Source organism: Lagenorhynchus albirostris, chromosome 7 (genome assembly GCF_949774975.1).
Source record: "Lagenorhynchus albirostris chromosome 7, mLagAlb1.1, whole genome shotgun sequence".
Lineage (NCBI taxonomy): Eukaryota > Metazoa > Chordata > Mammalia > Artiodactyla > Delphinidae > Lagenorhynchus > Lagenorhynchus albirostris.
In genome coordinates, this window is record NC_083101.1 from 25,937,479 (window position 1) to 26,006,371 (window position 68,893).

The following is a 68,893-nucleotide window of genomic DNA, read 5'->3' on the forward strand; positions in this document are numbered from 1 at the left end:
TGCACACCAAGCCAGTGATTTTGTCAACAGTAAAGTGCTAATTTCTCCGCTGTGACAAATGTACCACGGTTGTAAGATGATAACATCAGGAAACGCTGCGAGAAGAGTATACTGGAGCTCTCTGCATTATCGTTCTCTGAAAATTTTAAATGACTCCAAAAACGTTTTATTAAACGTTTAAAAAAATTCTCCAGAGGGAATCTCAACTCCATTGCATGCTATGCAACCTTGACTAGATCATTTACGCTTTTCGTGCCTCAGTTTCTTCATCTGGGCACAGAAACATGAGGATAATGATGGTCCCTGCCTTAGAGTACAAAGGGCACTTAGCCTCATCCGGCTCCGTAAATACTCAATAAACATGGGCTATTGTTACATCCACACAGTCTGCCTTCACACACAAACTATCAATACGTTCCCGGGTTGTGGAAGACATCGGGACCGCTCCCAGATGCCCCTTCATGGAAGGACTTGCTGCCAAGCTGCAGAGAGCAGCCCTTCCTGGGGCAGCCGCACCTGCTGACCGAGCGATGGGGGAGGGGAGGGCGGCACAAAGGCCCAGCCACTTCAGCCAGATGTGTGACAGCTCTGCCCAGCAAGCCTGGCTCCAGGTCTCCCCCACGGACTGGCCGAGGCTTTGTCAGGCTTGCATCGCGGTTGCCTCCCTCCTTGGCCCAGTTAGGTGCTGGTCCCCAACAAACCTCTTGCCCCCTGAACTCCACTGCAGTTTTTGCTTCCCAAGAAACTTACCTGCGGCAGCTGGTTCTGGGAGGGGTCCAAGAAAGCAGGTGGTTAGATGGTGCTTGGGACTGCATCACTCCCCTCTCAGCTGGCAAGGAGGGCCCCATCCCTGGTGGCAGGGAAGCACAGGCAGGCCCGAGCACAAGGGTGATGAATGGATGGTGTACCTGTGGGTGGAGTGTGCAGGCAGGCCATGAGTGTGCTGGACATTTGAGAGTGACGGTGGGGTGGGGAGTAATAGTAACCCTGAAGATACCAGTATTAAATGGCCATGGCTAAGTACTGTTGATACTCCCACTGAGAGATAATGCACAGCTGAGGCCTAGGGGCAGCCAGTGGAAAGCCAGGGATGGAAGCCACAGGGCCTCTTTAATTGCATACAAGGAAACTTCCATCTTCTATCCAGGGCAAGCCCACAAGCCCAAGACGTAACAGTCTGAGTGGCTGAACTTCAAAGACAGTTAACTGCCTACCAGGGCAAGCCCAGTGAGGGCAAGGTAAAGTCCTGGGATCCCGACCAATGAGATAGGGACATCTGGGGAGAGGCCACTGAATGTGTCAGTTCCCCAGACTCCACTGAACCCTCCAAGCCGGAAGCCTGGTGCAGCCCGCCCCTCCCCCCCAAGACGGTACAGAGGCCCCTTCCTACAAGGCAACGTTCGCTCCTCAGAGCCCACCTCTGCCTGTCTGGAATCTCCTTTAAGAAATCCTTGCCAGGGGCTTCCCTGGTGGCGCAGTGGTTGAGAGTCCGCCTGCCGATGCAGGGGACACGGGTTCGTGCCCCGGTCCGGGAAGATCCCATGTGCCGCGGAGCGGCTGGGCCCGTGAGCCATGGCCGCTGGGCCTGCGCGTCCGGAGCCTGTGCTCCGCAATGGGAGAGGCCACAACAGTGAGAGGCCCGCGTACCGCAAAAAAAAAAAAAAAAAAAGAAATCCTTACCTTCCCTGAGGTTAAAATGACGCTCATATTCCTTTTGTTAGTGTTTGTTTTCTCCCCAGCTCTGGGGTTCATAACAAGGCAGGCTCTCGGGTTAGTTTCTGTAGCCTTGGCTGGCGCGTTGGCCTCCGGGCGGGCGTTCTTGAACTCCCGGCTGTGCGGGTTCCCAGGCCTTGCCCAAAGGCCTGTGCACCTCTCGGCCCTTGCGAGGACCAGAGAGCGGGACGGGCCGCACCCCGGGGGAGCGCGGCGCCGGCGTGCGGCTGTGAGGACGGCGCCGCTCCCCATCCTCACTCCGGGGGTGCGGCTCCGGCGCGGCTGCCCCCGCGCGGCGCAGACCTTCAGCGTGGGCGCCTCCGGACACGCCCAGCCTCCTTTATAGCCCCGCAACCACAGCTGTTTGTTTTTCCGGCCGGCGAACTTCATCTTCCGGATCATCCAGGACAGAGACAGAGGCGGCGAGGCGGTGCGACTCATGCACAACCTCTTTAGCACAAACTGGTTGAAGGTGGAGTTGTTTCCTCCGGGCCAGAAACCGTGCATCTCTGCGAACAGCTTCTGTAGATGTCCTGGCTCCTGGGTTCCGTGCAGCGAGAGTTTTGGTCCTCCTTGTGGTGGATATCGACTCCCGTGATGGCGCCTTCTGCTCAGACAGGTCCCTAAAATGTCCTTTTATTTGTTTTCAGTTTTCCCTTTCACATTTAGGTCTTAATCAACCAAAGATAACTGAAGACACGCATACATATGACTTTATTTTTGTCCAGATAGAAGCCAGTCACCCCAGCAGCATTTACTAAATATTCCATCCTTTGTCCACAGATACTTGGTGTTAACTTCCCTCGCATATGAGGCTCTCCTATATTCCTAGATCTGCTTCAGGATTTCCGGCTTTCTTCCGTTTGCTTTGTCCTGTTCTGCTTCTTGGGCTATGGCTTTGTCATGCATCTTAATCACTGGTAAGTGAGGTAGGTGTAAACAAGAATTATTATCATTACAGATGAGGGCACTCAGGCTCGGAATATTGGAGTGAGTTGGCCAAGATCACAGGGCTAATAAGTGGCCACATCAGGATTCAAACCCACGTCTGCATTATTTCAAAGACTGGGATCTTTCCACCCCACAAGGCTGTCCTCAGAGTTGTCTCTTTCCCAGGGAGCAGACGGGGTTGGTTGCGATGGTAGTTTGAGCGCACTGGCGTCATGCTCCCTGCCTCAAAGGAGGTCATGTTCCATCCCAGAAGCAACTGACATTTCCTTTGGCTCCTGGAACCAGAGAGAAGCCACATTATCTGCCACTGTTGTCTTCCCTTGGGAGCACCCAGCAGGGCCAAGAGGACCAGTCCCGAGCTCAGGACCCGGAGGAACAGCCTCCACTTTAGTGGGCAGTGGGCTTCCTGCTTCCTGTACTGTGGCTGTGAGGAAGGGCTGAGAAGCCATGGAATTGTCTTCATTTCTTTGAAAATAGATCTGACCACATCTGTCTCCTCTGCTAAAAACAAAATAAACAAATGACACTACCCCCCCCCCACCCCCAGCAAGAAAAAACAAAACCTACAGTGGTTCCCCAAGGAAGCAATAGGGTACAGACTTTTGTTTTTTCTTTTTGTGTTTCTTATTAGCCAATGACCCTATTTTTTCCTATAACAGAACAATATACAGAAGCCTCAAATGTAAAACATTAAAGTGTAGCTTTAGAGGCAAGTGGTCTGTTCGGCCTCCTCCTTGTGCCTGGCATACAGTAGGTGCTCAGTAAATACTGATGGCTGCAGGGGCCTCTGGCTGAAGAATCCACATGGTTAAGAGAGGCCCATCGCTCCAGCTGGAGAGTGGCACGTGGACGGGTCAAGACCAGACAGCAGGGAGCAGGGAGCTCCCGGTGGTGTCAGCCTGGGATGTCTCCCTCACAGCCCCTTGGAGAAGTCTCTGTGTGGATGGGTTTTGAAGGAGAATAGACTGATTCTCCTAAAGGGAGGGTCTTCTCCACCCCAACCCTGCTTCATGTACAGTAATATAAATCTGAAGGAGAAAAAAAACGCATCTGACTCCAAATCCCAAGAGCTTTCCCTGCGCTGCTCCCTCCGGGTGTGCCATAGGAGGGCAAAGGTACAAGAACATGTCAGATGAAGAAAATCCCACCGTCTCCCCAGCTCGCATGCTCGTACAGACAGAAAATCGGCATAAAGGGGGACATGGGGGTGGCTTGCAGACAGGTCCCCATCCTCCCTGGGCTATGTTCTAGTTATGTCACCCTCTCTGAGCCTCAGCTTCTCATCTGCATGGCAGGATTAAATGAGTCAATGTAGATATAGCTTAGTGCCCACGGTCCTGTAGGTTTAGTTCCCTTCCTTCCTCCCCCCCCCCCCCCCGCCACAGAGCACCCCAGCGTTCCTCTGGGCAACAGAGGGCCAGTGTGGGCTGGCTTTTCTAGACCAGCATTTTCCCCCTTCTCCCCTGAGCCAGATTCCCCACAGGTGCCTTCAACTCTTCCACGTTGCAGAGGTGCTGGTTCCCCCTTACGGGCCCATTTCTTCCCCATCCTGTGCTCCCACCTAAAACGCTGCTGGCTCTCCCTCACCACAAGGGGGCGTATCAGGGTATGGTGGAGAGCATTTTCCATTATTTCCATTCCCCTTCCCAACCTGTTCCGTCAGGTCCTGGCATTTCCCCATCACTCAGTTGGGCTTTGCATTTTACTTTCCCTCTCCAGGGCCAGACCAGCCTCCCTTCCACCCCAAACCTGTAGCCAGGGCTTCAAAGCACAATTCCTTCCAGTTCCCTTGTTGGCTGTGAGTGCCGAGCTCCTACTGCTGCTGATTGATATGGCAAGTTTTGTTTTTGGCTTTGACGTGTCCATAAAACAAATGTGCACATAAACAATTATGGTCAGATATGCAGTCAGTGCACTACATGTTCAGACAGTAGAACAAGTGAGCAGTCCTCTGCTGGCTCCTGGGTAGGAAAGCCTTCCCAGTGCATGTAACGCTGAAGTGGGTTTTAAAGGTGGAGTAGGAGTTCAGATGAGGAGAGAGGAATATGGGAGAATTTCTAGGCAGAGTGACCAGCACGTGTAAGTGTGTACAGCTGTGGAAAGGCCTGGGTCATGGAGTCGTGTGGTATGGGGTGGAGAGGGAGGGAGACGGGCTGAAGGCATACGCTGAAGCAAGCCTGTAAAGCGCGCTGAAAGCCAAAGAGAGGAGTTCGGAGTTCATTACCCTGAAAGCAGGAATGGAGGGCATTATGGCAGAGGGGCACCAAACGAGCTCCGGGTATCAATTTCCCAACCATATCTGCAGCAGACAGGAGGAACCTTTCACCAGCAACCCAGTGACCATCCCAAGTAGTGTTTTTGGGGTCATTTAACAAGTCTAAAGTGGAAAAACCATCAGTTCTCAAACTTTCCAGTTTTAGGACCTCTTCTCCCTCTTAAAAATTGAGCAACCCAAGAGGTTTTGTTCGTGTGGCTTGCCTCTATCAATATTTACTTGATTAGAAATTGAGAAATTTTAAAAGTTAATTCATTTGAAATAAACATAGTGTATATTGAAGTGTTTTTTAATCTTTATGAAAAATAATTATTGTTAAAGGAATTAATGACAGGAATGGTGTTGTATTTGATTTTTGCAAATCTCTGTTATCTGGCTTCATAGACGACAGCTGGATTTCCACATGTGCTCCTTCATTCCATCTGTTGTGATATCACATGCCATGCAGCCTCTGGGAAACGCCACTATACACCTATGAGAGACTGGGAGTGAAAACAGCAAGCAGAGTCAGTGTTATTATGAAAATGGCTCTTATCTCATAGACCCCTCCTGCAAGTGGTCTTCAAGTCACATTTTAAGAACTGCCAGGCAAATCATCAGAGGAGCAAATAGCTGTCAGAACAGCAAGGAGGGGCTTTTAAAAAAATCACAGGAAGGAAAAAGACTTAATTCAGGGGATATGAAGAGGCAGGGGTGAAAGCAAGGCTGTGTCACCTAGGGCGACACAGGTTTGCCTCCTGGCTCTGCCACTAAGTAACTGTGTAGCTTTGGCCTGACTGACCTCAGTTAACCCATCTGTAAAATGGCAATAATGCAAGTATAAGTAAAGCATGCAGCACAGGGTGAGACATTTGGACTTCTGAAGGTTAGCTCCCTCCTCCTGGGCCAAAAGAGGACTTTGTGAAAACAGCTTTGGTTCAGTAGCTAAGAGATACATGTAAGTCTGGGATAGGCTGTTTTGCTTCTGTAACATGGGTCAGACGTGAACTCCAAATGCACGGGCACCTTGAAAACTTTGGTACTATTCGCACAGCTGCTCAATCCAAGGCCACAGTGTAATGTGGCTGTCAAACCAGCAAGCTCAAATTCAGGGTGCATTCATGGAGACACCATGCACAGAACAAGGGAGGTGAGAGCTCCTCTAGTATTGGGTTGGCCAAAAAGTTCGTTTGGTTAGTGAATACGTTGTTCAGTAAAGTTCTTCGTGAAAATGAAAAATGTCTTTTATTTACTTAAAACTGAACGAACTTTTTGGCCAACCCAATACTTTGCACTGCTCAGACCCCCCCTCAAGTATTGTGTTCATCAGGATGGGCAAAGCACTCTGTGTAACTCACTCCAAGTGAGGGATTTTTTTCAGCATGGAGAAGACTTGGCCAGAGGTGGGGAGGCGGTCAGGGAGACACAATCACTCTTCTAAAAGACCTGAGAGGTTGGCACACTGGCTCAGGGTGACCCCCAGAAATGAATTAGGCCCTGAGGATGGCCTGTCCGGACAGGCAGAGGGGAGAGGGGAGCTTGACAATCCCTAGAGTGTAGGAAGTCAGAGCTGGCAGTAGTGAGGGCCACATCACTAGAAGTGTCCAAGTGGAGGCTGGAGATGAGGCATGAAAGAGGCCCTGTGCTTGGTCACTGGGTGGCACCCATAGGCCCTTCCCAGTCTGAGTTCCTGTGCCTCTGGTACCTCGGAGACTGTCAGAGGAAATCAAAAGGGAACACTGAGAGTCCCTAGGGGTGGGTGAAAGGGGCAGTGGGCATTCCGCCAGGCATTTTTGCTGGGTTCTCTGCCAAATTTGATCCAGAGATGAGATGTAGCTGCTAATTCCTTGGCCTAGAAATGGACAGGAGAAAATGCAGCATTGCTCAGAAAGTTCGTAGACATTAAAGCTTTCTGTGCCTGAAATGCCAATGTTTGTGCCGCGCTGCCCCCGCTGAGGGGGAAGCCCCCCAGCCCCTTGGGAATGTGAGGGGCCAACAGTGAAGGGGGGAGGACCAAGGCACCCAGAGATCAAAGAGGCGCACTCAGCATCACTGAAAATAACTCAGTCACTCTCTCAGTCCTTTAGGGGCCAAGCCTCATCATTGCAGAAAGGCAGAGAACTTCTCCAGCCTTCAGGACAGGCAGTCTGCAGCCACATTAAAGCCTTGGCCTTGGGAGAGATGTTCACCAATCCATTCTCTAATTTGACCCCTACTAGCAAGCTGTGAGGCAGGCTCTGCTCTACAGATGAGGAAATCGGGACACATGCCGAAGTCACACAGCTGGCATGGGGTGTGAAGACAGAAATCCAGGCCTAAGGCCAAACCCTGACCCCCAAGACCCTCTGACCTGGCCCCAGCATGGGATTCTTGGGACTGCAGCTGTTGCTCTGCTCTCCATTTAAGTCTCAGATGTAGGCCCATTTGGAATTTGTCAACAGAATCCCACTGTCCCTACAACCAGCCAGCTCACTGTATTATGTGTCAGGTCTTCAGAATCTGGTGCCAAGGTCCCTGGGCCGAGGAAAGAAAAACAGAGCAGGCTTTGGGACTCTGTTCATTGTCCCTCAGCTTCTTAGTCGGCTTTTAGAACTGAAGGGATGGCAGACAGGGTAAGGAGAGCCTGGAGCCCTAGTAAAGATGACAAAGGTTGTCCCAACTATTTGTTCATTGCCTGTTTATCCATCCAAAACTGACCAGGCATCTCCGCCCTTCACTTGTTCTGGGGGTACAGAGATTAAAGGCACATTGCCTTTAAAGAGCTGGTCAGGTGTTCTCTCATTCACTGTACAGTTTAATGGGAGACACAAATAGACACTTTCAATTCAGGGTTTTCACTTTTATGATAGATATGTACGTACAAGTGGCTGAGGGAATAGAGAAAAAGAGGTCTCTGGCCCAAATTGGAGGGCAAAGGGGGTCGTGGGCAAGCTTCCTGAAAGAGGGGTCTTGTATGGTTTTGAACAGAGGAATCAGCAAGATAAAAGCGGTAGGAACAATTCCAAACCAAGTGCCTGCCTGGCTTTAGGCAATTGCTCATTAGTTGCTGAATGCATGAATCAGGGTGGTAGCATGTGCCAAGACAAAGACACCACAGAGCGCAATCCTTGCGGGGGAAGCATGACTAGTGTAGCACGTGGGCTGCACTCCTGTCCGTTAGTCTGCTCCTCCTGCAGTCTCCCTGACCACCACTAGCACCTGAAACACACTTAGGCAGCTGAGTGCCTATGAAGATGGGTTACACGCAGGGGAGATGACAAATAAGTAAACACATTGAGCATAATGGGAGCTAAGTCTCTCACTGTGCAAGAAAGGACTTATAAATAATGAAAGGGAGAAGCTAGAATGAACCTTGTGGTGCTGGACTAGAATTAAAGGTACCAGTGTGACTGGTCAGAATGGCCATCATCAAGTCCACAAATAATAAATGCTGGAGGGGGTGTGGAAAAAAGGGAACCTTCCTACACTGCTGGTGGGAAAGTAAATTGGTGCAGCCACTATGGAAAACTGTATGGAGGTTCCTTAAAAAACTAAAAACAGAGTTGCCGTATGATCCAGCAATCCCACTTCTGGGCATATATCTGGAGAAAACTCTAATAATTCAAAAAGATACATTGGGGCTTCCCCGGTGGCACAGTGGTTGAGAGTCTGCCTGCCAATGCAGGGGACATGGGTTTGAGCCCTGGTCTGGGAGGATCCCACATGCCACGGAGCAACTGGGCCCGTAAGCCACAACTACTGAGCCTGCGCGTCTAGAGCCTGTGCTCCGCAACAAGAGAGGCCACGATAGTGAGAGACCCGCGCACTGCAATGAAGAGTGGCCCCCGCTCGCCGCAACTAGAGAAAGCCCTCGCACAGAAACAAAGACCCAACAGAACCAAAAATAAATAAATAAATAAATAATTTTAAAAAAGATACATGCACCCAAATGTTCATAGCAGCACTATCTACAACAGCAAAACATGGAAGCAACCTAAATGTCCATCAACAGAAGAATGGATAAAGATGTGGTACCATGTATACAATGGAATATTACTCAGCCATAAAAAAGAATGAAATAATGCCATTTGCAGCAACATGGATGGACCTAGAGATGCTATTATATACAGTAGTTTGGAAAAGAAATAGTAGAATGGAAAAAAATACAAAAAATATATATATAAAATATATTACATATATATATATATATATATATATATATATAACTGAGTCACTTTGCTGTACACCAGAAACACAACATTGTAAATCAACTATACATCAATAAAACAAAGGGAGATGACAACTTGTTAGGAAAAAAGATGCCAGTGTGAACTGAGGTGTTCAGTACCCATGTGTAGACGCAGGAATACAGATGTGATGTTTGTGTATTTATTTTCTATGCATCTACTGAAATGCTTGGGAGCAGTGAGACTCCAGTAGCAATGAACACACCTAGAACAAAGTTTTGGTTTCTACTTGAAAGGGAACAGAGCTCGTTGGAGAAATGGTGAATTCCAGGGCTGGTGCACAGAAAGTACAAGAGCCTGAAATATATTACTGTGCCAGAAAATGAGGAAGTAGTCAAAAGAGATGAAGACACGCCAAACACAGAAGTTACCTTTGAGAACCAGAACAATGGGACATTTGAGCATCAATATAATGAGTTATAAAAATGCATGACTTGAGTCTAGTCATGAGGAAACACCAAACATAAATTGAGGGACGTGGTATAAAACAAGTGCCCTGTAATCTTAAAAAAAAAAAGAGTTAAGCTCATAAAGATCAAGGAAGGACTGAGAAAGAGTACAGATTGAAGGAGACTAACTAAATGCAGTGTATTATTCTGGATTGAAGCCTTCTGCTATGAAGGACATTACTAGGACAACTGCAAAACTTAAATGGGTTTGGGGAAGTATGAGGTGGGGGTAATTGGGAGCTTTTTGTGCTGTTCCCACAACTTTTCTGGAAGCCTGAAATTGTGTAAGGATGAAAAAATTAAGGCTTTTTGCAAAAATGGTATAAAAATTATAACAACAAATTTAAGATACAAAAATATTTTACAATTAAAGTAACAATAAATTAGTGAAAAGATTTCTCTCCTTCATAATTTCCTTACAAGTGGAGATAATATAAAAAGTAGCTTAAATGATGTCAAACAAGCAGAAGCAGGCCTTACTGACAAAAAAGACATCTGAAAATGAAACAAAAAAAAAAAACCCACAAAATGCCCCCACCAAAAAATAGACTAAAATGCTAAAAAGTTGCAAGAAAAAAAAAAAATCAACTCCAGGGTTCATAAAATCACCCAACCAAAAAAAAATAATAATTATTCTAACCTCAAGCTGTTCTCAGGCATAGCCCTACCAGTCCCATTCATTCTCATCTATTTTTAACCAATTTTGAGATAATTTTTCACATGTTCTGCTATTGTTGGCAAATAAAACCCAGTTGGCTTCTATGATTTACAATTTTGGACTTTGTTATAGATGGAAGCTGTCAATAACAAAACTCAGGATCTGTATCAACTATCCTTTGAGCCTTAAGGTGGCAATTCAACAAGCAGTAACCAATCCTGTCAGACACATGCTTGAAATGTGGAAGGCCATGGACAGGAAGCCCATCTACAGCTAGTACACGTGTAGGATAGAGGTGCCCAACATTTTCATCACAGAAAACCTAATAGTTAAAACATTGGAGAAAAAGGGTGAGGCTGCTCGGGGCGAGGGTTGGAGGCCAGCTTCCCCAGGCACCCTGAAGACCGCCTCACGGTCTGGAGAGGAATACTATCTACAAACATCTATAACTCATTCTGAGCCAGGTGAGAAGAGAGGATCAGTAAGAACGGGAAATACGTTTTGAGTGAGACATGAGGCGGAAGTCTGGGATGAAGATTTTCGAATCTGTGCTCCTAGAAGACAAGTTATGCTGCACCTGTTGAAGGATCCATTACTATTCAAACGGTCTCTAAGATAGTATATCAAGCTCAATGGCAGAGACCGTGTTTCCATTCACTTTGGAATCCACAGCACCACACGTGAAGCAATCTGTCATCGCTGACGTTTCTTTGGTCCTCCTCGCCTCTCCACAGTGCAAACCCTGCTTGTGGGGCCACTTTCCGTCAACTATATCATGATAGGGAAGGCCTTTTATAACCGATTTGTCACTAGCAGTGTCCCTGTGGTTCCCCAACCTTTAGTGCACAGCGCTGTATCTCTTGCCTACCAAGTCCAAGCCTTCTCCTGCCTCCTTATCACTGCTCCTCCCATCCCCAAACTATCCACACACAGTTCTGGAAACTAGTCTTGTCACCCAACAGGGCCAACTGCTATATCCCTCCCTCCAAGGTTCCATCTACTCTCTTCCAGCTGTGGTTAAGATCCTTGTTCGAATTGCCCCAGCTCTGATCCCAGGGCGCAGGGATTCCCAGATGCATTCATTTGACTTTTCTGTTCTGGTTGATTCATCACTATGCCAGGTGCTTCTGACAGCGCTTAGTGCTGAATTTAGTTATCTTGCTAAAGAGAAAGACATAGCATAGGAACAGCAAAGAATAATTTTAGACACCACATACATGCCAAACAAGTACACCAGGCACACGATGCGCTCCTCCCTTTGATAACGAACATATGGGGGTGATACCACCCCTCTGGAAAGAACCCACGAGGGTCACAAGCAAAGCAAACTGAAGCTAAGACCTCAAGAGGCCAAGAATGCCAAATAGAGGGGGGAAAAGCATCATAATTTAACACATGATGGACCTGGTTGCAATTTTTTTTTTGCGGTACGCGGGCCTCTCACTGCTGTGGCCTCTCCCGTTGCGGAGCACAGGCTCCGGACGCGCAGGCTCAGCGGCCATGGCTCACAGGCCCAGCCGCTCCGCGGCATGTGGGATCTTCCCGGACCAGGGCACGAACCCATGTCCCCTGCATCAGGAGGCGGACTCTCAACCACTGCACCACCAGGGAAGCCCCTTGGTTGCAATTTAAAACAGGGGTGGCAAACTTTCTGTAAAGGGCCAGATAATAATTATTTAGGTTTTGCTGGCCATAGTCTTTGTTGCAACTATTCAACAGCAAACCTCTTTAGCACAAAGGTAGCTGCTTATAGACAATATGTAAATAAATGAGCACGCCTGCGTTTCAATAAAACTATTTATGGACACTGGAATTTGAATCAATCTTCACATGTCATAAAATCCTTTTTGTAAAAACAAACACAAAAACAAAAAACATTAAAAAATGTAAAGGCCATTCTTAGCTCATGGCTCATACAACAGAAGGTGAGCCAGATTTGGCTCATGGGGCTGCAGTTTGCCAGCCCCTGGCTTAGAACAAAGTGGAACAAAATGGACACTGGGCCGTCAATTGGAAGGACACATTGTACCTGAGATGCACAGCTAGGGACCTCACCAGAACACAGACGTGGTCATGAAAGACTCCCCGAAACTGCTTACTTTGGGTTGAATATTTTGTAGCTATCTTAGGCTGGCTGATACAAGAAAAGAAGTATGGAAAAGGGGGAACTCACTGAAATCTCTAAAAGCTCTCATGAACTTTGATTACATTCTATCAAGTATCCCATCTCTGTGTTGATATTTCAGCTGAGAACACAAACAGGAGACCCAATAAAATCGACCTAGTGCCTGGCCTCCTACACACTATGTTCACCAATTAGTGAAGACAACAGAAGGGTAAGTGATAGAGGCACCATCAACTTCCAATCTAAGATTCCATATGGTAAAATCATTTAAAAAATGAGAAATGCCATGTTGGATATATTGAAAATATTTTATAATTAATTCTCTAGAATCCTAGCCATCTAGTACAAGAAAAAATTGTATGGTGGAACACTTCAGTATTTTTAAACAATGTAAAGACATATTTGACTAGGGGATGGCAATAAGAATTGAACAAATATAAACCTAAGCTTCCTCATTTTCCACAAAGCAACTCAACAATAAATATACTTCAGGAAACAGATGACAGAATACCTCAAATGCAAAATTCCAAAGTCATGTAGACACTTAGATTAACCAAAATTGTTTGTAAATTAAAAGATAACAGCAAAAGGTCACAAAAAGCCTATTTCTTTCATAGCGTCATGGGTGATTCTTTAAGCAGATAAACAAAGTACTGTAAAGAATGGTCAAAACTTGGCTTGAACTGTCTTCTGGTAATTATTAATCCCACTATTTGTAGTTTTGTTGTCCAAGGACAAAAGCTCCATGTGATCGATCACCTTCTGCTGTCACTTTCCAGAGAAAAGAGAGGCTGCTGCTGGTTGTTTTTTCCCTTTTCCAGCTTTCACTATGCTCTAAGCAATTAGTGGCAGATAAAATATCGTTAAAATAAAGTATCCCATTTTCTCACCAGAACTGCCAGCCCTCTTCCCAACTCATTGTTCTGCTTTGAAAGATGAACATATTTAGAAATCCTCATTTTATTCTGAGACATTTCTGCATAATCCATTATAAAACATACAGGTAATACAAAATCCAAAGGTCCTGTTTTGTTTATGGAATAAACACGTGAAGATTGAACTACATGATGACACCACGGGGAGAAATCATGGTTTCATTTATTTTCAAGAGATAGTTCATGAGTGCATGACGTAAAAGCTTAAAAGTTGTCACCAAACTGTGCTAAGTATTATTAAGAGATTATGCAGGAAGAAATCTGTGCAAATTCATCTTCTTCACTCAGTATCAGATAGTAGAAAAAAAACATTTCTTTAAACAGTTTTTTTTATATTCAGGAAAACAGATTTGAAAAACTGAACAAGTAGACACCTGCTCCCTCTTTATGATCAAATAACAATGACAATGAAGGAGATTCCAAAGAAAAAAGCTGAGATGAAAAAAATCCAAATAAAAGCCAACACTGCTATTAAGATTTTTCTTTTAATATGCCATGAGATATCTTGATTGTATATTTTCCAAAGTACTTTTCCAGCCGCATCTCCCAGCCCTTCCAAAAGATTTCTCCAGTCTGTCCAATGCAATAAAGGATGCTAGATTATAGTTCTGTCCACCTTCTCTTTTCGAAAGCAAATAATCCTAAATGACTTTAATGGTCATACATTCTTATCTAATAAGGAAAAACATTTACAAAGATCAGAAACCCAGTTTTGAGACATTTGCATTAATTTTGAACTGAATCAGCATTTTGTGGGTTTTAAAAAAGGCAGCAGTTGGAATTCATGACTTGCTGACAAACACATTTCTGCTGAGGGAAGGGGAAGACAGGGATAGTGAATGCTGCATTTCTCCATTGGCCCCAAAGTGCTAATTCCACAACGGGATACATCAAAAGCAAACATGCAACTGTGGTTTTAAAACTTTTTACTGCAATATAACAATGAAGTAAACAGTAATTAGACACCTACCAATTTCCCCCCCAAAACAAACCCAAAAAATGTAAACAGGAAAATAACTCTGCCTATACTTGTACAGCTTCTCAAATCATGTTAGAAGGGTCTCACATTCAATGATCAAGAAATTTAAAATAGCAGTAATTATTTTCATTTTAAGAAAAGATTCCCCCCTCTCCCCCCCCAACCCCAAGTATTTATCATGAAAGAATGGGCTTTCTTACACATTAATTTTATACTTATTTGAAGCAGCAACAATAACCATCAATAATTTGGCATTTCTGTTTACAGTTGCTCCAATTTTTTTTTTTTTTTAATTTCACAAAGCCATTATCCAGTGTTGCCATAAAACAGGGACTGTAGATTCTAGGTAGCAAAGATTCTTTCTGAAACCACTGTTAAGTCAAAGAAATATAAAGCAGGGCATTACACTAAATTTCTGGATCTAGTACACTAAAAAGAGTGAAACCTAGGAAAAGTTACCTACTGTTTTATAGAGGAAATAAAGACCTGCAAAAGCTGACTTTTGGTTGTATAATATTTTACACGCTGTGTGGATCTGCGGCATCTGCTAATTGAAGCAGACATGCACGGTATTTATCCCTGCCCTGTATCCTAGACCCCCCTCCCCACCCCCAAGAATCTACTACCTTATACCAAGTATTGTGGATATGAGCCCAAGTCATCCCAGACAATCCAGTGAACAAAGTTAGTGTAATGCACTGGTGTGAAGTGTGAGATAAAAAAAAGTCCCTTTCAATCTTCATCAAAGTTTTGCTGTAGAAGAAAATTGGCAGCCAAGTTCTCATTCTTCTCACAAGCAAAATATGCTTGTATCACAAGTCCTTCAGGAAATCCTAATGCCTTTAACTGGAAGAAAAGAAAGAAAACATATTATGGAGTCCAGCATAGCACTACTGACAGATCATCACTTGAAAACATACTATAAAGGACACAAAGCAGCTTGAGAATTTTACATGAATTCACCCCTATCTGAATATGGAGTCCTTGTCCAATTCAAGGGGGTAGACAGAACCCAGGCCCTTTCCTGTAACCACCTACAAATTCTTTGTTCCTAGTTAAAGCAATTAGGCTAACAGATACTTTGATAACACTCATTGGCATTAACACTAGAAATTAGCTTCTGTGGTGGTTTAAAAATAAATGACTTTACAGAAATCTGTAAATCAAATGGCTTTTAGTACATAAGTGGTGAAGCTATGGATGAGAGCAACCAGAGGTTGCTAATTATTTGTAAAGAGAGCCACATCTTTCATTAGGGTCATATATTACTCAACCTCCTTGCCTTATGAAACACTTCATACTACAAAAATGGGTGGTCAATTATTAGTAATATTACATGATATATTTTTGAAATCAAGACATATGGTGTTTGATTTTTATTTGCTTAATTTTTATAGCATTTTAAATGGTGATACGACCCATTTAATTTTTGTCTTCCTAGTCTATTAAAAATCACTTGTAACTCAGTAATTGCTGCTATTAAAAGCCTTTAAACACTCAGGTCAACTGTCTAATTCCCTAGGTACAGCCAAATGTTATTATGTCAGCCAAATGTTATTTATGAACCCCCTTCCTCAACCGTCTCAATCGTCTTGCATTAGACTATATCAAGAAATGACTTCTAAAAACTGGGCAAAAGTCCCGATTCAGCATGATTATATTCATCCATGAAAGGAGAAGAAACTCAAAAATGATTTTGTTACCTAGGTCTTGTCCAGATTAAAGCTGGGCTAGCTGAAGTAAAAGGTAGATAGGGCACGATCCAACTATATTGCTTCTACAAGACACACACTTTAGATTCAAAGACACAAATATGCTGAAAGTAAAAGGATGGAAAAAGATATACACCATGCAAACAGTTACAAAAAGAGAGCTGAAGTGGCTATATTAATATCAGACAAAACAGACTTTAAGATTAAAATTGGTACTAAAACAAAGGACATTTTATGATGATAAAACAATCAGAAAGACTTCATTATAAACATAGAGAACAACAGAGCCCCCAAATACATGAATCAAAAACTGACAGACTTGAAGGGAGAAATAACCAATTCAACAATAGTTGGAGACTTTAATATCCCCATGTTCTATAATGCATACGAGAAGGCAGAAGACTGACAGGGATATAGAAGACTTGAAAAATACTATAAACCAACCAGACCTAACAGACATTTAGAGAACACTTAACAACAGCAAATTATACATCCTTCTCAAGAATACACAGAACATTCTCCATAAAGACCATGTTAAACCATAAAACAAGCCCCAATACATTTAAAAGGATTAAAATTATACAAATTATGTTATCTGACCACGATGGAATGAACTTAGAAATCAACAATAGAAGGAAATTTGGAAAATTCATAAATGTGGAAACTGATACAATCCTAAATAACCTACAGATCAAAGAAAAAAATGACAGAAGAAAATAGAAAATAGTTTGAGATGAATGAAAATAAAACCACAACACACTAAAACTTATGGGATGCTGCTATAGCAGTGCTTGGAGGAAACCTTCTAGCTATAAATATCTACAGGCATACCTCAGAGATACTGCAGGTTCGGTTACAGACCACTGCTATAAAGCGAATATCGCAATGAAGCGGGTCACACGAATTTTTGGTTTCCCAATGCATATGAAAGTTACGTTTACACTATACTGTAGTCTATTAAGTGTGCAGCAGCATCATGTCTAAAAAAAACAATGTACATACTTTAATTAAAAAATGCTTCATTGCCGAAAGATGCTAACCATCATCTGACAGCACAGGGTTGCCACAAACCTTCAATTTATAAAAAATGCAATTAACTGCAAAATGCAACAAAGTACAATAAAAAGAGGTATGCCTATGTATTAAGACAGATATAAAATCAATAATCTAAGCTTCAACCTTAAGAAACTAGGGAAAAAAGAGAAAACTAAATCCAAGGCAAGCAGAAGGAGATAAAATAGACTCTAGAAAAAACACAGAATCAACAAAACCAAAAATTTTCACTTTTTTTCTTTAAATCAACAACACTGACAAACCTTTACCTAAACTGACAGGGAAAAAAAAAGAAATCTGAGGATTCAAATGACTAAAATCAAAAATAAATGTTGGAACATTACCACTTTTTATAGAAATAAAAACTACTATCAGGGAATACTGAGAACAACTAAGTTGTTGTATGCCAACAAACTAGATAACATATATGAAATAGACAAATTCCTAGAAAGATAAAAACCACCCCAATTGACTCAAGAAAAAAAAGGAAAAATCTGAATAGCCCTATGACAAACAAAGAGATTGAATTAGTAGTCACAAAACTTCCCCAAAAGCCAGGCTCAGATAACTACACTGGTGAATTCTACCAGCCGTTTAAAGAAAAATTAACACCAATTCTTCATGAACTCTTCCAAACAACAGACGAGGAGGGAACTCATTCTGTAAGGCCAATATTACTCTGATACCCAAACCAGACAAAGACATCACAAGAAAACTACAGACCAATATTCCTTATGAATACAGATGCAGAAATCCTCAACAAAATACTAGCAGGCCAATTCCAGCAACACCCCAGGAATGCAAGGTTAGGCCAACATACAAAAAAATCAATCAGCGTAATAAGGCATATTAACAGAAAAAGGGACACAACCACACAACCATCTCAATCAACACACAATTTGACAAAATCCCACACCCTTTGTGATAAAAACATCCAACACACTAGGAATAGAACTTCAACCTGATAAAAGGAATCTAATGAAACGCACAGCTAACATCAAATTTAATGGTGAAAGACTAAATGTTTTATCTTCCTCTAAGATCTGGAACAAGATAAAAGATGTTGGCTCTCACCACTGCTATTCAACTATACAGAGGCGGCTCTAGATAGGACAATTAAGCAAATATATATATATATATATAAAATATGTACATATTAATAATAAAGGACATCCAGACTGAAAAAGAAGTAAAACTACGTCTACCTGCAAATGATATCTTACATATAGAAATCCTTAGGAACACACACACAAATTATCAGAATAAATGAGTTCAGAAAGGTTGCAAGATACACAAAATTAAATTGTATTTCTATATAACTAGCAATGAACAATCCAAAAATGAAATTAAGAAAAACAACTCTCTTTATAACAGCATCATAAAGAATAAAAATACTTAGAAATAAATTTAGCAAACTGAAGACTAAAGAAATTTCTGAAAGAAATTATGGAAATTCAATATGGAAAGACATCCCATTCTGTGTTCACGGCTTGGTAAAGACTTAATATTGCCAACATGGCAATACTCCCCAAATTGATCTACAGAAAAAAACACAGTATCTATCAAAATTCTAGCCAGTTTTCTTTTTGCAGAAATTAGACAAGCTAATCCTAAAATTGATATGAAATTGCAAGGGAACCACAGAGCCGAAACAATCTTGGGAAAGAAGAACAAATATGGAGCTCTCACACTTCCAGATTTCAAAACTTACAAAGCCAGAGCAATCAAGACAATGAAGGACTGGCACAAGGATAAACATATAGATCAGAACAGAACTGAAAGCCCAGAAATAAACCCTCACATTTATGGTCAACATATTTTCAACAAGGATGCCAAGACAATTTAATGGGGAAAGAACAGTATTTTCAATAAATGGTGCTGGGGCAACTGGATATACACAGGCAAAGGAAATGAAGCTAGGCTCCTACACCTCACACCGTAAACAAAAAGCAACTCGAAATGGATTATAGGCATTTTACATTACATAAATGTAATAAAGCTATAAAACTCTTTGGACAAAATAGAGGCTTAAATCTTCTGACCTTGGGTTAGGCAATGTTCTCTTCTATGACACCAAAAGCACAAGCAACAAAAGAAAAAATTTCTCCAACACAGAAATCAAGATTTGATAACTGTAACCTCAAAAAAAAGTTGCTCTAGAACAAGTGAGGCAATTGTCTATTTTCACTTCTATTTATTTGAGGGGGAAAAAATAACACTGCAATATATAAAGTATCTTTTTAGAAATACATAGTTACAAACCTGAACACTTGATATGTTTGTCATAAACAAAGACTAATTATAGTTCCAATGATTTTCTAAGTATTAAGTTAAAATGCACTTTCTCTGATTTCCATCTCAAAACACTTTGTAGGATAAGACAGGGCAAGTACTATGATTTCCTATTTACAAATGTAACAATGGGGCCTAGAGAAAAATGAATGACTAGTCACAGTATCATAAAAACTAGGTTACTGCAGTGACACATGTATGGGCAGACATAGGATGAAAAGAGAATCAGGATACCAGGTTCTGATGTTTACTACACATGTATTTTATGAAAATATTCATATACATATCTATTTACATTTTAGAGACAACAGTGAAATAAAATTTTAAATATAAATTAAAAATGGATAATCTTGAATTGGGCATATACCTTAAGATCATTTTTCTAAAACATCAATGAAAATTTTAGTTTCTTGATATATTGATAACTATTTCATGCTAGACTGGTATGCAGTGCTATTCCCTTGGCTTCACAAAGAACACAATGGAGAGCAGGGCTGAGAAGAGACTGTCTCCACTGCAGTCCCTAGGTTAATAATGCTCTATTTGGCTCTGTCCAGGGAGAGCTATCTACTGTGATGGAAATACTCTATATCTGGGCTATCCAGTGCAGGAGCCACTAATCCCATGTGACTACTGAGCACCTGCAATGTGGCTAGTGTGACTAGGAACTGAGTTTCTAAGTTTTACTGAAACTCACCCTTTCTATAGCTTCTTTTTCCTGAGGCGTTACTTGAATGTAGTTCATATGACCACTTCCAGCTTCTGCAATTCCTCCACTGCCACCTCCACTGCCTCCTCCTTGACCACCAGCTTCTTGAACTGGTTCATTTAACATCTGAATAAAATGCTCCTGATGTTGGCTAATTTGCTGCAGTGATTTGAAGGACAGAGAAAAACAAGACATTGATATAAAGTATCTTCAGGAAAATAAGAATTCTAATACAAATAAGAGAGAAAGTTATAACTTTGCAACTGCATTATTTTAGAATGATTCTGGATTATTCAGTCTTTGGAAGGATATGATTTCTTGTACATTAAAGAAACTTCGTATTTCTGAGGTAAACAGTGAAGAATTAAAAGAATCCAAATTCTCTTTCATAAACACTCCCACCACCCCCGTCATTGTTAAAAAACTACTTGATGTATAAGAAAAAATAGAAGTTATATATATATATATATTTTATCCTCCACACTAGTAGGCAGTAGAATGCTATAACAGGGGTCCGTGATCCCCAGGCCATGGACCGGTACTGGTCTGTGGCCTGTTGGGAACTGGGCTGCACAGCAGGAGGTGAGCGAGCGAGCGGGTGGCAGGCAAGCGAGCCAAGCTTTAACTGTATTTACAGCCGCTCCCCATTGCCCCCCATTAGCGCCTGAGCTCCGCCTGTCAGATCAGCAGAGGCATTCAATTCTCATAGGAGCGCAAACCCTACTATGAACTGCGCGCTCCTTATGAGAATCTAATGCCTGATGATCTGAGGTGGAGCTGAGGTGGTGATGCTAGCGCTGGGGAGCGGCTGCAAATACAGATTATCATTAGCAGAGAGGTTTGACTGCACAGAGACCATAATAAATCAACTGCTTGCAGACTCATATCAAAACCCTATCAGTGAGTGGCAAGTGAAAACAAGCTCAGGGCTCCCACTGATTCTGCATTATGATGAGTTGTATAATTATTTCATTATATATTACAATGTAATAATAAGGGAAATAAAGTGCACAATAAATGTAATGTGCTTGAATCATCCCAAAACCATCATCCCCCGACCCTGGTCCATGGAAAAATTGTCTTCCACGAAACCAGTCCCTGGTGTCAAAAAGGTTGGGGACTGCTGCTATACAAAACTCAAATATTTCATGACCTGAGCATTAAAATAAGCCCACAGGGCTTCCCTGGTGGCTCAGTAGTTGAGAGTCCACCTGCCAATGCATGGAACACGGGTTCGTGCCCCAGTCTGGGAAGATCCCACATGCCGCAGAGTGGCTAGGCCCATGAACCATGGCCGCTGAGCCTGTGCTCCGCAACGGGAGACGCCACAACAGTGAGAGGCCCGCGTACCATAAAAAAAAATAAATAAATAAAAATAAAATAAAATAAGCCCACAGGTATGTTTTCTATGAGGTAGTGCGCCACTAGTAATAAGCTTGGGAAAGAGAGACCTAGACAGTTAAACATTTCTTTTTGCTAGAGTTTCTCAGATTCTTTAATAAAGTGTTTCCCAAACAAATATCTAACCCAATCCCCACCCCCAATTCTCGTTTTATCAGTACATCTATCTATAGCGTGTTCTACTAAGTGCAGCTTAGAAGAACAGTTTATAGACTTGGTGAAGGAGAAGGGGTGCTCATGGACTTCTACAAAATGTGATATACTCTAAACCCATTTTTGGAAATTAACTGATTAAATAGTCACCTGCAGTAACTGAGGATTTTCTCGACCTATCTGTTGTAGCAATGCTGGAAGCAGGGAAGGATTCTGTTGAATAATTTGTCTCATCTGTTGAAACTGAGGCTGATTCCGTAAAAATTCAAGAGGGTGTCCTAAAATACACATGACCATTTTTAAACAAAAATAGCAATTACATATACAAACATAATCTAGACAGCAAACACTGTCAAGAAAAAATATGATTTGAATTCTCAGATGTATATAAAATGAAGTAAATAATGAAAACATCTTCAAACTGCACCAGCTCCCAAGTCTCATACTGCAGAAATTATTCCTATTAGCTAAGGTAGAGAGTACAGAACACTAAAAAAACAAAGTTTGCCTACAATTGCCCTGGGCACTCAATATTATCAAGTAACACGGAAAACTTGTGCCCTTCGTGCACTCTATCAAAATAAAAAGTATTAAAATTTGTTCTTGATGCTCAAAAGTTCCTAAGAAAAATATATACCAGGATTAAGAAACGCAAAAAACTTACCCACTTTAATTGCATTCAAAAGAATTATGCTTTTGAGGTTACTAAGAGTAATGAGAATTTTTTAGATGTACACTGTCATCTAAATTATTCAAGACAATCATTCAAATTAAAAATGGCCACATCGGGCTTCCCTGGTGGCGCCGTGGTTGAGAGTCCACCTGCCGATGCAGGGGACGCGGGTTCGTGCCCTGGTCCGGGGAGATCCCGCATGCTGCGGAGTGGCTGGGCCCGGGGGCCATGGCCACTGGGCCTGCGCTTCCGGAACCTGTGCTCCGCAATGGGAGAGGCCACAGCAGTGAGAGGCCTGCGTACCGCCAAGAAAAAAAAAAAAAAAAAAAAAAGGCCACATCATATGGTTATTTATTCTTCTTTGTGTAACACCAGTTTTACAGAAGAAGAAAACAAGACTCAGAAACTAAGTTACCTAATAACTGCCACTGAATGGGACAGCACCCCAAATCTGAACCAAAGCTGTGGCCTCCTCTTCTATTTCCATGCTGAATCTCAGGAAATGAGAGCCTATCCTCCGGGAGACTGCACACAAAGTGCTTAGGGATTTCTGTCAACCAGAGATGACTGCCACAATTAGAGCTAGGAAATACATAAAAGAATGGTCTCTTCAAAAGTAACAGTTTGGGGGCTTCCCTGGTGGCGCAGTGATTGAGGGTCCGCCTGCCGATGCAGGGGACACGGGTTCGTGCCCCGGTCTGGGGGGATCCCGCATGCCGCGGAGCGGCTGGGCCCGTGGGCCTGTGGGCCATGGCCGCTGGGCCTGCGCGCCCGGAGCCTGTGCTCTGCAACGCGAGAGGCCACAATAGTGGGAGGCCACAACAGGGAGAGGCCCGCGTACCGCCAAAAAAATAAAATAAAATAAAAAAATAAAATAAAATAAAATAAAAGTAACAGTTTGAATTACTTTATCAATTTTACAAAGAAATAATGAAAGAGAGCATTAAATAATTCCTAGGACTACCACGGGCTCCAGGCTTTGCTTTCTAGTCAAACCTTTGCCAATGGAAGAGTGGGTGCTGTAAAGACACCTGAATTCAAGCTCTGCTTTCACCTCTAGATTCAAGATATTAAACCTCCCAGGTTTTATTTCCTTGGTTCTATAATAAACATTAAGATCCTACTGGCTTTGAAGACATTTACTGGGAGAGAAAGAGACAAGGCGAGCAAACCGTTCCAAACGGCTTCAGAATATAACACTAAATGCAAACTGGAAAGCATCTCTTCCTTAGAATAAGCTAAACAGAATATGCCCTTTACCAAAACTGTAGTAATGATGTTTAATATAAATGAGAATATCTTTTATATCCACTTAGTGTAATTTCTTTTGGGCCCTTCTCTAACACTGAATAGAGAATTTAAGAGTTACTGAGATGCTCTGGGAATGAACCTCACCTCAAAAGTATTTTAGATTAAATTATTTTTTACTAAAGATTCAGGACCATTTCCTCCCCATTGAAAGATTCCACTTTACCTCCAGAACTTGTTGTCGTAGTCGTTGCTGTCGTAGTTGCTGCTGCTGCAGCCACTGAAGACTGAGGAGCCCCAGTACTCGCTGCTGGAGGGGGGTCAACCACAGCCTGACTTTCTCTATCTCCGGGAATTCCCTATAACACAATTTCCAAGCTTTAACATAGCTCATCATTCAAAGTTAGTTAAATATTACACAAAGTAAGAGACTTATGAATCTATTTAATATCCTTGTCTAATTTCTAAAAGCATCAAACAGATGTCTGCTTCAATTAAATGTAAAGGATCAAGACATACCTGAAATCTTCACATATTCAAATCAGATTAGAAATGGCCTCAATGTGGTATAGATAAACCCATACTGCTATAATATACAGTAGCATTGTCCAACAGAACTTTCCATGATGACGGAACAGCTCTATATCTATGCTGTTCAATAAAATACCCATTAGCCCCAAGTAGCTACTGAGAACTTGAAATGTGGCTAATGGTACTAACACACCTAAAATTTTAACTTACTTTTAATTTTCTTACATTTAAATAGCTACTTGTACTTGATAGTACTCAACAGCTACCCTACTAGACAGTGTACATCTAGGATATAAAATAATTTTGCAATTAAAAAAATAAATCATGAAATGTTTATCCAGCAACACATGTTAACATCTAACACCAAAGTATTGGGCAAGACCCTAAACTTGCATAGAAGTAATGGTGTCTAACATTATAAGGCTAATCATTTAAATTTTCAAAGTATCAACACAAATCTTATTAAAATTAGACACATCTGGCTTTTATGTTATATATCACTCTAATTGATTTTTGAACCTCACAGAAACTTTCACCAGCTCAGTGACAGAAAGGATTGTATTTTTAGCCCTAGCCTTAAGATCATCCAAAGAGATTTTGATGCACACATGGCAGTTGTGAAGTGATCACTGGAAAAAGAGTCTAATGGAGACAGAGCAGGTGATGACAGCGGCCAAGTGAGGAGGATGTCCTCTACTGATCCATGGTTCTGAGAAAGCGTCATCCAGAAATGTATCATATACAAAAACTTAAAATTGATTATTCAAAAATTACAAAAAATAAAGGGAATTCCCTAGCGGTTCAGTGGTTAGGACTCCACACTTTCACTGCCAAAGGCATGGGTTCAATCCCTGGTCAGGGAACTAAGATCCCACAAGCTGCATGGCGCAGCCAAAAAAAAAAAGTAAATAGGTATAAAAGAATCTTAAATAATTAAGTATTTAGGTAATGCTTTTTCTAAGTTTGTGGCATTTATCTTCTGAAGTTATTATAACTTAAAACTGCACTAAGATTTTTGGAACACCCCTATTTTGATAAACGATTTATAAGACTTCTCATATATAACTTATTAAAGTCTTTATGAAATCTTCATAGATTTTGGAAGGAGAATAAAGGAGAAAATATTGTATTTGAATATGAGATGGTAATAGTAATTGCTTCCATCTCCCAGTAAATCAGAAGCCAAAATCATAAACATATGAAGAATGAACGGTAATAAACAGCAGGATAATGGCTGCCTATATTAGAAGTTTATTGTAGGCATTGCAAACAAATGTTTTTCACAATCCACCAATTCAAACCCTTAGATGAGGAGCTATCAAGTGCTAACAAACTATATAGACCGAGGATCCAAAAGCCTCCATCAAATTCTCAAACAAATTTGTTAAACTAAAAAGTTAATCACCATTGCTACAGATCTACCTCAAATTCTCATAGTATTTAGCCCTTTTTTAGATCATTATTTCTCCTTTCCCATACACTCACCCTCACTTACACAGAAGTGTCAAAAACTAGTAACAGTTAAAGGTAGTCCCTTTTTTCCAGTCTATGAAACAAACAGTAAATATATAAAACTTTAAACTGTTTCATGAACTTATCTCTCATCTATTCATTTGTATTTGATGCTAAATAGCAGCAACTGTGAAGAGTGATCCATTTTTTTATACCTCAAAATTTCAAATCTATTAGATCAAAATATTTGATATCATTAAATTTATGCAGAATTCCAAATCAGGTATAAATTAGAGCCATTCTATGAAAGGAAAGGCAATATTTTAACATAATATGTATTTTTGGGGGGAGGGGAGGAATGAGCGGCAACCACAAACAGATCCACAGTAACTATCAATCCAGTATGATTCCTCAATTTCAAACAAAATGATAATTAAATGAACTGCCAGCATTTTAAAGACTCTCAAGAGGACAATGGGAAAAAGAATTCAAATGATATGCTAAGAAAAGGTTTTGTGACTCTCATGCAAATAAGTAGGCAAATGACTGGTGGTAGAGAAGCACAGTTATCTTATCTGCTCCTGACAGGGACTCTCCTGAAACTACGCTCTCAAAAGGAGTTTCTAACAGAAGTACAACTGGAAACAAAGGAATGGATTAAACTTGTGGATGGTATTCCCCAAAGAGTTAGGATCTGAGATGATATTTAAGGTAATTGAGACTTTTGATAATATTCCAACACACCAAAGAATTATAGAATAAAATGTTAAGACTAAAAAGTTAATCCAATGTTATTGCAAACTTCTACACTTTGCTTTTGACCCATGTCACATTTGTAAAACAGACATTCATTGTCATAAAATATCACGGGTTTCAGTCCATGCCCACAACAATCTATTTCTCAAAAACCTTCATTAGTAGAAAACAAAACCCAATAATTTATTCAAAATTCCCTCGACTGCTACTGACTATAAATAAGCTAACAATTCAAATGCCAACAGAACCAGTCATAATATCATACATTAAATTAAATGCATGATGCTGTCAGGTAATAGGGAATGGACAGGAAGACAGTGAATTAAAGAGTCTACAACCTAAAACTTTTCCTAAATCTGGGATCTGAGTTGTCCAGATAAACCAGATTATCTGAACTTGTAAGTGAAATCTCCCAGTTTTTAAAAGCTGGCAACTAATTAAGAAATTTACACATAGTACAAAATTTGGCTTGGGCTTCCAACTTGAAACTTTTGCTCTAAATAGCACATCCAGGATTATGCTTGGCAGGCAAAAAAGCTACTAAAATGTTGGATTCAATTAGATTTAAAATCTGCCCCACCCCTACCCCTCTAACACACAGCTGTCATCCTTTGAGGGTACTACTCCAAGTGGATAGCAAATTTTACAACCCATTTAGCCACGTTGTTTTCTAATTGAAAATCCTATCAAAATCTTTTAGAAGAGGTTACATTTTATTAACACAAAATGTTAACATACTAAGAAAAATAAAAGCGTTATGTAAATTATCTAGCATACATCATTATTATCTTCTGAATTGTTTCTATCCCTTTAAAATCTCTGTTTCTTTGAGATTTTGTTCTTAAACAACTAGAAGAAAGAAAGCAAAATGTTTCTCACCATTAAAAGATACTCCACTGCTCTGTCAGGGTTGTTGAAACTGGCTCTCAGGGCTGCAATTACTTGCTCTCGTTCGTAGCCCATTGACATGATCTCAGTTACCATATTCTCATAAGACTGACCTGTCACTAAAAAAAGGTGTGTGTGGGTGGAAGAAGGGGAAAGAAAAAGAAAATTTAATAAATAAACAATCTCCATGTAATGTGAGTGCATATACGTATACACTGTTTCAGGCACTACAGTGCCAGGAATACAAAGATGAGTAACAGTTATCAACTACAACATATATGTGGTAGGTAGAATAATCCACCCCCTCCCATCCCTGGAAACTATTAAGTAAGTCAGGTTACAAGGCAAAAGGGAATTAAGGTTGCTAATCAGCTGACTTTAAGATAGGGAAATCATCCTGGATTACCTGGGTGGGTCCGATGTAATCTTAAGGCTCCTTAAAAGTAGGAGGGAAACAGATGAGAGGGTCGGAGAAATAGATGTAAGGAAGAGAGGGACAAAAGCAGGGTCAGAGATGCTATGCTGCCACCTTTGATGACAGAGGAAAGGGATATGAGCCAAGGTATGTGGTCAGCCTCTAGAAGTTGGAAAGGACACAGAACAAATTCTCCCCTAGAGTCTCCAGAAAGGAATGCAGCTCTGATTTTAGCCCAGTGAGCTCCATACCAGACTTCTAACCTACAGTACTATAATAAGATAATAAACCTGTTGTTTTATACCACTAAGTTGTGGTACAGAGCAGCAACGGAAAATACAGTATGTTTAATACACATAATAAAAATATCAAGTACAAGTGTAGCACAAACATAGAAAAGAATTAGCAAGTCAGGGCAGGCAAACTGGAAGAAGAGACAGATGAACTGATTTTGGAGAACAAGTAGCAGGGACACTTCACAAAATCAACTGTGCTGTAATAAGTTGTTTTCCTTGGACACCTTCCGTTATCAAAGCAGAGGGGAAAAGGAGGTTGGAAGCTAGAAAGTTAGAATGTCCCATACCGTATAAAACTGGTACAATTATCCCTGTAAGGCATTTCCCACAGGATCTCTCCAACTCTGACTCACTCTTCATGGAAATGTCAGACAACACTCTGATTTAAAGAAAGCCAACTCTCTCCCACTAAACTTAAAGCTACCACACTTCTTGTCCATCTCCCACCCTTTCCTGCCCACCTAATTATCTTCATCAGCAGTTAACTATGTCCTAGAATGTCATCCTAAAAACAAAAACACGCCTCCCTTGACTGCATCCCAATTCTCTTTCAGGAATTGGTCCATCCGTCTGCTCTCCTCCCTTCACAGCCATAGCTGTCTGTACACGCGGTGTCCACTTCTCACATTCTGCTCACTCCACAACCAATACCAGCATGTGACTTTGGATCTCAAAGATTCCCCCTCAAACATGCCCCACCATTTATCATCTGCCTTCTCCACTTCAATTAGCAGCACCTCTATCCATCCAAGTGCTTGAACCAGAAACCTTGGTGATTTCAATTCCCTTTCCCCTCCTTCTGCATGTAATCCACTAGCATACCTGGTAGGTCCTATCTCTAAAATATACCCCAAACCTATCAAGCTTCCTCTTTCTCCCTGCCTTAACTCAAGACCAGTCCACAACAATCTCTGGTCTAGATTATGCCCTGCTTCCTCTCCTGCCCCCAAGCCTACAATCCATTCTTCAGCCAGTTGCAAAAGTGAGCTTTTAAGAAAGAAAACCTAATCTCATTTTGGGCTCCCAACCTCAACAACCCTGCATATGCCACACTCCAAACAATCCATTTCTTGCTTCACAAGTCACAGCTTCTGCCCCAGGACCTTCACACACACCAGGCTTCTTTGATGGTCTGTTCCTTTACATGCTCCAGTTCTCAATTTAAACGCTACAGTCTCAGAGAGGTACTGCCTGACTAGCCTAAATATAAGTGCCTTTTGTTCTTCTTTATGGAAGCCATTAATTTTTAAAATATCATTTATCATGATTTGCAATTTATTTTATGTTTCACTCTATTTTCTTTCCCCCATCACAGGTTCAACCTTGCTAGGGACCATGCCATTTTTGCTTTACTGTTTCCCTGATATACAGGTGACAAAATCAGTTGAATGATTTTTTTCTGCAGAATTTTTTCTTATTTCATATAGTATATTACACTAAAACTCTGGTCTATCTACCCCCCCAACCCAGTTTCATTGAGAAATAATTGACATACATCACTGTATAAGTGAAAGACATAGGGCATGATGGCTTGACTTACGTATATTGTGAAATGATTACAACAGGTTCAGCTAACATCCATCTTCTCATATGGATACAACAAAAAGAAAAACATTTTTTCTCCTTGTGACGAGAACTCAGGATTTACTCTCAAAAACTTTCCTATATGCCATACAGCAATGCTAGCTACCTAGTCATCATGTTGTACACTACATCCCTAGTATTTATCTTATAACTGGAAGTTTGTACCTTTTGACCATCTTCTTCCAACTTCCTATCCCCCATCCTCTGCCTCTGGAAACCACTTTGAGTTTGATGATTTGTTTTGTTGAAGAGTCTACATATAAGTGAGATCCTATAGGAGCTGTCTTTCTGACTTATTTCACTTAGCATAATACCTTCAAGGTCCATCCATGTTGTTGCAAATGGCAGGAACTCCTCACTTTTTATGGTTGAGTAATACCCCATTATGTGTACACACACACACACACACACAACCCCGCTTCTTCATCCATCGATGGACATTTAGGTTTGTTCCATGTCTTGGCTATTGTAAATAATGCTGTTATGAACATGGGGATGCAGGTATTTTTTCAAGTTAGTGCTTTCATTTCCTTTAGATAGATTCCCAGAACTGGAACTGCTAGATCATATGGTAGTTCCATTTTTAATTTTTGAGGAACCACCATGCTGTTTTCCATAGTAGCTGCACCAATTTACAATCCCACCAACGGTTTACAAGGGTTCCCTTTTTCCACATCCTCACCAGCATTTGCTATACCTCGTCTTTTTGATGATGGCCATTTTAACAGGCCCGAAGTGGTATCTCATTGTGGTTTTAATTTGCATTTTCCTAACAACTAGTGATGTTAAGCATCTTTTTATATACTTGTCGGTCTTTTGTATATCTTCTTTGCAGAAATGTTTATTCAAGTACTTTGCCCATTTTAAATTGGTTTGGTTTTTTTTTTTTTGCTATTGAGTTGTATGAGTTCTTTATATATCATGGATATTAACCTCTTATTATATACATGGTTTGCAAATATTTTTTCCCATTCCATAAGTTGCCTTTCTACTTTGTTGATGGCAAAATTTTCAATAAAGTTATCTAGTAACTACGAAAGCATAGCTTAAAAAACTAAGTATCACTGAGCAAATTCAGCATTTGATACCTTGGTTTAGAGTAATGACTTTTCCCTACCTATTCCATAAAGTACTTAAGCTATTTTTATCTTTTAAAATACCCACTGATATAATTCTAGCACAAATCACTCAGGTGCCAATACACTTTCAGTAATCTAGTTCCCAGAAACAGAAAATATTATCAATAATAAACAAAATTAACAGTTGTGGAGTATCATAACTGTACTATTTTAACGTAGTGTTTCTCATTTAATTCTTACAGGAACTCTATAAGAAAGGTTTATTTTCCCTTCCTTTTAAAGATTATGAGGCTGAGGCTTAGAAAGATTAACAATTTGATCAACGGCTGTTAAGTCATGGTGCAGAGACACAAACACAAGCTGTCTAGACTCCAGAGCTCCCATGCCTCTCCTTGATGCTATGCGTCCTAAAATCACACTTCTTAGTCGACTAAGTTATTAAAACTCAAAAAGAAATGCCTACACTCAAGTTTGATACTCTTTAGATCCTGAAAGTATGAGGGAAATGACTCCTAGAAAAATTAGGGGCAATGACCAACATGAGACAGAGCTAATGATGAAGTGATGAAGAAGATGTCATTAAGAATGAGTTTTGGGGGACTTCCCTGGTGGTTAAGAATCCGCCTTCCAACACAGAGGTATATGTGGGTTTGATCCCTGGGGATGTGGGTTTGATCCCTGGTCGGGGGATGTGGGTTCGATCCCTGGTCGGGGAACTAAGATCCCACAGGCCGCAGGGCAACTAAGCCCGCATGATGCAACTACTGAGCTCATGCACCACAACTAGAGAGAAGCCCACGCGCTGCAACAAAGAGCCTGCACGCCGCAATGAAAGATTCCACATGCCACAACTAAGACCCAACACAGCCAAAAATAAATAAATATTTAAAAAAAAAAGTCTTGTACTTATCTTCTAGGTTAGGAGGTGCTGTGAAAGGAACAATGACCTCATTTAGATTTGCCTTTTAGAAACTCCACTGTGGCAGAGAATAGAACAGCTAAAAGAGGGTAACAGAAGAGCATCAGTAAGGTAAGGACATGAACCAAGGCAATTAAGTGGCAGTAGAAACAAATATTCCGGAGACTTTAGGAAGGAGGATCAATAGGACTCCTGGCCTCACTGGGCCAAGAGAGGCAGAGGGTCAAGGTTGATGCCAATACTTTGGTAGAGAGTGGAAGATGATGCAAGCAAGAAGGGAACAAAGGAGAAGAATCAGATGGGGGAATTAAAAATGAATAAATTTAGAACCTAAGGAGTTTGTGGAGGTTATAGGTTTTCCAGCTGGCAGCTTAAAGAATGAGTCTGGGAAGTCAGAGGGAGATATGTACTAGAGTTTTAATTTTGAGAACGCTTGTAGTACAGTTAACCCTTGGACAATATGGGTTTGAACTGCATAGATCCACTAATAATCAGATTAAGTCTATTCCTAGTACACTACTACATGATCCATAGTTGGTTGACTCTGCAGATGCAGAACCGTGGATACAGAGGCCTGACTGTAAAGTTATAGATGGATTTTTGACTACATGGGGTTGGCGCCCCTATCCCCTGTGTTGTTCAAGTGTCAACTGTATATGGGTGGTATTTGCCATTCCCATGTCTGAACTTTGAACTATGACCTAGAGCAGAACCAAAGAAAACTCATACATTTAAAAGCCAGGTGAGATAGAAAGAATTAACCAGAAAGCCTGAGAAGGAATAGTCAGAGGTATGGTTCAAGAAAAGAGTGGTGTCACAGAAGTCAAAGAAGAAATATTTAAAGAAGCAAGGTATCAACACAAAGACTGGATAAATTAAAGATGAAAGAGTAAAGGGGTCTCGAGACCACACAGTTGAGAACTGCTGTTCTAAGAGATGCAAGGTGTAAAAGGTAAGACACCACCACCAGAGACTAGAGCAGGAGCAGCTAGAGCTGTGGACTCCTGGGCTTCCGCCCAGCAGCATCAGTGCATTCCAGCTGAAGCAGCAACGGCAACAGCCACAGCCTCCGACAGCAGCAGGGGCACGTGCTAGCTGGTTTCAGCTCTGAGGGTACAGAGCCCTTTACTCATCTCTGGGTAATCTTGAGCTGTTTCAGCACCTCTGTAACAATCTCTTAAGATTAAGCCTTTTCCTGTTTGAAATAGAGTGATTTCTGTTTTCCTGATTGTTGGACACTAACTCATATGAAGCAGAGTAATCCCAGAGAACAGTCTCTCAAAGATAGGAATGTGGGTTTGGTACATCCAGGTGATCTTAAGTTGATTAAACAACTATTTTGCCCCTATGTGCTATGGGAAATCAGCCAGCCATTTTCCATGGCAATGAGGGCACCATGGAGTTCAAGTTCAATTAGGTCAGAGGGCCAATTCCATATCTTGTGAGATACTACTGCTGTTGGAACCTTGCTGCTGTAGCAGCTAAACAAGGAATCCAGAAGCCCATACTCTACTGAAGCTGCCATTCCCACCTGTTCCCAGCTTTCTACCTCCCTACCATTTCATGTAGTACAGAAGAGTACCAAAGGGAAGGAATGGGGTTGCCACCCAACAGACCAATAATGAGTACTTATAGCAGGCACTGTACCAGGTATAGTTACAGTGGGAAAATGGGCAAAAAACCCCAAATTGATTTTGACAGATTAGATGTGAAGGGAAGGACGGAAAGACATTATTCAACAGGTAAAACTGAAAGTCGGGATAAAAAGGCACTTTCACTGCAAGTACAAGCAACAAGATGCAGATGGGGACCTATAAGGCTACAAGGTGGAATGAAGGCTGGAGGTGAATAAAGATGAAATGTGAGACAGATTTAGTAACATCTTATACTCATTTCAAAGATACTTTGTAATAAACCTGTACACAGATCAAACTTTGTTAAAACCTCATTTAAAACCCACATTTGGAAAATGGAAAACTATCTGCTTTAAGGCAAGAAGTATGCTTAACTCTAACAATACAATTTAAAGGATTCAATATATAAAACATTAACTTACAAAAGTCTTCAGTAACATCAACTGAATTATCTAAATCATTTAGCCACTCGATTGTAAGCAACCATGAAAATGAACATTTTCGTGATCTAGAAAAATGAAACTTAAACCTCCTCCCTGTCTCTTACAAGGTAATTTACAATGTAGATACTTACCAAGTGCACTTGTTGCATCTTCAAAAAGGTTTGACCGAGAAGAATCACCTGATGTACTGTAAAATGTTTTTAGAAAATCATGTATCAGAAAGTATGTAAAATCTACCTTAAAGTTTAGTAGCTATCCAATTTGTAGAGATTCTTTGATTTTAATTGAATGTAGAAGTCTGGCTACAGTGTTCAAAAAGGCTTCCAGATTAAACCCCAAAGCTTTATCCGTAACATTTATGGCATGGGAAGAATTTTCAATTTTAATACTCATTCTGTTCTGCAAATCCATCATTTAAAATGTCCAAAGATATAAAAGAACATCCTTACAGAGAGCTTACCATTTAAGGAATACAAAAAAGATAACATACAACTAATTCCCTGAAAGAATTTACAAGAAAAATTAAATAATCTATAAGTCAAGTCACAGTAAAAGAAATATCAAAAGCTGTATATGATAAACAGCACATGCAGAAACTGCATTAGGCTGGAAAGGCCTGGGAAGTCTTTACATAGTAGAATTTCATTAGGTCTTATAGTTAAGTTCTGAACACAGAAACTGCAAGAAAGCCTTCAGGTCAAGGAACGCAGCATAAACAAAAGATGCAGAGGGAGGATAGACCCAAGCTGTAACCAAGTTTTAAGCCAGTTTAGAAGGACTAAGTTTTGTTAGGCAATTGCAGAAGATGAGTCTAGAAAACAAAGAAGACACAAACACAATAATGAAAGACCATAAAGAGAAGGCCAAAGAAAAATAAATTGAGGTTTACAAAAGTGGTAAAGACAGCAGTTAGCAGTTTGGAGTAAAACATACACACAACACAATACACACATATACCTCTGTCCCAATTTTAGAAACAAAACACAGTAGACTTCAGTTCTGAGAAAACCCTACAGCATAGTAAGAGTAACGGAAATACCTAAGTTTGAATTCATAAATTACTTTGTAAGCCTCAGTCAGTTCTTCACCAATACAATGAGGTCAACAATGGTACCCATGTATCCCTAAGTGCTGTGGGTAGGGTTACTGCTGGTAAAGTGCTCAGCAAAGTGCCTGGTATCATAACACTCAACATGATTGTTATGATTAAGACAATACTTTGGTATAATTTTTAACATATCTTCATCAACTAGATAGTAAAATTAACATGTAGAAGGCAAAATATCAAAAAGAACTATATACTACAGCTCTATACTATATATATAAGAAAACAAATTCTCCTGCCTTAGACCTGACCTGTGTCTTGTTGTTGTGTGTTTGAACAATTACTGCATGTCAGCAGAACTACAACTGCCTAAATTTTCCCCAGGGGTGCATAGTATTCCATTTAATTGACCAAATCAAACTATAAAGACATTTTTTGTTTGGTTTCCAACCTTTTAAATTCTTTCTGTAGTCAAATGTATTAATCATTCCTTTTATGACTTTTTTGGGTTAAGATTATTTTCCCATGCTCTCCTCTAGTTTATGGTTTCACTTTTACATTAAATCTCTATCCATCTAAAATTTATTTTTATGAGTGTAAGATGTGATCCATCTTTTTTTTACCTCCAGATGGCTAGACATTTATCCTAATAGCATTTTCCCCACAGTGGTCTGAAATTACATTTTTATCTTATATTAAGTCCCTGTATGTATTTTGGTCTGTTTCTAGACTACTATTTCACCAAGCAGTCTTTCTAGTTAAGAGCCATACTAAATTGTAATCATTACCATGCATAATACATTTTACTATCTGGTAGAATTAGACTCCTTTGTTACTGTTCTTTCATAGAACAATTTGTGCTATTTTTGCACATTGTTTTAAAATTTCTTTTTAAACATTACAGATAAGACTGAGATACCGTTTAACCACCATTCAATCTTGATTCTGCCTCAACACTCCTCCCCTCCCCATCCGCAGAGGAAACCACTTTATCAGTTAGTGTGTTGTCCCCCTGCTACTGTTTTTCTACACATTAATATGCCACCCACAGAAAATATGCAATGTTGTTATGTGGCTTTTGTTTGGTTTGTGGTTATTGCCTATACTGTTCTGCAATCTGCTGTTTTCACTTGATAACAAAGCCTTGAAACCACATTTATTTAATATGCATATACACTGCATACTTTAACTGGCCTGTAGTATTGGATATCAGAGCTCCTCCAACTTTAGGAAGCCCAAGAATTCACCAGGAGAGCTTGTTAAAATACAGATTTCTAGGACCCACGTCCAGAAATTCTTATTTAGAGGTCTAGGGTGGAGCCTAACAATTAATTTCAAACTCCCAGTGATGCCGATGTTGTCTATTCACTACCACACTTGAATAGCACAGTTCTCTAACACAAATAACATGTCGAGTCATGCCCTTACTAATGGATATTTAGGTTGGTTCCAATTTGTCCTCAATTACAAGCAATACAGTCCTTGTGCACAAGTGCAGTTTCTCTAATGTAGATATCAACAAGTGGAATTTGCACTGCAATATGTGGTTTTTAAAAGAACAAAACTGACCTAAAAAAACAAATCCCTAATAATGAAATGTCAGGCCAGGGTGATAAACAAACTTTCTGACACTCCTCAAAATTCATACCAGCGTATCTCCTGATAATTATCTCACTGAGTTCTGTGCTTTATAAGACACTAAATGTTTTATAGCACAAATGAAGAAACTAAGGCACATTTAAGCAGCTGGTTTTCTGAGCTTCCCTCCCTTCCCTTTCTGTGCTATCCTTCTCTGAGGTGTATAGTTTGGGGAAATAAGAGTATAGGGTTGGGCTTCCCTGGTGGCACAGTGGATAAGAATCCGCCTGCCAATGCAGGGGACATGGGTTTGAGCCCTGGCCTGGGAAGATCCCACATGCCACTGGGCGACTAAGCCCGTGCGCCACAACTACTGAGTCTGCACTCTAGAGCCCGTGAGCCACAACTACTGAGCCCACGTGCCACAACTACTGAAGCCCGCGCGCCTAGAGCCTGCGCTCCGCAACAACAGAAGCCACCGCAATGAGAAGCTCACACGCTGCAACGAAGAGTAGTCCCCGCTCACCGCAACTAGAGAAAGCCACACACAGCAACAAAGAACCAAAAGCAGCCAAAAATAAATAAATAGATAAATAAATTTATATTTTTAAAAAAAAGAGTAAAAGGTTGGTGTACAAAGCCCAAGTAAGTAGGCAACTCTGGAGTCTGCTTTTCTGACCATCAACTCCTTTATGTAATCTCTATGGGTCTGAAAAGATAATCCTGACTCTTGAGAACAGATGAATAAAACTGTACCCCCAAGAAGAAATAAAAAGAATAGAGATAATAAAAAAACTTGAATTGATGATATTAGCACATTAAAATGGATTGATCAATTTGGGAATTCTTACACTATGGAGCTTTTTAAAAGGAGCTTAAAGCAATTAAGAAAATAAGATATACTGTACCAACTCAAGACATATTTAATTAAGTTTACAATGTTTAAATGATTTGGAAAACCAATTTGTGAAATTTATAAGTTCCCTCCCATACACAAAAGATGTAACAGCCTTTAGATGCAATAGCATAGGCCGACTCTGGGTTGTCTCCCACTATTTAAGGGTGATTGTATGCAATTCTAGCTGCACATGGAAGAAGTACCAAATTAGGCAACAGTGTTTCAGAATGCCTAAAGCAAAGTACAGCAGGCTGACATAGGGAAAATATTTTACTACCTGAACCTGTGTTCTCTTGGGGAATTAAATCCTTGAAAAGAGGCCCAAAGCAGCAACAAACCAGGTGACTCAAACCCCTCCCAACATGGCTGACTGACTCAAAGAAACGGCACTCAAAGACAAAACACTAAAATGAAAGATGATGAGAAAGAATTCATGACTAAATTCTTTCTCATCATTGTATTTATCACAGACATCCTTCTATGTCAGTGTTTCCAAATGCTGCATAGTTTTCCATTGTGACTGGTCCTGATTCCAGGACGCTACTGCCACTGAGGTCCTGAGTTGCACCAAAGTCACAAAAAACAAACCGCTTGCTTCAGTGCCAATACATACTGGACACAAAGCAACTCAGGCTCTCAGATAAAGAAGAGATTCCCGTGTATGATTTCCAGCCAAGAGAACTGAAGCATTGTTTTGGTTATTTTATTTATCATTGGGGAAAAAAACCTTTGTCACAAACTACTCAATAATCCTAACTGCCAACTTCCCACAAGAACTTTTTTTTGCTCCCCAAATATCCCAGCACTTTTTCTTCTGTTCTAAAGATCTACATAGGCAAAAACTTAAATTTCTATACAACTTCACGAAGATGTAGATACTTACTCAGCACATACTGTGTGCCATGTGCTATATCATATCTTTTACTTATTTCATTTAATCCTTATAACAACTCTATGAGATAGGTCCTGCTGTCATCCACATTTTGCAGATGAGGAAAAATCCAAAGACGTTAATTTCTTTTCTAAGGTTAAGACCTAACAAATGTTAGACCCAAACACAATACTATGTAGCAACTGGAAAAATTTACTGACATGGAAGGATGTTTATGATAGATGTGACAATAGTCAAAGAATATAGGTCAAATATAATAATGATTGGGGGACAAATGTCAAGTTATTTATAATGTGTCAAGCTATAATATACTGTCAGATTATTTTATAATTCTTCTTCTTTTTGGTCATTTGTATTTCCTAACTTTTCTACACAAAATGAATAATGACTGACCCCTTTCCCTTCACCCTGGGAGAAAAAAAACAATGCAGAGTATACAAATTCAGATTACCGAACAGACACAAGCATACTGCTTTAGTCAGGGTTCAAAGTTTAGAAAAAGTTTAACATAGTAGATAGAAAGTTAGTTTGATCAAAACAATAATCAAAATAAATACATTCATGAAGTCACTGTTATAAACATATTCCTATACAATTTCCTAGAATCCAGTTCTTACCTGTCAGTTGATGTTGGGCTAGCAGCCACTGGTGTTTCTGCTGGCTTTTCTGCAGGTTTCTCTTGTTTCGTTGCACTAGCAGGTGCAGGTTCAGAAGACGCTGTCGTTGATGCTGGAGTGACAGATGCAGGTGTGGGAGTGGGAGCGGGAGCCAAAGTGGGGGCAGGGGTTGGGGCCTGAACCACAGTTGGTGCTGTGGAGGAACTAACTGTGGTAGTGGTGGCAGAATTTGATTGCTGAGTTGTAGCTGGTGCTGGTGTTGTCACTGCTTTGGGCTAAACACATTACAAATCAAAATAATGCATTATGATAAAACACTGCATTATTACCTGATCTCTGGATGCTACAAACATAACACTAATACAAGTTTGTAACTTGAAAATAATTTTGTAAGGTGACATAATGAGTGATCAATAGCGGCAATCTGAATCACTATTTATGTTATTCTTTCAAAGCTGATGAGAGCATATACATTAACTATCAACTTCCATTAGCCTTGGCCAACGGTTTCAGTCTTCGGATCATTATGAAAAAGAACCAAAAGAAGCAAATATTTTAAAACGTACAGAATGTGTATCCAGAAAAAGAACCACATAATTCCCCCCCAAAACTTCACAATTAAAGTTTCTTGGTTACAACTTCAAAGTATTTATCGTCATTTGAAAGCAACAAAAATAACTTTCTTGAAATGAAAGTATAAACAGAAGTATGATTAATGAACATGCCAGAAAGTCTACTGTATTTTAGAGGAGGGAAGAAAATTCCAATATTGACTACAAGCCAATAGGTGTAAGTACAAAGAGATTAACATAACTTTTGAGATGTATATACAGTTAAACCGACCAATAAAGGCCAAATAAAGTTATAACCGCATGCTCAGCACTTTCTGAACTAGAATCAGAGCCATAAACATTCCCACCAAGCAAAAAAGCAATTACATATGGGTAAAAATCATATTATATGAGTTTTATTCTTCTCCAGCCTATCAATACTCACTACCTGCTTAGCTCATAACTTACCTAAGGTGAAAAGGTAACTGATTTGATGGAAGATGAGATTAAAATTCAACAGAATTTGCCCCAAGTATAAATCAACAAACTGTAAATGCAATGAGTGGATTTGTGCCTTGTTCTATTTGAGCTAGTATAGAGTGTACTGGAAAAAAGTGCCTTGTGCAAGGTAGGGGGATGGGACTTACCTATCCTGCTTAACTCTTAGTTATGTTCTAAATAGTCAACGTTACTATAATACTAAAGGAAATAAGACCATAACAAATACATACCCAAATGTGTGGCTACCACATTTTCCACTATGTACTATGTATGATAAAACTAAACAAGGGAATACTATTCAGCCTTAAAAAGGACAGAAATTCTGGCACATGCTACAATGCAGATGAACCCTAAAGACATTATACTAAGGGTAATAAACAAGTCACAAAAGGACAAATACTGTATGATTCCACTTATACGAGGTACGAAAAGTAGTCAAGTTCATAGAAAGGAGAACAGTGGTGTCAGGGGCTGGGGGGCAGGGGAAATGGGTAGTTACTGTTTAACAGGTACAGAGTTTCAGTTTGGGAAAATGAAAAAAGGTTTAGAAACAGATGGTGGTGATGGCTACACAACAATGTGAATGCATTTAATGCCAATGAACCAAACACTTAAAAATGGTTAAATCTGTAAAGTTTGTGTTGTGTACCACAGTTTTTGAAAAAACTAGATGAGGCAAAGTTTCCTCATATGATTCTGTTCCTGTGTATTTAAAGTTTAACATTTAATAAGTGCTTAAATATAGCAAAATCAATATGGTTCTTAATAGATTAAAAAAAATTAAGTCCAGTACATGTAAACTGTTCAGCTGCTTTTCATTTCTCACTACAAAAGTATTCCATAATTAAAATTTACTTGTTCACTAGGGGCAAGACGGGAATAAAGACACAGACCTACTTGAGGATACAGGTAGGGGGAAGGGTAAACTGGGACAAAGTGAGAGAGTGGCATGGACATATATACACTACCAAATGTAAAATAGATAGCTAGTGGGAAGCAGCCGCACAGCACAGGGAGATCACCTCTGTGCTTTGTGACCACCTAGAGGGGTGAGATAGGGAGGGTGGGCGGGAGGGAGACACAAGAGGGAAGAGATGGGGATATTTGTATATGTATAACTGATTCACTTTGTTATAAAGCAGAAACTAACACACCATTGTAAAGCAATTATACTCCAATAAAGATGTTAAAAAAAATTTACTTGTTCAACTTTGTTTTCTACTGCATATATCAATTACTTTGAGACTTTAAAAGAAACTCACATTTATTCTATCTACAGTCTTTGACAAACTGGTTTCCAATTACCTATTTAAATTTATTTTGGGTGCTACAAGTAACACTACTCTTCTGAGATTATTAGGAGTTTAGAATTTAGGATAATAATTCAGTCCTAAAAGTATCATGAGCACCACCACTCCTCTATTTGTCTTAACTCTCTACTGCATGTTTACGTATCTTTAAACAAGTATATAAATAAAACAAAAATCCTGAGAGAATCCATATTCATTCTCTGCTTTAGAGAAAAACTTTTGACTTTTATTTCAGTCCAATAAATCACAAAAAAGTTCCTGTTAAAAACCTTCTCACAATAATCATTCCATCGTTCGCTTAGCTGTCTTTTCCCTTTTTTAGTTTCTAAAAATCTATCCCACTGGCTAAGAAATATCACTGAAATTGTTAATCTATATGTCTTTTTGGCCCTGAAGTATTTGTTAGGTCTAGTACATCAATTAGTAAATCCTTTTAAGGCACTCTTATTAAAAACTACAAAATGAGAAACACTTATTCAATTTCTAAGAATCACATTCTCTAATAATTATACAATTAGTGATTTTACTAATCCAACAATACCTAATAATTTTTAACATGACACTTCACGTATCAGTTGTTTTGACATATTTAAAATTATGCTCAAACTACAAATATATGAAACTATTAACTTTATAGTTGACTCAAAGCAAACTGTTAAAATCTTTAATAACAATTAAGTGCATGCCACTATGGATGTGTATAAACTGTTTTCACTTGAAAGTGTAAAGCAAGACTTGGGATCGTCTTTTTTTTCTTTTTAAACTCACATGCATAAAGATATATACAACGAGGTTGAAACTTACTTTTGTCACCATAACTACCACGAAGTTTTTCTCATCAATTTTATATTCTTTTAGAGCAGTATCATCATTGAGGATTTTGCCTAGCACATTAAGAAAAAAACGTATTACTGAAGGCACCGTAACTTTGTCTTACACTAACTGAGGTTAAAACAATCACCAACATCAATTCTATTAAAACTTTCCCCAAAGAAATAGATTAACCAGTCAGCCAAGATAAACATAAGTGGATACATGATTAGTTAAGAAGGCATAAATAAGCATTTGACTAAAAGATAGCAAACTCATATACTGTATGTAGATATCTCAATCCCAAACATTTCTTAAAAATTATTACTTATAATAAAAAAGACTTGCTGGGTAAGGAAATATTAACTAGGTCCTGAGAAAGAGGAGATCATTTAGACAAACAAAATTCAATTTTGAGATGCTCAAGGATTCCCCACCCCTTCCCCGGAATAACCTATAATCCCTCGTGATGGAAGAAAAAATGAACGAACTGCCTGCTCCCACAAATACTGGATACCTGCAACACAGAAATGTTCCACTGCTATAAAAATAAGATACTCATAGTGTCCTGATACACAGAAATGGTAAGATAATATAGAACTGAGTAAGGCACACAGACTATGTAAGATTTTAGTCATGCAGAAGGACAAATGAAAGGTCAGGATTCCTTCAGGCTTCCTTTTCCTTGAAATTCGTTTTCCATTTTTAAAAAGTTATTGAATCAAAAGCTGCAAGCATTAAGACAAAAGGGAATAGTGTCTCTACTCAGCATAGGATTGAAAAAACAGGCCAAGACTAGGAAGCAGAAATTCTAGTTTTATGTCTGCCATCAACTACATGTATCTCTTCAGGCTTCTGATTCCTCATCACAGGGCTGGTGTTTCCTCTAAACCGCCTCAGTTAAGAAAATACTTTAAAATCTCTATGTAGGAAGAGACAAGAATCCATGGGCAACTCAAGATCCACCTTACCGACATCTACAATGACAGTGCTCAGTATTTCTTCTCAAGAACAAAGAAAAGAATTTTCTCCACAAAATTCACATATCAAGTCTATTTTTAACACACATTTTTCTGGTTACTAGTGAGGCTAGTTAATTTACAATTTCCTATTCATATCCTTTGTTGCTTTTTAATTGGGTCATCCTCTCCTTACTGATTTGTAAGAGCTCTTTATATAATCTGAATATTAATCTTTCTTCTCCTGTCGCTTATTTATAGTGTCTTTTGACATATAAGGTCTTCTGTATTCTTCAATTTTGGTATTTTATTTAAAAAACAGATAAACTGAAATTTAATTTCACAGGAATGATTCCAAGTACATTAATACACATAATCAGTATAAATGGTTTCATTCCAATAGATTAAAAAAGATGCTCAGCTTGATGGGAAAACTGAAGAAACACGTGGACCCCTATCTTGCACCACTCACAAAAATTAACTTGAAATGGATCAGAGACTTAAACATAAGGTCTGACACCATAAAACTCCTGGAAGAAAGTGTAGGGAAGAAAGTCAGAGATTTTGGTCTTGGCAATAATTTTCTGGGCATGATGCCAAAAGCACAAAAAATAAAACAAAAAAAATGGACAAATGGGACTACACCAAACTCAAAAGCGCTGCACAGCAAGAAACAACAAAATGAAAAGAATTCCACAGAATGGAACAGACTACAGAATGAGAGAAAATTTTTGAAAACCATATATCAGATATGGGGTTAATATCCAAAATACATAAAGAACTCAGTCAACTCAATAACAAAAAACCAAACAATCTGATTAAAAATCATCAGAGTAAACCAACATTTCTCCAAAGAGGACATCGAAATAGCGAACAGACAGATGAAAAGATGCCCAACATCACTAAGCATGAGGGAAATGCAAATCAAAACGAGGTATTACCTCACACCTGTTAGAATAGCTATCATCAAGAAGACAAGAAACAAGAGGGGCTGGTGAGGTTGTGGTGAAAAAAGAATACTTATACAGTGTTGGTGGGAATGTAAATTGGTCCAACCACTATGGAGTATATGGAAGTTCCTAAAAATATTAAAAATAGATCTACCATATGATCCAGCAATTCCACTTTTGGGTATATACCCAAAGAAAATGAAAACAGGATTTTGACAAGACATATGCACTCCCATCTCTACAGCAGCACTATTCACAATAGCTAAGATATGGAAACAATCCAAAATGCCCACCAATGGATGAATGAATAAAAAAGACGTGACCCATATACACAATATTATTCACCCATGAGAAAGAAGATATCTTGCCGTCTGCGACAACATGATGAACCTTGAGAACATTATGCTAAGTATGATATCACTTATATGTGGACTCTAAAAACCTAAACTTATAAAAAAAAAAGTATTTTACCTTGGTGGTTACCAAGGGTATGGGGTTTGGGGGGAGATAAGAGTGATGGTGTTTAAGAGTACGAACTTCTAATGAGTAGTAAATAAGCCACAGAGATCTAATGCACAGTATAATGAACACAGACAATAACACTGTACTGCTAACCATGTAATCTGATAAAGATCGTTACACTGGCAATCATATTACAATATATAAGTGTATCAGAGTAACACCCTGTACACCTTATACAATGTCACACAAACTAATTCAATAAAAAAATTTTTAAATTCAAAAAACAAAACAAAACAAATACAGCCAGTTACATAATACTTACAAAAGATAAAACTAATAAGCAAAACTATCTAACATCACTGCATGGAGAAATATATAAAGCAAATGTGAAAAAACAGAGGACTGAATATTAATAACATTCAAATGACTGTTCATTCTCTGCTTTTATTTGTACAATGTTTCTGACAATCAATTTGTATACACTACAGTTTGTAAGATGGCAATTTGTAAAACTAAAGAATGTCACAGTACACAAGAAAATGGCATATTAATTTCAGCATTTAATGCATACCTGCATAAATTAATTTTTGACCTGCTACAGGAAAGGCATCTTTACCCTTTTCAGATTCAATCTTCTCTTTCAGTGCTCTTACCTATAGGAAAAAATTTTTTGATTTTTGAAAAAGTCTAAGCAAATGAAAATCCAGAATCTGAACAAATGATGCAAGATAAAAATTTTATACATACTATCAATGACTCCAAAAACTTCAAAGGTCATGTCTTTACAATATTACGTCAAAAAGACCTATTATTAACAACCCATACTACTAGGTAGAAGTATAAACTGTTTTACCATCTGTTCCACGTACACAGTTTTTTAAAAAAAAGACTTTATCAGTTGACTTTATAAGTCTATTCAAAATAAAGGTTTCAAAAGCAGAAAGTTTTGATTCTCACTATAAAGTTTATGGGCTTATTTCTCACAGAGTAAGAAAGTAAAGAAAAGCTCTCTAATCTAAAAGGTCTAAGAAATAAAGTGGTCTTGTCCACAATAATAAAAAAAAAGTTAAATGTAAATGTTAAAAGGCAAATTATTCACTTTAAAAGTGGCTAATGTTTCATTATAATCACCTGAGGGAGAGCTTTACAAAGACCAATTAAAATATAATTTCTGAGGGTGGGTCTGGACATCAATATTTTTGAAAAGCTTTACAGTTGGTTTCAAAGTTCGGCCAAACTTGAGAACCACTGTATTACTTCAATGATCTTGAACAGGTAGCTCAGTTTTTCTCAACATCAGTCTCATCTATAAAGAGGGACTGGAATACATGATCTTTATGGTCTTCCATCCCTAAAATTACATGACCACAGGTTCATTATGAAGTATTGATACTTAGAAAAAGAGTGCAATCAATTTCTGAAGTACGGTGGCACAGGAGTAGGAAAAAAAAAGGCAAGGAGACATAATGGAACTAAATTTCACTACTTTAAATGACCAAGAATCAAGGGGGAAAATTCCATTTCCTTCAGTTCCCAGAATTCTTCTAAAAATTGTCCGGGGCTCCCCTGGTGGTGCAGTGGTTGAGAGTCTGCCTGCCGACGCAGGGGACACAGGTTCGTGCCCCGGTCCGGGAAGATCCCACATGCCGTGGAGCGGCTGGGCCCATGAGCCATGGCCGCTGAGCCTGTGCGTCCGGAGCCTGTGCTCCGCAATGGGAGAGGCCACAACAGTGAGAGGCCCGTGTATCGCAAAAAAAAAAAAAAAAAAAAAAAAAAAATTGTCTGAATTGATAGCTCTGAGCTTTAAGTGGAAAACTGTCACAATAGGGATACAAAAGGTAGGGTTCCTCCCCAAATCACATTGCTACTATAAGTAGTAGCTGAAATCCAAAACCAGCTCTTCTGACTCCAAGCTTTAGAGCAGAGTGTTTTGCAAATGCCACATAAATCACCCTTGCTATACTGATCTTCCTGAAGTGGGCCAGTAGCATCACTGCTATTCTGATATCCCCAAAGTGGAAATCCATCACAAGAATCTCAACCCGCTATATATATGATTAAGAGTGGGAAAGGAGGACAAACAACAACAAAAAAACCCTCTAGTCATTTTACTACTAAATAACATTGCTTCAAAAAATCAAAACTGTGATTAAAGAATACTAAAACATAACAATGAGAACTCTACATAACAATACCTATATGATGTGGTTAAAAAAGTAATCATAGACTAACACTAAACATGTTTATTATTAAAGAAGGAAAATTAATAAACTAAGCACGCAACTCAAACAGAAATAACAAGACACATAACAAAAGAAAAAATGCAAATAAAAAATTAAGAGAAATGGTAGAAAACGGTTCTTGTGCCAACAGAAAAATGGACAAATGACAGGGGCAGGCAATTCACAATTATACACCCAATAAAAAGAAAAGCTCAACATCATTAGTAACCAAAAGCACAAATTTTAATGTCAGACATCATTAATCCAATAGACGGTCATACTGGAAAAGACTGTCTTGAACAATTTTTGGTGATAAGTGTGAAGAGACACACTCAGAACAAGGGTATCAAATGATATAATGTTTTGTGGGCAATATGCCAGGACACCTTGACATTTTGGGGGCAGAGGGTGTGTGTGTGTGTGTGTGTGTATTCAATGCAGCAAAACCACCTTGGGTCATGTGTCAAAGAAAATACGTGAACTTTTGTAGTATTTGAAGTATATCTCAATAAAGATGAAAAAAATACCTTGTAGTAAACAATCCTGTTTACAACGGCATCAAAAAAAAAGAAAAGAAGTGAACCAGACTTTGGAACCAGGTTCCCTGACCTGTCCAAACTTCTGGCATTGTTCCTTAACCTCAACCCAATGATCTTTACTTCCAATCCACTTAAGTCATCTACTCACAGTCATTCAGGACACAGGCTGAATCTCATCATCCCCAAAATGCTCTTTGAAATGGTAAGTGCCAATCTCCTTTTCCCACCAGCTCTCTCAGTAACTGTTCACTACACCTGGTCTTGCATCTCATTACAACTTTGGTTCCTTGAGCCTCTACTTTCATTCATTCTGATCTTTACTGCAAACTCTATTCAGCTTAGACAATAATGCCACTGCTTCTATCACTTTCTTCCTAACATCACAGACTTGTTTGCCTTTCTGTTGCTCCTACCAGGTAAAACTCCACATCTGGACCAGCACAGTTGAATTTATTTGTCAGTACTCAAAATAAAATTTACTTCAACCACTGTGGTGTCATACTCTTCTACCTCACTTATCTAACACATCTCACCTTTAATGTCTAACCAGCTGCCTATCCACATTTATATCCAGTCTTTTAAATGTTACTGGAGAAAAAGAACGACACCCCCAATCCTTCTGTTCCCCTGGTTAGCCCTCTCCTCCCTCCTCCAAGAGGTTGTTTGAAACCTGTACTCTCCTCTAAATCTGATTCCCAACACTCCCCCACAACCCCCTGCAGATGACCATTTTCTACTTCAAGGTACAGAAGACACCACAGGAACTCACACCCTCAACTTTCTGCTACCAAACTGACACATGGTTTTTTGCGTCCAGATCCACCTAATCTCAATCTTCTTCCCTACTAAATGAAAGCTATCCCTCTCTTCAAATCTAATTCCTTTCTCCAGTACCTTGCTAGATTCATTGTTTCCTACTCCCCCACCCCGCTGAGTTGTATTTTCAACCTCTCCCTCAAAGCCAGTTCATTTCCATTCACACTTAAACAGACCCAATTCTCTATCATCTTAAAAACACACAAAATCCCCCACAGTCTCCTCCTCCTCTTAGTCTCAAGTAATTTTCAAAAACTTAACTATACATTGTCTTTACTTACTCATAACCCCACACTTATTACTCCAGGGTACAACACAATGCTGATAAACTGAAGCAGACTTTGTTCTCATTCTACAGCTTATTTTCTGCAGTAGTGCTACTCCCACAATTCCATTAAGACTGCCCTCACCAGTACCACTAAATTCAGCAACATCATCATCAGATACTTCTTAGTCCTTCTCTGTAGTATTACTTGACCTCTCTGCCACATTTGACAGTACTGACTCATCTCTCCTTTACGCACTGTTTTCCTTTGGCTTCCATAACACCACACTCTTCTGGTTTTCCTCCTATCTCTTTGTTCACTCCTTTTTGAAATCCTCTTCCTTGGCGAGACCTTTAAGTGTTACTTAGGGCTATGCCCAAGACTGCCTTTTCTTCACACAGACTTCTAGGATAATCCATTTCATCTACTCCTAGTTTTAAGAACCATTCATATGTCATGTGTATCTCTAGCCCAGCTCTCTCCTGACTCTACTTGACACCTTCACTGGATGTCCCATAGGCATCTCAACCATAATGTAATTGCTGAAAGATGGTTTCTAGACTACTTTGTCTAAGTCTTCCCTAACTCAATCAAATTGAGCATACTTTAAAACAGCTATAAAGAAAGGCCTTCTTTCTGGATGTTGCAAAGAAGGAAAAGGTAGCAACTCTGCACATGGTTTCCCTCGGAAAGGTTATGTCCAACAGCCAATGTAGTTATGACTCCTCTGTGCTGAGCCCCGTGCCAATACTTCCAATAAGTCATCTCAACAGGATGGATCTAAAACTGAGCACTATGATCCCAGTAAATAACCAGGCTTCTCCAAGGCTAACAAACAAGAAGCAGGAACTAAACTTTCATTTTGCTGCTTATTTCCCCCTAGATAAAGAATGGGAGTTTATCATTGATTCAACTAGAGACAATGCATGGTTAACACTCAAGAAGTCAAATTTTTTCTAGCCACATACTTCTCTCTTATGAAATTGTGCATTTTAAAAGAAAAATATACTCAACATCTAATACTAAACATAGTTGACGTAGTTTTTATTTTTTCCCCAAAAGGGAGATAATCACTATGAAAAAGTGCCAACACAAAAGCAGATCAGTTATCCTTTTTCATCCCATTCCCTTGTGAGGTATTTGTCTCTTCCTTCTCCTATATTCCTCACATTAAATCATTTATTCAGTTGTTCCAACTTACCATCTAACTACTTCCCAATGTGAACACTATATTGCATCCCATGGCACTACCCTAGTTCAGGCCAACCACCATTAAAAGTAGTCCTTTCGGGCTTCCCTGGTGGCGCAGTGGTTGAGAGTCCGCCTGCCGATGCAGGGGACACGGGTTCGTGCCCCGGTCCAGGAAGATCCCACATGCCACAGAGCGGCTGGGCCCGTGAGCCATGGCCGCTGAGCCTGTGCGTCCGGAGCCTGTGCTCCGCAACAGGAGAGGCCACAACAGTGAGAGGCCCGCGTACCACAAAAAAAAAAAAAAAAAATTAGTAAGAGCAAATAAGTTTTGGCAATTAAACGATTAGCAAAAGGAAACAGAGACCTAAAGCCAAATATGTTTACAAAAGAATTTCATAGATTTACGCTATGGGCAAAGCTTTTTCCTCTTTGGTTCCTTGGGTGGTATCCTTCCATTTGAGAAACTGGTGCAGGCACCAAGGAGTATTTCCTGAATCTCTTCCACAAAGTCGGTTTCTGCTAATTCTAAAAACAGAATTATGAAGATGTTGGTTGACATCAGTGCAACAGGAAAAATCTCCCCACTGGACCCAAGGAATGAAAAAAATGTTGCACAAGAGTTTTGTTTTTTTTTTTTTAACTGAAAGAATAACTAAGACTACAGTATTAATAATATGTGGATAAACAGTAAACAAAGGCAACCAATTCTCAAATTAGGGTTATGATCCAAAAGGCTACTTTTTAAAATATAATTTTAAATACAGAATTAATTTCCCCCCACAGAAACTATGGTATTCAGGCTCCTAAACCTACCTATTTACGCCAATTTAATCTCTTCTATTATAAAATATATCCCTAACAGTATGGTTTCAACAATCAAAACAGACACATACTTTGAAGATTGAAAAGTAGAAACTCCCAAGTTAATTGTAAATTTTCAAGTTTCTATATAGGCAGAAAATGGATCTAACGTACTACAAAGAAGCCACCTACCTCATTCAACCAGAAGTGTGTGGCGGAGAGGGCAGAGGGAGAGACAAATAACAATTTTTATCTACCTGCTGAAGTATCTAGGACCTATTCGTACATATTAGTCATTTGTAGTTGGTCTACTTCCTCTGCTGGAATAGGTATATGTAATGTTAAAGGGTTTATAAAGTTCATTCTATTATAAAATTAGCTCTTTGAGACATTACACAAGGAATGTATTTACCCAAACTTATAGGCAACAGACATGGTGTCCTTCAGCAGGCTTAAATTTAGCACATTTCTTTCCAAAGGCAACAGAAATTTTATACATTATCTATCAAATAATCTCCATTTCCAAGCTAAAGCTAGAACACTGCTCTCAACACTGAAATTGCTGATTACATCAAGCTAAGAAAATGAGGATATCTCACTTACACAAACCTTGTTCAAAAAGGACAGTAAAAATACTGATCAAAATAACTGTAAACAGGACTTGTTAAAAAAGAAATTGCATAGATTTATTTCTGATTTCACAATTCACCAAAAATTTTTCAGATCCATAATCTCATCTGATTTTCAGATCAACTCTACAAGGAAGGCAGGTAAATATTATTACTCCCATTTTACTCACAAGAAAAGAGATTTAAGTACTATGCTCAAGGGCACAGGGCAACTATAAAGTGGGAGAAAACTCTCCTCTAGTTTAGGAATAGCATGATGTATTTGAAAGAGCAAGATGTTAAAAAAAAAAAGCAAACAGACTCAAGAGCTACTCTTAAGTTCTGATGTGAGGAAGAGGGAGAAATGGAGGAGTAGACAAATGTGGAGACAAGGGAGGGTTTTATTAAGACAAGGAAAATGTTTAGATACTCTAGAAATGGAAAAATTGGGCTTCCCTGGTGGCACAGTGGTTGGGAATCTGCCTGCCAATGCAGGGGGACACGGGTTCGAGCCCTGGTCGGGGAGGATCCCACGTGCCACGGAGCAACTAAGCCCGTGCGCCATAACAGGAGAAGCCACTGCAGTGACAAGCCCGAGCACCACAGACAAGAGTGGCCCCCTGCTCACCACAGCTAGGGAAAGCCCGCGCAGAGCAGCAAAGAGCCAATGCAGAAATAAATTAAATAAATTTAGAAATGGAAAAATCAATGATTGTAGAAAAGGAGAACTGATGGAGTGATGTCCTTCATAAACGACAAGAGTTTAGGATGCTGTGTTAAAGTGGGGGGGGGATTGGCCTTAGATAGCACCATCCACAATACATAGCTATCTCCACAATAAAAGGAGGCTAGCAGGTAGGGAGTTCCAGTAGGATCTTGTAAAAGTTCTGTCCCGACTGTTTCTATATTTTCAATAAAACCTAAAATCTAGGGTCACTGATTGAAAATAAAGAGAGAAGATGATATGAAATCTGCCTATGACAGTGGAAAAGTGAATAGTGAAATGTATGACTGTCACTACAAGGGCCTGATTACGATTATTGTTCAGGAATTTAAGTGAGACAAGTCAAGGTGCCTATGTGTTCGCCTTCTAGCTGCACAGGTACAGACACAGACTTGAATTTAATCATATTTGGAGTATTTCAAACAAGAATAATGGAGTGAGAGTGGGACCATGTTGTTAAGCACTGTCACTAAGCACTCTGTGTATCATATCAAACTCATATAACCATCAAAACAATCCTGTGAGGTTAGTACTTCCATGGCTGTGTTCTCTTTTTACAGATGAGGAAACAGGCACAAAATCGGGTAACTTGCCAAAGGTCACATCACACAGCAAGTACTAAGGCCAGGATTGAAACCTGCCAGCCAGGCAGCCTGGCTCAAGAGACATGCTATACCTGACCCTTGCAAGGGAGTGATTATAGTCACTGACTCTATCTTAGCTGGGCACGAGGGGAAGGCCAGTGAAAAGGAGTATGGATGGAATAGACTGTAAGTCTCTTTAGCATTGGATTCAGAGGGAAGTTAAAGTGGGATACTAAAAACTGATTACTGTGGATGGGGGGAAGAGCTACAGTTACTGGTTGTGATAAGAGCTAGTTACCAGTCATGAGTCTGAATAACTGAGGTAGAGTAGAAGGAAAGATCAATGGATGAGCGATTAAGGAACAGAAGGTCAGAGTATGGGCAAGAACATCATTCACAGACAGTGAAACTACCAAGTCCATTGCTGTATGACCCCAGGCAAGTTACCAATCATGCTGGTCTCCATTTCTTTTTTTTAAAACATACACTATTACATATTTTCCACAATTCTGGGGTGTGTGTGTGTGTGTGTGTGTGTGTGTGTGTGTGTGTGTGTGTGTGTGTGTGTGTGTGTGTGTGTGTGTGTGTGTGTGTGTGTGTGTGTGTGTGTGTTTTAAACGATGCCTACCATAGGCTGTGACGCTCAGAATTATTGTGATCATTTTCACATGTTTCCCACTCATTCCTCAATCCACTAAATTCTGGCCCTAACACTCCATGGAGACTACTCATTAGGGTCACTAATGACCTCCAAGTTGCCGAAACCAAAAGTCATGTTTCTTGTTTTTATCTTACTTCTGATTTCTCAAGAGTAGATACATTTGACCTTTTCTTCCTCTTTGAAACTTTTTTCTTCTCTTGGATTCTTCCTACCTCAAAGGTTGCTCCTTAACTGACCTCTTCAGTACTCAATCTCCACATGTTATAGCATCCCAGGCTTCAGCCCTAAGCCCCATCCCACCACATTCTCACCAGGGTTCCTCAATTCCAGTAGCAGAGAAGTTAATTACACATAAGGGATAATCTAGGCACTTGGACTCAATTTTGCAAGGCATGGACACTGAAAAAGACTGTGGCAAGATGGTCTCATCCAGTCCAATGGATTGAGGTCAAACATATATGCTGCTTATTGTCATGTCTCTAACTCCAGCCCAAATGCCCCTTTGGGACGGAAATTCATAGCAAATCTCCTTGTCATTTCCACCTGAATGTTTAATAGGCATCTTAAACTTAAGTCTTGAGTTTCCACCCCAACCCCTAAACCTGTCCCTCTCCCATCCCTCCACATCTCAGGAAAGAACACAAGTATTCACACAAGTTATACAACCAAAACCTATGTTTAATCTTTGATTTCTCAATTTTCCCCACTCCAACGCATCAAAAAATTCTCTCAACTCTATCCTCCCAATCATATCTCAAATCCCTCCACCTCTCTTTGTATCTCCACTCCTACTTCCCTGGTCAAAGCCTTGACCTCTTAAGACTGTTGTGCAAGCCTTCTAAATGGTCTTCCTACTATCTATTCTCCATACAGCAAAGTAACCTTTTCAAATCATAAAAGAAATAATTTTTCTCCTCTGCTTAAAAGCCCCCAAAGGCCTCCTATTTTACACTGAAAACCTTCAGTTTATTACAAAGCCCTACAGGCCCTGGCCCCTTGCCTAACTCTAATCCCTTACCTCTCTTCTCCTTTAACTACTAGATCAACAATACAGGCCTTTTTTTGATTCCCAAAACACACTCTTAAAGGTCTTTCCCTACAGAAAACACTCTCCCCATCTCTGAGTGCTTACTATTCAGATCTCAGTTTAAATGTCACCTTATTTAGAAAGGCCTTCTGTGACCAATTTAAAAGTAGCCACCCAGTCATACACTATCAAATTACCTCACCCTATTTCAATTCTCTACATAACTCTTACCACTATCTGTTTTTTAAAATTTGCTTTCGACTCATTTATTCCACTATAATGTACACACCATGACAGCAAGACCTGATATTTTTAGTAAGTATTCAACAAACATTAAATAAATCAACATGCAAACACTGAGGGATCACTGACTTGGCAATTCACCAAAAAATGTATTTAATTCATTCAAAAGATCTTTATTAAATGCCTACTGTGTGCCAAGTATAGAAAGAGCAAAGGTCTGATACAAACCATACCAGGTTTCCCAGGTACTACAGTATTTTGTTTTACCAATATGCCAAGAAACGTTAGTTTTTACCTCTGTGATAGTGTTTTAATATGTTTACTACTTAATGTTTTAATAATCTAGGGAACTTCCATAATAAGGTACTATCTTCAGCACAACTCTGTTAAAATACAATAAGCCACAATGGGAACAATTTGCTAATAAATGATGGCTAGTAAATCCCATGTACAAGACTAGTACTCAAGTAGTATTTTATAGCATAATCACCATTACACAAATATACCACAAAGTGAGGTTAATTCTTTGCAGACTACTGCATAGCATATTAGATATACTGTCTATAGAAATTAAAACTACTGTATCTTCACAATTCTCTTACCAAAAACTTCCAATGTGTACACATAACTTTGATGTCACTTATATAATACAATCATATTTCAGCTTATGCATTTAAAGTCTCACCTGAAACTTACTGTTGGTTTTTTCCCCAGTTATTCTATGAGGAGATGAATTATTATTGTAATAATAAAATCACTGTTTTGTAATGGTTAACACTAAAGGCAGTGCATGGTAATGGTCAAGTAAATGGTACAAAATGGCAAATGAATGTTAAGAAAGTTTCTCTTGTTAAAAAAGAGGCAAGGGAGGACTTTCAACATTCAAACACTAAAGCAAATACAAACACCTTAAAAACAAATCCTCTTGCTTTTTCTACTTTGTGCATCTACTCTATAGCCACTGACGGAGCTAAGACTATGTCAATATGGCTCCCAAGAAGACCCAGACCATGTCTCCCATGTCCCTGTACTCCTCCAGTTCTGCCAGTCAAAGCTCACTGAACATTCACTTGTTGAGCAAATGATTCACTCCCACGATTCCTCTTATCTCTCAGTCCTTTCACTCGTTTTCGCTCCTGCTCACCTCAAGCTCACAAGTTTCTATACCGGCCACCTCAAGTTACTTAAGTTCCTTAAGGTTTCTTAGTTCCTTCTAGGTAAAAATAAAACCTTTGAGCGGCCAAAATAGAGGTCTTAGAGACCAAAATCTGTTCATTTTATGTGAATCTCCCTAGAGGTCTCAGTAAAATCCTATTTTTTCCCCTTTATTTTAGATCTATTTCTAATATCCTTGGTTATCTAGCTTTCACAAATTATAAACAGGACACTTACAGCCTCCCTCTATTTATGTAATTTTCATTGCTTCTTTTCTTACTGGAATTTTCTCAAATACTGTATCAAAAATAAATATTTAATTAAAAATCACTATAAAGATGGAATTAAAATAGTTCTAACATTTTTCCCATTTTTAAAATTTAAGTCCATTAAAGTAAAAACCCACAAGTCATTTTAATGTAAATGTTCCAGTATATCCAGATTAAGTGTTTTCATTTCTTGTCCCAGCCTAACAATGTTAGCTTTTATATTTACATAAACAGCAACAAAATTATATTTGGACAAACAGCAATAAAAAGCTAAAGAAGCAACTCTCTGTAACAACTGAGCTTTCGGAAAATATACCTCTAGAAGTATGTTTCATATAACTTAAATCCCCTTGGAAATAAACTGGAAAACAGCAAGTACAGTTAAGAATCTATACAATACAATATTGGCTCTAAGATAAAGAATGCATAAAATGCCTAAAGAGCTATACAAACTTTATAGAACATAAATAATTCAGTGGAGCTGTAGAAAGTCACTGCATAACTTCAATAAATCCACAGATATTTACCAAAAAAAAAAAATCCTTTAGGTTTCAATAATCTTGGAATTAATTGTGAATATAAGCTGGTAAAGTTCCTGCAGCACCAACACGTGTCACTACAAAAATCCAAAGTCAATAACATTTTATGAAAAGTTTCGTCTGAAAACATTAAACAGCTGCATTAACTTTCATCCTTTAACTTCTAAGTATACACCAAGCAGTAAAGGAATACTCAGGAAGAATATGATTTTTGTTAGTAATAGCAATCCACAGGGTGTTGTCAATTACTTCTGAGAACACTGAATTTCTCATCTAAAATTGCTCTCTCCTGCACCTTTAAGAATTTACCACACAGCATACTTACACATATAATTAAATATCTTGAACTAAAATCATTTAGTACCACAATTCCAAAAAGGTTGGGAACTACTTTTTTTAAATAATTAAAGGTGTAGAAAACTTTAGATTAAATGATATAGGTAAAACATAACACTATACCCTCACTCAAAGGTATGGAGTGATTAATAATCGATTCCATTTACTGACCACCAATTAAATAATATTTAATCTTCACATCTTTGCAAAACAGGCACATAGCAAATAAGTTAGAGCCACACATGGGAGCTCAGGATTATTTAATTAACTAACACTAAGGCCCCAGATCTCCACCAAAATTGAATCACCTATTTTTAAAAATACAGATGGGCTGAAAGTTGCTGCTTTAAATACAGCCTTATGACAACCTCAGTGGTGTACAGCATCACAATTCCAGAACACAAGTAAGTTTACACTGAATGGCATTTTTAGATCTTGGCAAAAAGTTGTACTGATTTCAACACAGTGCCTTTTTGCACTCACAAATACACAGGATGACATGAGAATTTAACACGTGAACTTCTGAGGTGTTCAAGAGTTTACAGAAGAGATTCAAAGTTTTTATTTTCTTTTTTTCTCCCCTGAAAGCCTATTACTTGGGGGTTGGGTGCAGAGTTCCGACTCCTACAACTTCAAGACTTCTAACACAGGGAACTCATTAATCTGGAGTTAAGTTTGAGCCTGGATTTGAAGGGCTCTAACCCAACAAACTTCACCACCAAAGAGGGCTCAAAGGGCAATCTACACATGGGTGTGGGTTGGGTGGCGGGAGAACTGCAGTGAAACGATTCAAGATATAGGCAAATAAAAGGGTCACCAATTCTGCGGCGAATAGGGCAAAGAATGCATTTTCACCACCCCTCACCACTCGCCTCTCACTGTGCAGCAGACGGAATCTGATACTTTTCATTTAAGGCTCATTATCTCCAGTTAGCGCTTCCTAGACCTCAGCGCCTAACCAGGTCCACTCAGGGACAGTGGTGACGCCGACATCTCCCTCCCCCACCCGTGCACCCACCATCGGGGAGCCCGGCTAGACCGCCGAGGCAGTCTGACCTCCCCTCCCCCTCTGGCCCCTCCGCCGAGAGCGCCCAGGCCGAGGCCTCCCGTGCCCAGCGGGCGTGTACTCCACGCCATCTGCCACCAGGGCTTCGGTGTCCGACCACTGCTTCCCCTTACTCCTGCCACAAAGCCCACAGCCAACTCTGAAGGTCCGGTGGGCCGCTTGCCGCCGGGCCCCCGGGCCCTGCCCGCGCTCGGAGCCCGCAGGCCTCATCCAGCGCCCGGGACCCAAGACCCCGCTCGCCGGGCCCTCTAGGGTGTACCGGAGGTCTCCCCGCTCGGGCGCGCCGCCGGGCCCCTCTAGAAGCTGAGGCCGGGGCCCCGCACACGGCCCCGCCGCACCGCCCCAAGCCCAGGCCCGGTGGGCGCCTCGCGCGCCTCCCCTGCCCGGTGCCGGGCTCCGCGCTCCCGCCGCACTCACCGTCTCGTCTGGGTCGATGTCGATCTTGAAGGTCTGCTGCTGTAGGGTCTTCAGGGTGACCAGCATGGTGCCGCCGCGCAGCTCCGCTGCCGGGCCTGCTCCGGGTGCTGGCCGCTGGGCGGGGTCTGTGGCCTGGCGGGGCCCCGGGGTCGCCCGCGCTCCTCGCGCACTAGGGAGGAAAGCGGTGGGGGTGGGGGCTTGTCACATTCGCCCTGCAGAGCGGCCTCTCCCCCAGCCCTGGCCCCGGGCCGCGCCGCTGCCTCCGCGACTGCGGCCTTCCTCGCGAGCACGAGCCACCGTGCTTCCTCACGAGCCCGGCGCCAGCCACTGAGTCTGCAGGAAGCGCCAGGGGCTCTGCGAGATCAGCAGAGAATCCGCTACCTCACCACAGGATGGTGGCCGCCATCATCGTGACTCGCCGAGACGCACCCCCTCCCCCACCCGAAAAACCTGGGGGATGGGGTCGGGCTGGCTGAACGCGCAGGCGTAGGGTGCGGCGAGCCTGTGCGCAGGCGCAGCCAAGAACTCCGCCCCGGAATTGGGGCGGGGCGGCGCGAATTACCGTTTTGGAATGTCGGCGGCCTGGATTGCGCGTGCGCAGGCGCAGTCAGTGGGCGTCTCGGGGTTCTCGGGGCTTCCATGGAGAGTCTGCGGCCGGGGCGTTCTCCAAGCCCGCCGCGGTTCGGCCTACGTCCAGACTCCGCCCACGTCCAGGCTCCGCCCTGTTGTCTGAGTTGCGCAATCCATAGCCGGGGAAGCGCTACGTGGAGACCGGACTGAGTGGATGCGGAGCCCTGGAGCTGGGGAACTAGAGGGCGGTAGGTCGGGGCGGGGTTTAAGTGAAAGGATTGTGACAGCCACAGTAGTGGGCCGGCGCTTGCAGGGCGCTCGCTGTGTGGCAGAGTCCTTGTGCTGGCGACTGATTCTTTTATTCTGAGAGCACTGACTCCAGCGCTAGACTGCCTTGATGGACCTTGAGCCTAAATACAAGGTCAAGTTATATCAGTCCCCCGGGCAGAACTGTCCAGTGGTTCCTCATCTCACCCAGAGTAAAAGTCAAAGTTCTTAGAACTGGATACACAGCCCCTTCCTTTCATATCTTACTCTCACGGCTGGCCCTAGGTGTTGTTGGTGGATGTTAGACAAACGCTCTCACCTGAGAGCCTACCTTCGCCCTTGCTGTTTCCGCTCCGAGTCTTCTTTCCCTAGCTACCTGGGTGGCTCGCTGTCTCACCTCCTTCAAATCTTTGCTCAAATGTCGCCTTCTCAGAGAGGTCTACCCTGGATACCCAACTTAAAACAGCAACTTTCCTAGCTCCATTACCCTGGTGTTTTTCCTATAGCATTTATCATCTTCTAATTGCCATATAGTATACATATTTATTAGGTTTATCATCTTTCTCCTTTCAGTAAATCACAGACAAGCTGCACAAAGGCAAGGACTTTGTTGTATCTCCTGATGTACCCCTAGCATGAAGAAACATGTAATGCAGGCACAGTAAATATTTGTGAATGCGTAAATATGCTTTCGGTTTCTCATCAGTAAGATGGGGATAATAATAGCATTCAACTTCATTGATTATTGGAGGGGGGTGTTGAATAATGTATGTAAAATCTTAGTACCAGAAACATAGTAAGCATTCCCTAAGTAGATAGCTATTTGTAGTATGCCTATTTACAGATAAGAAAACTGAAGTATAGAGATGATGAGTAATGTACCTGGAGTCACCCATCTGGTAAGTGGCAGGTCCAGAATTTGAACCCAAGCAGAATGACTCCAGAGCCTGTGTTCCTAGGTGCCTGACTATCCTGCCTCTTAATAGGGTTTGACTTAAAGTAGTTCAAGTATAAAGTTACAGTTAGGTCACTAGCTGTGTGACTAATTGCAAATTACCTCTCTGGACCAGCATCCTCACTGATAAAATGTCACTGCTTGGTTTTCTGTGGATATAATGCTTCCACGGAACTTTGCTGACCAGCCTCCCTCTCCACTAACCTGGTGTTGCCCCATTCACAGCACATATCTCCCTGTATTGTAATTCAGTATCTAACCTTCCGCCCTCTGTATTCCTGTATATCTACTGCTAGTCACCAGGTGATCTCATCCTGCCCCTTGTTTTGAAATACCTCCAGCCTGGACCTCTCCCCTTAGCTATGGATAGAGTTAACCAATTGCCTACACAATATCTTCACTTGAAATATAGTAAGCCTCTGAAACTTACCATGGCCAAGCAGAACCATTGATTCCCTCTGGACCTCCCCTCCCTCTGAAACCTGCTCCTCTCCCAGTTTTCCTCCATCTTAGTTCCTGGCACCACCATCTACCCAGGTGCTCAGACCAAAAATCTAGTCATCATCCCTGATAAATCTCTTCCCTCTCTTCCTCCCCCCACCCCGCCCCTGCCAACCACCACACCTAATCCATTATCAAGTCCTATCAACTTTATTCTCCAAGTTATATCCTCAATTCAGCCATTTCTCCCAATTCTACTTATACAACCCTAGGCTAGTGCATCAGTATCTTTCCCCTGCCTCCCAACTGGTCTCTCCACTTCTACTCTTTTTTCAACCTCCCCAGCAGAGTGGTCTTTTTCAAATATAAATCATGTCACATCTACTCTTAATACCTAATTATACTTAAGAATAAAATTCAAACTCTTTACCTGGCCTTGGGGAACTCACATGATCTGATACTTGCCAAACCCTCTGGCCCCATCTCTTTCCTTCTCTCTCCCTCTCATTCACTGTCATTCCTCTAACAGGCCAAGCTGGTTCTCGTCTCTGGGCCTTTGCAGCTGAGGTTACTTCAGCCTGAAACTCTCTTCCCAGATCTCTAATTGACTATCTCCTTTTCATCGTTCAGGGTCCAAGTCATAATTTACTTCCTCACAGAGGACTTCTTCAACAACTTTAATAATATATAATAAACATACATTAACCCTTTAGGCAAGGCACCATTTGAGGCACTTTCCATGGATAATCTCATCTGAGCCCCACAAAACTCCATGTGATAGTACAACAGTACCCTGGTTTAAAGATTTTCATGGCTCTACCTGAAATTATTACTTTTTATTTGCTTGGCTAAATAGTACAGGTTGGACAGCCTGTAGGCCTCCTCGTCTGATGTAGATGCGTTTGCCAAGAGTCCCACCGTTCACATGACAGATGATAAGACCCCCTCCAACCCCCCAAAGCAAAGGCCACCAAGATGAGGGTGCTTATGAGCAAGGCCTTGTAGGATAGGCCTTGGGCTTCTTCAAGAGCTATTGGGCCAAGATAAAAAGACAGGAGGGAGTCATTGATTCCAAATACTTGGTAACAAGCCAGGGAATTTTGGTTGCATTTTTGGAAATCAGTCAAGTAATTTCAGGGAAGAAGATGAGCAAGCAGAGATGCAGCAGCTGCTGACTTAGAAAATACCAGGGTAAAAATGCCACACTCCAAGCCATTCACTCATCAAATAGTTCTTGAGACTCTCTCCATGCCAGGAACTGTTCTAGGTGCTGAGGATACAACAAGAAACAAAGTCCCTGCCCTCATGGAGTTTGTATTCTAGTGGAATAATAGATAAACAGATAATAAACTAAAAATCAAAGTTATCAATATTTATAGTATATGGGGTACTGATAAGTGCTTTTTTTTAAAAAAAGAAAGAACATGAAGAAGATCAATAGTACAGAGCCGAAATAGTATTGCTACAGCGAATGTGCCAGATATTTTTCATTCCCCTCCCCCATCTTCTTACCCCTTTTTCACCCAGCAGTTGGCCCCAAGAGGGCTGCCCTGTATGGGCTACCACAGTTGGCTTCCTGGGGAGTCCCAGCAGGAGATAGGACTAAGGGAGGAGAATGAAGTTAGGCCATGTATTCCTCTTTGTGGTTGGCAATGCTCTTGATACAAGGTCATTGCTTCTGTATCCTGACCTTCCAGGTGACTCTCTCCTTCCAGGTTCTGGTACCTGCTCCCCACCTTGCCCCTTCATGCCTAGAGGGCCCCTACTTCTCACTCCAGGGTGCTGTACTGTCCTTGTAGTGTCCCTGTATGCTTCCCTACATGATTGTGAAGAGTCCCTTTAATTGAATCTCCATGAACTGAGTGGCTTAAAACAATCGAAACTTATTGTCTCACAGTTCTGGGGGCTAGAAGTCCAAAATTAAGGTGTTGGTAGGGCAGTGCTCTCTCTGACACCTGTCACGGTGAGTTCTTTGTTGCCTCTTCCTAGCTTCCGGTGGTTTGCTGGTGATCATTGGCATCCCTTGGCTTGCTGCATCACCTCAGTCTCTGTCTCCATCGTCATGTGACGTTCATGTTTCTCCTCTACTCACCGCTCAATTACTACTCTTAATATTTACTTCCGATCACCAAATGTGTGGGCTTTTTTCCCACACCAAGTAATTCCCCAGTTCTCAGCAGACACCAGCTGGGTGTCCTGCCGTTCAGTTCAGTTCTGACACTACCTGGAGTTAGCACCTGATCACACAAGTTAAGGGCTGAGTCCCACCAGACTGCCCCTACATCAGATGCCAATTGCAAGTCCTAACTTGTCACCTGTACTTCAGACTGAGCAGCTACCACCTGGGATTTCCACGACCCCCTCCTTGGGTTTGATCATTTGCTAGAACAGTTCACAGAGCTCAGGGAAACATGTTTACTAGCTTATTATATGATAAAGCATATGATAAAGGATACTGATGACCAACCAGATGAAAAGATATATAGGGTGAGATCTGGAAGGGTCCCAAATGCAGGAGCTTGTGTCCCTGTGGAGTTGGGGTGCCCCACCCTCCTGGCACGTGGATACATTCACCAACCCAGAAGCTTTCCAAAATCTGTACTTTGGTGATTTTTATGGAGGCTTCATCACGCAGGGGTGATCAATTATTTACCTCAATTTCCAGCCTCTCTCTCTTCTCTGAAGAATGGGGGGTTGGGCTGAAAGTTACAACCTTCTAATCATGGCTTAGTCTCTCTGGTGACCAGCCCCCATCCAGGAGCCCACCAAGAGCCCCCTCATTACAACCAAAGACATTCCTATTACTCAGGAAATTCCAAGGGGTTAGGAGCTCTGTGTCAGATACTGCTATCACTCAGAAAATTATAAGAGTTTTGGAGAGGCCTGTGTCAGGAACCAAGGTCAAAGACCAAATATTAGCAAGAACCAGGGGCAGAGACCAATAGGTATATTTCTTATTATTTCATAGCAGTCATATTGGATTAAGGACCCACCCTACTCCAGTATGACTTAATTTAACTAATTGAGGTAAATCTTTTGGAGGGGCACAGTTCAATCTGTAACAATACCTCATTTGAATGTGGTATATTTTTCTGCTGAGACTCTGCCTGATACACGGGTCAATCAAGGAAAGTCTTCCTGATAGTTGATATTAGAGTAGAGAGAAGTGAGGAAGGGAGACATTCAGCTGCTTAGTAGAATTAGAGGGGACTAAGTAGAGGGAACAACAATAATAGCCATAGATGTTCACACTCACATAGCATTTGTCACATGCAGGTGCAAGGCCATGAGGTAGAAGTATCCTTGACATATTGGAGAAATACCCAGGATGTCGGGTGAAGGAGCTGGGACAGCTGTGGGGAGAGAGTAGCTGGTGGCATTAGAGGTGTAAAGGAAGTGGGGCAGTGAGCGCAAAGCCACTGTAAAGGCTTTGGCTTTTATTCGGAGTAACTTGGAAAGTCATTAGAAATTTTAAAGGGAAGGAGTGACAGGATCTGACTTAGGCTTTAAAAGGATTACTCTGAGTGCTGCCTGGAGAACTTCTTGGTGTGGGCTGGGGGGACAGCAAGGATGTACGCAAAGAGACCAGTTAGCAGGTTATTGCAGTAATCCATAAGAGACTGGTGACTTGTGTTAGTGTGGAAACTTTACAAGTGGTAAGAAGTAGCTGGATTCTCAATTTATTGAAAATAGAGTTTACAGGTTTTGCTGATGGGGTTGATGCGGGATGTGAGAGAAAGAGACTCACTGCACGTGAGTTTCACATTAGGAAACTTCCTTGGAATTCTCTGGTCCTCCTGACTCAAGAGTGTCTGTCCTGACTGACGGTGTTCCGTGTGGCACACCCCTATCCAGCAGATACTCTCTGAGCATCTACTCTGTGCCAGGCATTGTGTTGGATATACAGTAATGGATAAAGACTGATTAGGGATCCTATTCAAAAAAATAGCAGTGTTTGACTTAAGCCCTTCCAAAGGCAAGGCGCATGGCTCCCATCTCCATTGGTTATAAAACCTATTGGTGATTTATGATGTAAGCTTTATGTTAATAGAACCTCTTTCCAAGTTCTAGATGTTTATAGAGTGGTGCAAATATTTCCTTATTGTAATTAAAGTTTTCAACTCTTTATTAAAAGTATTTCCTTTCGCAATTAAATATACTTTTAAAAACAACTTCAGCCCATAACAATTGAGCTTTGAAAATTTCTTCTGTCTTCTAGCTCTGCCTTCCTTCCTCATTTTCCACCCTGCCTCCCCCACCCCAAGTTTCTCAGCCCTGTGAGTCTCATTCATTGTTCAGTCACTAGGTCAGTTCAGACACTGAAATGGAGTTAGAAGAAGTTTTTAGAAGAAGTTAGAAGTTAGAAGAAGTTAGAAGTTAGGAGTTAGAAGAAGTTAGAAGAAGAAGTTACAAGAAGTTTTTTTGGTGGATATCAACTGTGAAGAATACAAGGGAGGAAGCAGAATGCTTCAGAGCACAATGCTGATCCGTTTGCTGTGAAAGGAAAGAGAGAAGGAAACACTGGGTAGAGAAAGACTCAGATTGTGATGTAGATCTGACAAAGTATTAGCCAACCCAACGGGAGTAAGTGGTGTGAAGATTACCTGTTAGAGCAGTCACTCTTTGGATGAAATTGCCAGACTCTGGTATCCCTGCCATGTTCAGTGGCTAGAGGCTGCCCAGGAAGAGCTGTCAGCTAACTGTACTCCTCATAGCTAAGTTCTCACAGGTAATTTTTTTCTTGAAGGGCTATCCAGGCAGTGCACTTTTTTGGCTGAAATAGGCCTCTGCTTGCACCATGTAAACCCGCTTCTCCATACACACTCAGGAAACAGCTGTTCCAGGGGCCCATTGAGCCTCTCTTACTAAAGGGAAACCTAAATGAAGTGGGACAGTGGGACAAACCCCACACTGCATACTGGCAGCTGGTCTCGGGGCCACTACTGGTACTCATCATTTCCCTCCTCCACTATCCATCCTAAATTCCCCTTGTTCTCGTCAGTTACCTCTGCTGGTCTTGGTGCATTGCCTAGTGGTGTGACCCAAACCTTTACTCCTGAAGAGGATGAGCCTTTGGTGTTTCCACTGTTCTCAGGTCTGGGTTGCTGTACTTGTCCATTCATAGTCACAACTGGGCAAGGGAGTAGCAAGAGGCATCCAAGTCAATTCCACATATATTCCTTCTTGTTCTGAGTATAAGGTGGTCCTACCTTCTCTCGCTGATAAGGATCAATTGCCTCTCCCAAGTTGATGACTCTTCTTGCTTTTTGGTCTCTTAATATAAGCAACAAAGCTTGTAGTTCAGTGGGACCATTGCTGTGTCCCCTGGCAAAGTACTCCCCCTTTGAGGACCAAGACTTCTAACACCACAGGTCCCAGAGTTGTGGGGACAGAAAAATCCTCAGTAGGTCACTGGGAGTGGTAAATGAGACCATTCTGCTTCCCTGCCTTGATTCCTGGACCCAATTAGTCTTCCTGCTGGGGACACCGTGCCCTAGACTCTAGAGCCTAGAGGGTACTTTTATTCAGTTTGTAGATTGCACCCTGGAGAATGAGACCCTGTTCTTACACAATGTTGCCCCTGAGATGGTGCTTCGTCTGCACCATCAGCAGATTGTTCTGTCACTCTCTCAGGCTGGCGCTTCTGGGGAAGGGTGGTATGTGATAAGACCAACATGTCCCATGACCATGGGACCACTCGCAAACCTCCTTCACTGTAAAGTGGGTCTCCTGGTTGGATGCTGTGATAGGCAGGGTTCTGGTCTATGGATCAGGCACTCTGTAAACTCCTGTAGAGTGGTATAGGCTGAAGCTCTGCTGGCAGGAAATGGAAACCTGTACTCAGAATAAATGTCTATTCCTGTGAGAATGAATTGCTTGGCCTTCCAGCATGCATAGGGCCCAACGAAGTCAACTTGTCACCAAGGGACCAGTTGGTCCCTCAGAGAATAGTACCACATTGGGAATTCGGCAGATTGGACATTCAGAGGTGATGATGGCTAGATTAGCCTTACCGAGAGTTCATGCCAAGAGGCCATACATAGTCTCCATCTCTGCCACCATGGTCACTCCACTCATCATGTTTCTACTCTTGCTTCCTATAGTCTATTCTAGATACAATAGCCATTCTTATAAAACATGGATCTGTTCACTCATGCTTAAAACCCTACCCTGGCTACCCACTTCAACCAGTAAAATCTCAAATCTTTACATTGCCCCCTCCCCCATCCTCTTCTTTACTTTTCTGATGTCATCAGCTACACAGGTTCAATCTGCTGCAGCCGCACCGGCCTCCTTGCTGTCCCTTGAGTTGAACAGGTCCACTCCTACCTGATCTTTTGTTCTATCTTCCTGAAATACTCCTCTACAGATATCGGCCCTCTCCTTCACCTCCTCCAACCTTTGCTCAAATTTCACCTTCTCAATGAAACCTGCTCTAACCCCTTAATCACCCTATGTAATACGACAAAATGCCCATTTCCCAGTCCAGCACTCCCTATACCCCTTACCCTGTTTCCTCCTCTTTTAACACAGTGCATTATTTATTTATTATGTTTCTTCTTTAGTGTTTGTCTCCCCTGCTAGAACACAGGGATCTTTGTCTATTTTACTTACATTCTTTAAGCACCAGAAAGAGTGCCTGAAACAGAAAGAACTAAGCAATGAAAGGAAAATTTAGCCACCCATCAAAAAAAAGCAAAGTAAAACAAGGTGATATTGTTACATGTTAAAATGAACATTTAAGGCTTAATAACCTCCAATAATATCAAAAAATATATGGGAAAAATGTTTTTCATAGTTTGCTGGTGATTTTACTATTTGTTACAACCTTTTGGAAAGCCACTTAGCGTATAGGTGGTTCTTAACTTCTGGAATTTCAACTCTTGTACACACTACATGAAACCTCTGAAACTACTTTTCTCAGCTTAGCTATCTAACTATGATTTGAAAAGTTGATACAATGGTGCAGTCAGCTAGCCACTGGGGCGAAGGCTTAGCATTCACATGTTTTATGTTTAAACAGTATCATTTATGCAACCGAACATTCTTTTTTTTTGAATTTTATTTTATTAATTTTTTTTATACAGCAGGTTCTTATTAGTTACCTATTTTATACGTATTAGTGTGTATACATCAATCCCAATCTCCCAGTTCATCCCACCACTATGCCCCACACCCCCGCTTTCCTCCCTTGGTGTCCATACATTTGTTCTCTACATCTGTGTCTCTATTTCTGCCTTGCAAACCGGTTCATCTGTACCATTTTTCTAGATTCCACATATATGTGTTAATAAACAATATTTGTTTTTCCCTTTCTGACTTACTTCACTCTGTATAACAGTCTCTAGGTCTATCCACGTCTCTACAAATGACCCAATTTCTTTCCCTTTCATGGCTGAGTAATATTCCATTGTATATATGTACCACAACTTCTTTATCCATTCGTCTGTCAGTGGACATTTAGGTTGCTTCCATGACCTGGCTATTTTAAATAGTGCTGCAGTGAACATTGGGGTGCATGTGCCTTTTTGAATTATGGTTTTCTCTGGGTATATGCCCAGTAGTGGGATTGCTGGGTCATATGGTAATTCTATTTTTAGTTTTTTAAGGAACCTCCAAATGGTTCTCCATAGTGGCTGTATCAATTTACATTCCCACCAACAGTGCAAGAGGGTTCCCTTTTCTCCACACCCTCTCGAGCATTTGTTGCTTGTAGATTTTCTGATGATGCCCATTCTAACTGGTGTGAGGTGATACCTCATTGTAGTTTTGATTTGCATTTCTCTAATAATTAGTGATGTTGAGCATCTTTTCATGTGCCTCTTGGCCATCTGTATGTCTTCTTTGGAGAAATGTCTATTTAGGTCTTCTGCCCATTTTTGGATTGGGTTGTTTGTTTTTTGACATTGAGCTGCATGAGCTGTTTGTGTAATTTGGAGATTAATCCCTTGTCAGTTGCTTCAATTGCAAATATTTTCTCCCATTCTGAGGGTTGTCTTTTCGTCTTGTTTATGGTTTCCTTTGCTGTGCAAAAACTTTTAAGTTTCATTGGGTCCCATTTGTTTATTTTTATTTTCATTATTCTAGGAGGTGGGTCAAAAAAGATCTTGCTGCGATTTATGTCAACGAGTGTTCTGCCTATGTTTTCCTCTAGGAGTTTTATAGTGTCTGGCCTTACATTTAGGTCTTTAATCCATTTTGAGTTTATTTTTGTGTATGGTGTTAGAGAGTGCTCTAATTTCATTCTTTTACATGTAGCTGTCCAGTTTTTCCAGCACCACTTATTGAAGAGGCTGTCTTTTCTCCATTGTATATCCTTGCCTCCTTTGTCGTAGATTAGTTGACCACAGGTGTGTGGGTTTAACTCTGGGCTTTCTGTCCTGTCCTATGGATCTATATTTCTGTTTTTGTGCCAGTACCATATTGTCTTGATTACTGTAGATTTGTAGTATAGTCTAAAGTCAGGGAGTCTGATTCCTCCAGGTCCATTTTTTATCCCTCAAGATTGCTTTGGCTCTTCGGGGTCTTTTGTGTCTCCATACAAATTTTCAGATTTTTTGTTCTAGTTCTGTAAAAAATGCCATTGGTAATTTGATAGGGATTGCATTGAATCTGTAGATTGCTTTGGGTAATATAGTCATTTTCACAATATTGATTCTTCGAAAGTAAGACATGGTATATCTCACCATCTGTTTGTATCATCTTTGATTTCTTTCATCAGTGTCTTACAGTTTTCTGAGTACAGGTTTTTTACCTCCTTGGTAGGTTTATTCCTAGGTATTTTATTCTTTTTGTTGCAATGGTGAATGGGATTGTTTCCTTAATTTCTCTTTCACATCTTTCGTTGGTAGTGTATAGGAATGCAAGAGATTTCTGTGCATTAATTTTGTATCCTGCAACTTTACCAAATTCATCGATTAGCTCTAGTAGTTTTCTGGTGACATCTTTAGGATTATCTATGTATAGTATCATGTCATCTGCAAACAGTGACAGTTTTACTTCTTTTCCAATTTCTTTTTTTTTTCATTTGAACTGATTTTCTCATTAATTTTGCAAGAGAGAGTCGAAAAATTGTTAGCAACAAGTTGTGAAAT

At 40.6% G+C, this 68,893-nt stretch overlaps 2 protein-coding genes across 4 annotated transcripts; both read right to left on the reverse strand.

Annotated features, from left to right (window-relative positions):
* Positions 1-1,771: 1,771 nt before the first annotated feature.
* Positions 1,772-2,220, reverse strand: LOC132522597 (large ribosomal subunit protein eL18-like). Its single transcript, XM_060153186.1, has 2 exons — positions 1,972-2,220; positions 1,772-1,879 (listed from the first exon to the last, which is right to left on the reverse strand). Exons 1-2 carry the CDS (start codon positions 2,218-2,220, stop codon positions 1,772-1,774), a joined length of 357 nt encoding a protein of 118 aa, XP_060009169.1.
* Positions 2,221-13,777: 11,557 nt separating this feature from the next.
* RAD23B (RAD23 homolog B, nucleotide excision repair protein) lies at positions 13,778-58,062 on the reverse strand. 3 transcript variants are annotated; one of them, XM_060154686.1, is made up of 11 exons: positions 57,947-58,062; positions 57,566-57,734; positions 44,673-44,754; positions 41,725-41,804; positions 38,559-38,833; positions 33,660-33,715; positions 27,150-27,277; positions 23,758-23,890; positions 21,761-21,888; positions 20,045-20,215; positions 13,778-15,136 (listed from the first exon to the last, which is right to left on the reverse strand). In XM_060154686.1, exons 2-11 carry the CDS (start codon positions 57,629-57,631, stop codon positions 15,023-15,025), a joined length of 1,233 nt encoding a protein of 410 aa, XP_060010669.1. In that variant the 5' UTR covers positions 57,632-57,734; positions 57,947-58,062; the 3' UTR covers positions 13,778-15,022. The 3 variants fall into 3 exon arrangements, 2 of the variants coding, with proteins under 2 accessions (XP_060010669.1, XP_060010671.1); XR_009541527.1 differs by adding an exon at positions 15,994-16,106 and having other exon boundaries at positions 15,001-15,136; positions 57,566-58,012; XM_060154688.1 differs by lacking the exon at positions 44,673-44,754 and having other exon boundaries at positions 57,566-58,009.
* Between the last annotated feature and the right edge of the window lie 10,831 nt (positions 58,063-68,893).

What these genes read in the sequence shown, in the direction of transcription:
- LOC132522597 (XM_060153186.1), bottom strand. Translation starts at nt 2,220, where the DNA reads ATGCACGGTTTCTGGCCCGGAGGAAACAACTCCACCTTCAACCAGTTT. An exon ending in GCCGGAGCCGCACCCCCGGA is followed by an intron (nt 1,880 to 1,971) that starts GTGAGGATGGGG and finishes GGTCCTCGCAAG; the next exon opens with GGCCGAGAGGTGCACAGGCC.
- RAD23B (XM_060154686.1), bottom strand. Translation starts at nt 57,631, where the DNA reads ATGCTGGTCACCCTGAAGACCCTACAGCAGCAGACCTTCAAGATCGAC. An exon ending in TGGTAGTTATGGTGACAAAA is followed by an intron (nt 38,834 to 41,724) that starts GTAAGTTTCAAC and finishes TAATGTGTTTAG; the next exon opens with CCCAAAGCAGTGACAACACC. An exon ending in TACGACAACAAGTTCTGGAG is followed by an intron (nt 21,889 to 23,757) that starts GTAAAGTGGAAT and finishes TGTGTATTTTAG; the next exon opens with GACACCCTCTTGAATTTTTA.